At 51.0% G+C, this 72089-nt stretch overlaps 1 protein-coding gene across 1 annotated transcript; it reads right to left on the bottom strand.

Annotated features, from left to right (window-relative positions):
* Nucleotides 1-32886: 32886 nt before the first annotated feature.
* Nucleotides 32887-44882, bottom strand: LOC132384083 (actin, alpha cardiac muscle 1). Its single transcript, XM_059955412.1, has 7 exons — nt 44747-44882; nt 42753-42893; nt 39862-40186; nt 35900-36061; nt 35240-35431; nt 34637-34818; nt 32887-33369 (listed from the first exon to the last, which is right to left on the bottom strand). The coding sequence occupies exons 2-7, from the start codon at nt 42879-42881 to the stop codon at nt 33226-33228; spliced, it is 1134 nt and encodes a 377-aa protein (XP_059811395.1). The 5' UTR covers nt 42882-42893; nt 44747-44882; the 3' UTR covers nt 32887-33225.
* Nucleotides 44883-72089: the final 27207 nt, after the last annotated feature.

Below are 72089 nucleotides of genomic sequence, written 5' to 3'. Positions count from 1 at the left end.
TGTTGCCCTCCTCACCCCTCGCATTCATCCAAACTCCACTTAAACCCACTTGCACAGGCAGCTCGATTCACACTCAGAGTAAGGAGATCCCCCTCACGTTCCCCTTGACCTTTCACCTTTAACCCATGACAGGACTGGACAAGAGTCTGAAGCGGGTATATATATATATATATATAGATACACACACACACATCGCTAGGGTGCTACAGTGCTGCACAGCTCCATGGTAATTTTACCTATTGCCCTGTTCTGCTGCCCCCCCAATTTCCCGTTTGGAATCAAGTGACCTTGCCTGGCGTCTCAGGGCTGGGTGGGTCTGCACCCACGGCACCCCCCCCCCCCCACCCCTGGCACTCCTCCTCTGCCACCTGTCCTACACCCCTCCCAACGGCACTCCACCCTCGCCATCCCCAACATCCTTTGTCCCCGCCAGATTTACAAACTTGCTCTGCACTCACGTTGACGAATACAGCACTGTGCAAAAGTCACCGGCACCCTATCTTCATAAACCTGCACAGTACGGTAGCCTCACGCAAACTCAGTGGGAAAAACTCTACCCATCATCATTTTATATTCCTCTGTCTTCTCTGTCCCTCAATCTTCTATGTTCCAGGGAATAAATACCATTCAACCCTTCCCAATAACTCAAGTCCCGGCAACATCCTAGTAAAATTTCTCTGGACTCTCTCGATCTTATTTACACCTTTCCTGTCGGTAGGTGAACAGAACTGCACACAATTCTCCAAGTTAGCCCTCACTGTTACAACTTCAACATAACATGCCATCTCCTGTACTTTGACTTTGATGTATGAAGGCCAAAGGGCCAAACCTTTCTCCACCGCCCAGTTTACCTGTGACCAGGACGAGACTAGGATTCAGGGCCGGGGCCAGGACAAGGAACTTGGAACTCGGAGCCTGAGCTGGGACCGGACAGGGACCTAGACCCCGGGTCTTGACTCCGGCTTGGACCTCAGATCTAGGCAAGGACGAGACGTGGCTACAGGACTGCACGTGAACCTCTTGCACCGGTTGAGGCTCTTGGATTAGTTTTGGCTCGGCTCCTGGGTACGGGGCGGGGACTCCTCCTCGGGGCGCAGGGCCGGGATGACCGCTGAGGATGTTTGCCAAGTTTCAGCTGCTGAGGATTCAGATGGGAGTGAGCCAGCACAGGACGAGGAATCCCCAGCACCAGGCTGGGCGAGGCACACGGACCGGAGCAGGCCCCGGAACTGGATGAGGGCATGAAGCTCGGGCTTGGGGGCAGGGAACACAGTACTCCAGAACGGAGCCTGGACAAGGACCCAGAACCTAGGTCTCAGTTGGAACGAGGAAGCTGGGTCTTGACTCAGAACCGGAACACGGGTCTAGGCTAGGACAAGACGTGGCTACGGGACAGGACAAAGACGAGAAGCCTTGACTAGGTCTTGGGAGACTGGAAATACAGAGCCTTGGCCTGGGCAGGCAAGGCTCCAGGCACAGGTTGCAGGCAGGAAGGGAAGGGAACAGTCCAGCAGGGAATCCTCTCTCTCTCTCTCGTTCTTGTTTTACGGCAGTTGGCACCCAGCTTAATGGTGCATTACCACCTCCTTCTGTTCCGGAGTATGCGATGGACTCACATTCTAAATCCCTTCACCCAATCGTACACATACACGTACCCTAACCTACACTTTATCCTCCCCATCCTAGTACCCTATTGCTGTTTATCCATCATATCCTATAAAAAACCCCTATACCCCTTAAGAAAGCTAAAAATACCCTGACCTGTGCCCTCTCACCCATGCCCAGCAACCCTTTTAATGTGAATTCCTGCACCCCCAATTCCCTTAGATTAATTCTCATCATCTCTCTGTATCCCATACTTCCTGCAACTCAGAACTACATGTTCTGTTGACTCCTCTTTCTGACATTCCTCACACAATCCTGTCTGGTGTTTCCCTATCAATTTCAGTGTTTGGTTTAGTGCACAGTGCCCCAGCCTTAACCTAGTCCACACAATTTCCTCTCTTCTGTATCTACTTCCTACCCTAGTACCTGCAACACGTTTTTGTATTTGATATAAATGCCTCCCTTTCCCCTCCCTGTCCCATCTTTCTTGCCACATTTGGTTGATTTTTTCCCAGATTACACACTTAACCTCTGCTTTACTGATACTAATGTGCATTTCGATATTTTCTTTCTTTATTGCCCTCTTTGCCAACGCATCCACCCTTGCATTGCCCTTCACCCCTACATGAGCTGGAACCCATAGAAATTTAACCTGACCTCCCTGATTTGCAACTCTTGTGACTGACTGAAGGACTTCATGAAGTACATCTTGCTGGCTGTTTGAGTGAGAAGACCTTAAACTTGCTAGAACTGAAGATGAATCTGAGCATACCAACGCTTTGACTGGTTTAGTTTTCTCCACCCAACGCAACACAACCAACACTGCCATCATCTCCACTGTATACACCGCTAACTTATCAGATGTTCTTCTGCTGATTGCAATTGCTTTTGCTGGTATAGCCACCCCAAACCCTGTCACTCCTGTCTCAGGTTCCTTAGCACCATCTGTATAGACCTGAGTATAATCACTATACTCTTCCATCACATGACAGTTAAATGCACTTACCAAATCAGTTTTATACTTTCCTTTTTACCTCTAACAATTGCCAGCCTACGTCAGGCCATACCAGCTTCCATGGAGCTACAACCGGATAAACTACTGAAGGACTTATCCTTAGATCAAACACTCCACATGATCTAGCAATATCATTCCCTACCCGACTAAAGTTTTCCCTCTGAAACCTCCCATTTTCCCAGGACTCCTGCAACACTCCTTCAGCAGGGTGAGAATCATTGTGTCCCTGCAAATTAGCCCAGTAGTTTGCCATCAATTGCATCCTTCTCAATTCCAAAGGCATTATTCCCATTTCTACCTGCAGGGCTGATACTGGTGATGTTTTAAAAGCCCCACGGCACACTCTCAAAACCTGAGCCTGAATCACATCCAGTTTCCTTATCAGAGACCTGGCCGCTGATCCATATGCTACACTTCCATAATCCAACACAGATCTTACTAAAGCCACATACGTTCTCTTCAATGCTGAACAACTTGCTCCCCATTCCCTACCAGTCAAACATCTCATCACGTTTATTACTTTTTTACATTTCTCCTCAACTTGCCTGATACGGTCTGCCCATGTTAACCGTAAATCAAATATAACTCCCAGAAATTTAAATGATCCAACCCTTTCTAATTCAATCCCATACATCCTTAACTTCTTCCCTACTTCAATTCTTTTCCTGGTGAAAAATACAGTTTGAGTTTTTTCCACTGAAAATCTACATCCCCAATCATAACCCCACTCTACCACTTCATCAATTGCTCCTTGTAGTTTCCTGATTATATGCTCCATGTTCCTGCCTCTTTTCCACAAGGCCCCATCATCCGCAAGCAGTGACCTACCTATATCCACTGGTACCTTTGTGAAGACATCATTGATCATGATGATAAAAAGTAACGGGCTAATCACACTACCCTGAGGTGTGCCATTTCCCACTGTGGACTGTATTGACAATTCTGATCCAATCCGAACTTGAATTTTTCTACCAAACAAAAAATCTTTCTTTCTTTCTTTCTAAATCTTTTTATTAATATTAATAATATGGACAGAATACAGATGATATATTGATAAAGAAATTACCAACATACACATTCCATTACATATGAAAAAAAACATACAGTTACAATATAAATGAGTTTACCAAGACATAAGCCATAAGATATATGTATGGACATAGTAAATCTAAATATTTCATAATGTATAATATAAAAAAAACAGAAAAAAGAAAGAAAAAAAAAACAGAAAAAAATTTATATAATGCAAAACTAACTAATCTAATCTAATAACTATAGCTAATAAGTAATATAAAAGAAAAAAAAAACAAACAAAAGAGAAGGAAAAAAAAAAGTGGGCTGTTTATAATATCTCACAAAAATAAGTATTCATCAATGCCGTCACTTCCGGTCCTCTCAAAATCCATAAGCTAAAAACTGGGAAATCAAATGTACTTGGCACAGGGTCATATTACATCATATGAAAATGTTGAATAAATGGTCTCCATAACTTTTCAAATTTAATAGAAGTCTCAAAAGTACCACTTCTAATTTTTTCCTAAATTTAAAATTAAAAAAAATCTTTAATCCAATTAAAAACTCTTCTCCCCCCCCAACCCCCATCTTGTGCAGTTTAATTAATAATCCTTCCTTCCACATCATATCATAGGCTTTTCCAATGTCCAAAAACACTGCAACTACTGATTCTTTACTTGCCTGGGCCTTTCTTATTTCAGTCTCTAACCTTATCACTGAGTCCATGGAATTCCTTCCCTTCCGAAAACCACTCTGATAACTTTCCAGCATTCCTCTCTTCTCAAGATCATACGATAACCTTTCAGTTATCATCCTTTCCATTACCTTACATATATTTGATGTTAGTGCTATTGGCCTGTAGCCGGTGGGTTTTGACGGATCCTTGCGAGGTTTCCCAATTGGAATTACTACTGCTTCTTTCCATGCACTTGCTAATCTTCCCTCCTCCCGCACTCTGTTATAAAGATGCAGCAACTTCAAGAGCGCTCCTTCTCTTAGATTTTTTTCTTTTTTAGCATCTCTTTATTGCTCTCACCATTAGCAGGGAATCCTTGGTTTGAGAGGTATCCGTGTAGCCAGCCCAAAACGAGAATCAGGTGCCTCAATTAAAGCACCCAGTGGAACGAGGGAGAACAGGAAAACCCGGAATAAAGTGTCGATGGACCGGAATGCAGACTTCATGGACCGGACCATTACACACCTTGATTGCCAGGGCAACCTCTTGCCTTCTTTCGCCCCCTTGATTTCTTTCTTTGTGTTCTCCTGCATTTCCTGTCGTCCTCAATTGCCTCATTTGTTCCTACCTGCCTGGACCTGCTGTTCTGGCAGTCACGCACAGGATCTGTGCTCCCAGAATGTCACCCTTCTCGCTTGTCCCCGCGCTCCTTTGCCAGGAAACAGCCAGTCCCTCACTTGGCAGATCCTTCCCGATAACATCAAAACTGGCCTTTATCCAATTCAGAATCTCAACTCTCTGCATGTTTACTGTGAGATTAGTGGCGCTGTGATCACGCGATGCCAAGTGTCCCCTCTGCACAGCCTTCTGTCACCTGCCCTGTCCCGTTCCCGGTATCGCCCACTCTCTCACTGGAAGCGCCAGGCACTGGTGGAGGAAACTTCCCCGTCCCGTCCCTTTCCAGGATGGGAGTCCCAGTCAGTACGTGGATGGACACGCAGGGTCCCAGGCCAGAATGTCGACTGTTTATTCATCTCCACAGAACCTGCCCGACCTGCTGAGCTCCTCCAGCGTTGCTCCGGAACTCCAGCAGCCGCGGGATTTCTCGGGTTCCCTGGCTCCGGAGAGGGCAGGTGGGGGCGGGTTTCCTGGTGATGCGATGTTTATGTAAACAGAACCCATTTCAAGTTCCGACGCACGGAGCTCAGAAGATCAGGGGCTCTCAGATCCCGTCGTCCGATCTAACACTGGCCCCTTTGTGAATAAATGGTTAATACTCTTTGAAAACGGATTCTAAAAGTGGAATATAAACCCTGTTCAATTAACCCTCTGCTCCCTGTGAAGTGGTTGATAGTGTAGGTGGCCACAACCAGGCGGGTCCACTGGTCTCTCAGGCAGGAGAGAGGGGCTGTTCGCACCCCGCCCCGGGGCAGGTAATCGGAGGTGTGGAGGGGTTGTCAGTCACAGGAGGGGAGGGACGGTGAGCGGATAGTGAACACTGCGCCTGGGATCTCGTGAAAACCAAGCTTCCTTACATCTCACAACAACACGCACACAAAATGCTGGTGGAACACAACAGGCCAGGCAGCATCTACAGGGAGAAGCACTGTCGACGTTTCGGGCCGAGACCCTTCGTCAGGACTGTCCGAAAGGAAAGATAGTAAGAGATTTGAAAGTAGTGGGGGGAGGGGGAAATGTGAAATGATAGGAGAAGACCGGAGGGGGTGGGATGAAGCTAAGGACTGGAAAGGTGATTGACAAAGGGATACAGAGCTGGAGAAGACCGGAGGGGGTGGGATGAAGCTAAGGACTGGAAAGGTGATTGACAAAGGGATACAGAGCTGGAGAAGACCGGAGGGGGTGGGATGAAGCTGAGAGCTGGAAAGGTGATTGACAAAGGGATACAGAGCTGGAGAAGACCGGAGGGGGTGGGATGAAGCTAAGGACTGGAAAGGTGATTGACAAAGGGATACAGAACTGGAGAAGACCGGAGGGGGTGGGATGAAGCTAAGGACTGGAAAGGTGATTGACAAAGGGATACAGAGCTGGAGAAGACCGGAGGGGGTGGGATGAAGCTAAGGACTGGAAAGGTGATTGACAAAGGGATACAGAGCTGGAGAAGACCGGAGGGGGTGGGATGAAGCTAAGGACTGGAAAGGTGATTGACAAAGGGATACAGAGCTGGAGAAGACCGGAGGGGGTGGGATGAAGCTAAGGACTGGAAAGGTGATTGACAAAGGGATACAGAGCTGGAGAAGACCGGAGGGGGTGGGATGAAGCTAAGAACTGGAAAGGTGATTGACAAAGGGATACAGAGCTGGAGAAGACCGGAGGGGGTGGGATGAAGCTGAGAGCTGGAAAGGTGATTGGCGAAAGTGTTACCTCTGTTATCTTTACCTTTTATCCTGACGGGCACACACAAGCTAACAATAAGAAGCCCATCGAAAAACTCCGACGCCATGCTGCTTGCATTGTGCTAAACGATTACAGCAGTGTCACCAACACGCTCTCTGACCCTCAATGGGAATCACTTGAAAACCGGCGTACTAAACGACGGTTAATCTCCATTCTCAAACGAGTTCACAACATCGCTCCATCAAACATCCAAGTTCGTCACAGGGTCGGTTCGGCTCGACAGCAAACTGGGCCTCACATACTAGAAACTCCTTCACTCAACAAGATTCGCTACCAGTACTCCCTCTACCCAAGATCAACAAGAGAGAGGAATCTTCTGCCAGCAGACCCGCGCAGTATTTCTGACATTAGTATTTTTAAAGATAGACTCAATCAAATCAACTTAGGGGGCAGTCTAGTCAAGAAAAAGCTCACCTTACAATTTAGCTCTCAGGCCATTCACACCGACTGCGCGCTATAACAGCCGCCCAGCAGTGCTTGCTCAGTACCAGGCAGCAGCTTTGTACTCTCAGAATTTCACTCTGGAGGGCCTCCCACCTACCAGGGACATCCGCCCAGAAATCAACCTCTCCCTATTCACACTCACCAAGTCCTTTCAGATACCATCAAAACTGGCCTTTCCCCAACTTAGAATCTCAGCCCGCGGACCAGACCCATCTTTTTGCACATTTACCTTGAGACTAGAACCATAGAACACTACGGCACAGTACAGGCCCTTCGGCCCTCCATGTTGTGCCGTCCCATATATTCCTTAAAAAAAGTACTAAACCCATAACCCCCCATTTTTCTTTCATCCATGTGCCTGTCCAAGAAGCTCTTAAATACCCCTGATGTTTTACCCTCCACCTCCATCACTGGCAAATCATTCCAGGCACTCACAACCCTCTGTGTAAAAAACTTACCCCTGATGTCTCCCCTAAACTTCCCTCCCTTAATTTTGTACATATGCCCTCTGGTATTTGCTATTGATGCCCTGGGAAACAGGCACTGACTATCCACCCTATCTATGCCTCTCATACTCTTGTAGACCTCTATCAAGTCCCCTCTCATTCTTCTACGCTCCAAAGAGAAAAGTCCCAGCTCTGCTAACCTTGCTTCACATGACTTGTTCTCCAGACCAGGCAACATCCTGGTCAATCTCCTCTGCACCCTCTCCATAGCTTCCACATCCTTCCACAATGAGGTGTGAACTAATGGCACTCTGATCACTAGATGCAAACTGTTCCCTTCACACAAATTCTGTCACCTCACCTATCTCATACCCTGATAGGAGATAGAGTATCACATCCTCTCCAGTTTCTATGTGTTTTGTTTCATAACTCCAAAACATAAAACTAATTGAAAGGAAAGCAGGGAGCCAGGAAAAGGGTACCTTGGTTTTGTTTTTCACCTTAAGTGTGCTGCGCCCATATGACGTGGTGTTGAGATGACGTATACCATTCACATACTTTTACATATAACCCATAATGAATTATGTAATCAAAGAACACTTAATCATACAAAATATTTACAATATTACTCAAATACTAAATACACTACACTCCCCCCTGCTCCAGCTCAGTAAAGAATCCATCTCAACTATACACACAGTGTTCTATAAAGTACAACTACTATATAAACATTGAAAACTTGGTAAATTTTAAATCGGCCCTGAAGATTAGACCTAAAGATTTAATCACTGTGGAGGATTTCTTACTCTCGTGGGATAACGTCTTTCCTCACAAGGGGGTTGGGGGTCACTCTGCTTGGCAGGTGAAACTTGGGGCTGTGAAACAACCTCAGGGACTGGAGCCTCCTTGGTGGAGGTTGTAGGAGTTGGCTCTGGGACTGCAGGAAGTGGTTTTCATAGACCAGGACAGCTTTCTTCTAGACGTGTTGGCCTCCTGAACAGCTGTTCGATCTGCCGATCTATCCCAGACCACCGGGCAAGGCTTCGAGCCAATGCTTTCATCTTGACCGCACCTAGATGACCGCCATGTCGCTCCCCCAACACGCGAGCTCTCAGCTTGGACGGAACAACAACTCTCAGTCAACCTCGGTCAAGGGCAAGTTCGTCCGGGTGCTGGTAAAACTGGGGGAGCTGCACATTCCAACTGTTGTGGGTGGCCGTGTAGACCGGAGACAGTGGGGGGGGGGGTCTTTCCTGCCTCTCCTGTGGATCATCCCTGCCGTAATTCACACGAGGGAGAATACGTCATGAGGAGTGTCCTCTTTTGTAAATGTTTCGGGTATTTCCTTTTCCGAGGGTAAACGGGACAACCCGTCAGCATTTCCATGGTTAGCTGTCCTCGTGAATTTGATCTTGTAATCGAGTCCTCCGAGAAACAGAGTGCACTGGTGTGGCAGTTGTGAGTGGAATACCCTTCTGTGGGTTGAAAATGGACACCGGTGGTTGATGATCAGTAACGAGGGCAAACTCTCCCCCACACAAGTCCGGGTTGAAATGTTTTGCTCCTCGACGCCTCTCAGTCAATCTGTGCATGCTTTTTCTCTGCAGCGGTAACGAGCCTCCGATGCAAAGGCCGTGGGGCATTCACTCAAAACACTCATAACCTGTGACATGACAACGTTAGGCAAAGTGTCACGGGGAAGCTTCACTGGGCGACGTGGGTCATAATGTGCGAGTACAGAGTAAGACATAGGAGCAGAACCAGGCCATTCAGCCCATCATGGCTGATCCTGGATCCCACTCCACCCCAAGCACCTGCTTTCTCATGTGATGCCCCGACCAATCAGGGGACAGTCAACCTCCGCCTTAAATATGCCACGGACTTGGCCTCGACAGCAGTGGAAGAGCGTTCCACAGGTTCACAGCTCTCTGGCTAGAAAAATTCCTCCTCACCTTTCTAAAAGGTCGGCCCTCAATTTTGAGGGTGTGCCCTCTAGTTCTGGATAACCCCACCATAGAAAACATCCTCTCCACATCCACCCTGTCTAGTCCTTTCAACAGTCGGTAGGCTTCAATGAGATCCCCACACATTCTTCTAAATTCCAGTGAGTACAGGCCCAAACACTCCTCATATGTTAACCCCTTCATTCCTCCAATTACAACACATCTTTTCTGAGATATGAGCCCATAACTGCTGACAATACTAGACAAGCCTGACGAGTGTCTTATAAAGGTTGAGCGTTATCTCCTTGCTTTTAAATTCTATTCCCCTTGAAACAAATAAATACCCCATTGCATTTGCCTTCCTTAACACAAACGCAACCTGTAAATTAACCTTCTGGGGGTCTTGCACGAGGACTCCCAAGCCTGCACCTCTGATTGAACCACAGAAACATAAAAAAACCTACAGCACATTATAAACCCTTCGGCCCACAAAGCTGTGCTGAACGTGTCTTTACTTGAAAAATTACCTCGGGTTACCCACAGCCCTCCATTTTTCTGAGTTCCATATACCTGTCCAGGAGTCTCTTAAAAGGCCCCATCATATCCACCTCCACCACCATCACCGGCAGCCCATTCCACGCACTCCCCACTCTCTGCGTAAAAAACTTATCCCTGACATCTTCCTGTAGAAGTAGTAGAAGCCAGTTCAGTTGTGTCATTTAAGGTAAAATTGGATAGGTATATGGACAGGAAAGGAGTGGAGGGTTATGGGCTGAGTGCAGGTAGGTGGGACTAGGTGAGATTAAGAGTTCAGTACAGACTAGGAGGGCCGAGATGGCCTGTTTCCGTGCTGTGATTGTTATATGGTTATCTCCTCTGTACCTACTCCAAGAACCTTAAAACTGTGCCCTCTCGTGCTAGCCATTTCAGGCCTGGGGAAAAGCCATCTTGTTCGTCCACCTTATTCCGAATGCTACGCGCATTTAAATACAGCACCTTCATTGTCCACTGCCATTTCTTCCTGAACTGTTCAAGGGTTGGAGCACAGTAGCCGGGCTTGGCAGGAAGCAGTTATAGTAAATGACAAATCCTATCAAGTACTGCGGCCGGGACGTGTCCCAGTTTGGCCACGTGGCATCCACCACTGCTCGAATTCTCTCAGAACACTTGTGTAATCCTTGCGCGTCAATGGCGTGACCACAGTCAGCTGAAGAACTCACACTCGCTGTGCAGTACTCTTGAGCCCAGAATCTTCTAATCTTTTCAACACTGTCTTGAGATTTTGGAGATGTTCCTTGTCATCCTTACCGGTAACAGTGATGTCATCCAGGTAATGACGAGTGCCTGGACAGCTGTACGGCACCCGGTCCTGAGCTTTCTGCCAGCGTGCAAGTGCTGGCAACACTCCAGAAACAAGCCTACTGTCACGATAAAGCCCTTTGTGAATGTTTTGTGGTGAGAAACACTTCAGATTCTTTTTCCACCTCTGTCTGTAGGTAAGCCTTGGCTAAGTCCACTTTCCTGAACCGTGTCCCTCCAGATATCCTCTCTCCTAGGTTAAGGGTATTGATCTACTTTCAGTGTTGGGTTGATGGCGACCTTAAAATCACCACAGATGCTGACAGACCCATTCTTCCTGGCAACTGGGACCAGTGACATTGCCGAAGAGCCCCACTATACCGGAAAAGAATTCCTCCAGCTTCCATGCGATCTAGCTGGGAGGTAATGTCCAAATTGTACAAGGCGTTGGTGAGGCCAAATTCGGAGTATTGTGTACGGTTCTGGTCACCGAATTATAGGAAAGATGTCAACAAAGTAGAGAGAGTAGAGAGGAGATTTACTAGAATGTTACCTGGGTTTCAGCACCTAAGTTACAGAGAAAGGTTGGACAAGTTAGGTCTCTATTCTTTGGAGTGTAGAAGGTTGAGGGAGGACTTGAATATTTGAGGTATTTAAAATTATCAGGGGGATAGATGGAGTTGACGTGGACAGGCTTGTTCCATTGAGGGTAGGGGAGATTCAAACAAGAGGACATGAGTTGAGAGTTAAGGGGCAGAAGTTTAGGGGTAACACCAGGGGGAACTTCTTTACTCGGAGAGTGTAGCTGTGTGGAACGAGCTTCCAGTAGAAGTGGTAGAGGCAGGTTCGGTATTGTCATTTAAAGTAAAATTGGATAGGTATATGGACAGGTAAGAAATGGAGGGTTATGGGCTGAGTGCAGGTCAGTGGGACTAGGTGAGAGTAAGCATTCAGCATGGACTAGAATAGCCGAGATGGTCTGTTTCGTGCTGTAATTGTTATATGGTTATATAGCTTACTGGCTACTTTATCACGGATGGTATAAGGAACCGAATCTGCTTTGTAAAACTTGGGTGTGGCATTTTCACTTAACTCCATTTTATCCTTGATCCGAGTTCTCCAATGCCACCCTTGGACTGGTGTGGCATCATCCGGTAACTCTCTTCCTCAATTCTCTTTCATTCGACTTTATTCCCGTGGCTGTTATCTCAGCCATTCACAGCCCCACAATGCCTGTTTTTACCACATACAAGCCAACATGGTCACTGCTGCAAAAGTCATTCCCACTGGAGTTGTCTTTTCTCCAGTCTAAGTTCTTAGTTGGACATCTGCAGGCTCCAGTTCAGTATCCTTGAAATGCCGTTCAAACTCATTTTGTGGAATGGCTGTAACAGCCAAATCAGTGTCCAATCCCACTTTAATTAATTTGCCGTTCACTTCCGGTGTGAGTCCCGTTGCTCGTCTGTTGTTAGTTTTCACACTGTAAATCTCAAGGCTACTCAGACCTGTGTCATTCTCATCACCTTCAGGACTTTCAGCTACAGAATGCAGATTAGGGCTCTTATCGTAATGGCAGCTTGACTTTTCATCTTTTTCTCTTTCCTGTTCAGACCGTTTATTTTTGTCTGCCCAACACGCTCTTTGTAGGTGTCCTGCATTGTTGCGGTCTCTGCATGGTTCACCTTTAAACCTACGTCAGTGTGGTGTATGTGAGCCCCTGACTTAACGCTAACACAATTTGTTCCGCCTGGTCGGTTTCTGTTCAGACGCTGCAATTTTGCTCCGATTCACTTTCACTCCTGACTGCAACTCAATTGCTTCTCTGTCTGCCGTTTCCATTGATACAGCAGTTTCTACTGCTCTTTTAAATGTAAGTTGTGCTTCAGTTAGGAGCCATTTTTGAATGATTTCTTGTAAGATTCCGCAACCCAAGTGATCTCTTGATGCCTCATTAAGCCCATTACCAAACTGACAATGTCTTCAGTTCAGCCACATACACTGAAATGGACTCCCCTAACTTTTGATTTGTTATGAAACCTAAAGCGTTCTGTATTCAACAATGGTTTTGGCGCTAAATGATCCTGCATTATTTTCACAATATCAGCAAAGCTCATTTCAGCTGGTTTGTTTGGAACATTTAAACTTCTAAGCAAACTGTTTGGTCTTCTACCTATTGAGCTCAGCAAAACTAGTACAATAACGGAATAACCACAATAAAACCATAAGTCACTGGAGCAGAATTAGGCCATTTGGCCCATCGAGTCTTCTCCACCATTCAATCATGGCTGATCCTTTTCTCTCCTTCCTCAGCTTTCACTCCCTGGCTTTCTCTCTATAACTTTGATGCCATGGCCAATCAAGAACCAATCAATCTGCGCCTTAAATACATCTAAAGACCTGGCCTCCACAGCTGCCTGTGGTAATAAATTTCACAAATTCACCACCCTCTGGCTAAAGAAATTTCTCCACATCTCTGTTTTAAATGGATGCCCCTCTATCCAGAGGCGGTACACTCTTGGCCTAGAAACCCCCACCATGGGAAACATCCTTTCCACATCAACTCTGTCTAGGCCTTTCAACATTCGAAAGGTTTCAATGATATCCCCCTTCATCCTTCTGAAATCCAGCGAGTACGGACCATTCCTCATGTGATACCTTATAAACCTCCTCTGAACCCTCTCCAATGTCAGCACATCTTTTCTTAAATGCAGAGCCCAACACTGTTCACAATACTCAAGATGAGGTCTCACCAGTGCCTTATAAAGCCTCAGCATCACATTCCTGCTCTTGTATTCTAGACCTCTTGAAATTAATGCTAACACGGCATTTGCCTTCCTCACTACCAACTCTATCTGTAAGCTAACCTTCTGGGTGTTCAACACAAGGACTCCCAGAATCCTTGTTTCCTTACATCTCAGATTTCTGGATTTTCTCCCCATTTAGAAAGTAGTCTGCACACTTATTTCTCCTGCCGAAGTGCATGACCGTGCGTTTTCCAACATTGTATTTCATTTGCCACTTTCTTGCCCATTCTCCTAACTTTCTTGTCCTTCTGCAGCCTCCCTGCTTCCTAAACACTACCTGCCCCTCCACCAATCTTCGTATCATCTGCAAACTTGGCAACAAAGCTGTCTATTCCATCATCCAAGTCATTGATATACAGCATAAAAAGAAGCGGTCCCAACACCGACCCCTGAGGAACACCACTGACAGCCAACCAGAAAAGGATCCATTTATCCCCACTCACTGTCTCCTACCAATCAGCCGATGCTCTATCCATGTTAGTAACTTTCCTGTAATACCATGGGCTCTTAACTTGGTAAGCAGCTTCATGTGTGGCACCTTGTCAAAGGCCTTCTGAAAATCCAAATATACAACATCTACTGCATCCTCTTTATCTGTCCTACTTGTAATCTCCTCAAAGAATTCCAACTGGTTCGTCAGGCAAGATTTCCCCTTGAGGAAACCATGCTGACTTTGTACTATCTTGTCCTGTGTCACCAAGTGCTCCATCAACACATCCTTAACAATCGACTCCAACATCTTCTCAACCACTGAGGTCAGGCTAAATGGTCTATAATTTCCTTTCTGCTTCTTTCCTCCTTTCTTAAAGAGTGGAGCGACATTTGTCATTTTCCAGTCCTCTGGCACCATGCCAGAGTCCAATGATTCTTGTACAATCATTTCTAATGCCTCCACAAACTCTACTGCTATCTCTATCAGAACCCTAGGGTGCAATTCATCTGGTCTGGGTGACTTATATATCTATCGGTCTTTCAGCTTTTTGAGCACCCTCTCCCTTTAATAGTAAATGCACTCAATTCTCTTCCCTCACACCCTTCAATATCTGGTACACTGCTAGTGTCTTCCTCAGTGAAGACTGATGCTAAATATTCATTTAGTTCATCTTCCATCTCCTTGTCACCCGTTATTATTTCTCTGGCCTCATTTTTTAGCAGTCCTATATCCACACTAATCTCTCTTTTATTTTTACATAATTAAAAAAAGCTTTTTCTATCCACCTTGATATTGTTTGCTAGCTTTCTTTCATATTTCATCTTTTCCCTCCTAATGATTCTTTTAGTTGCTCTCTGTAAGGTTTTAAAAGCTTCCCAAACCTCTGTCTTCCCACTAATTTTTGCTTTGTTGTAATCCTCTCTTTTGTTTTTACAATAGCTTTGAATTCCCCTGTCAGCCACGGTTGTACTATTTTGCCATTTGGGTATTTCTTCATTTTTGGAATATTCTATCCTGAACCTTCCTCATCTTTTCCCAGAAATGCACACCATTGTTGCTCTGCTGTCATCCCTGCCAGCAGCTTCTGCCAATTTACTTTGGCCAGCTCCTCTCTTGTACCACTGGAATTTCCTTTACTCCACTGAAGTACTGCTACTTCAGACTTTACTTTCTCCCTGTCAAATCTCAAGTTGAATTCTGTGATCACTCAAGGTTCTTTTACCTTAAACTTCCTAATCATCTCTGGTTCCTTACATAACACCCAATCCAGTACAGCTGATCCCCAAGTAAGCTCAACAATAAACTGCTCTAAGAACCCATCTCTTAGGCATTCAACAAAGTCATTGTCTTGAGATCCATTACCAATCTGATTTTCCCAATTGACCTGCATGTTGAAGTCACTCGTGACTATCATAACATTGTGCTTTAGACACACCTTTTCTATTTCCTGGTGTAATCTCTGGCCCACATCCCAGCTACCGTTGGGAGGCCTGTATATAACCGCCATCAGGGTCCTTTTACCTTTGCAGTTTCTTAACTCAGCACACAAAGATTCAACAGCTTCCGATCCCATGTCACATCTTTCTACTGATTTGATGCCTTTCTTTACCAGTAGAGCCACACCACCCCCTCTGCCTACCTTCCCATCCCTCCGATATAATGAGTAACCTTGGACATTCAGCTCCCAATACAAGCATCCTTCAGCCACGATTCAGTGACGGCCACAACATCATACCTGGCAATCTGTACTATTGCAACAAGATCATCCACTTTATTTCGCGTACTCCATGCATTGAGATATCACACTTCGAGTACTGTTTTCGCTACCCTTTTGATTCTGCATCCCTAATGCACAGATACTCACGCTGCTGGCTGCAATTGTGTCCTATCATCTCCCTGCCCTTCCTGACAGTCTGACTGCATGGTATCTTTGCTTTTTACCATCTGTCCTGAGTCTCTTCACTCTGGTTCCCACCCCCCTGCCAAATTAATTTAAACCCTCCCCAACAGCTCTATCAAACCTGCCCACGAGAATATTGGTCCACCTGGGGTTCAGGTGCAGCCCGTCACCTTTGAACAGGTCACACCCCCCCCCCCCCCCCAGAAGAGATCCCAGTGATACAAGAGCCCGAAGCCCCGCCCCCTGCACCAGCTTCTCAGCCACACGTTTATCTGCCAAATCATCCCGTTTCTACCCTCACTGGCGCGTGGCACAGGCAGCAATCCAGGAATTACTACCCGGGGAGGCCCTGCTTCTCAGCTTTCTAGCCAGCTCTCTAAATTCTCTCTTCAGGACCCCTTTGCTTTTCCTTCCTATGTCGTTGGTACCAATACGTACCAAGACATCTGTCTGCTCCCTCCCTCTCCAAAACAGGACATTCCACCCACGTCCACGGAATCCCCTCACCACCGAGCCCCCTATCACTTCCGTTCCCCTCCTCTCCCTCTTTCCCTGCTGCACCGTGGACCCATCCTCGGTGCCAGGAACCTGGTCTCCGTGGCATTCCCCTGGTGGTCACCCCCACACCAGCGTCCAAAGCAGAATGTTTATTATCGAGGGGAGGGCCACAGGGGTGCTCTGCGCTGACTGCCCGTTCACGTTCCCATTCCCCCTGCAACTCCGACTGACCGACCGTCTCCTCACTCTCCCGGACAAGCTGAAGGTCACCCGGCTGCTGCTCCAGATTCCCAGCCCGGTCTTCAAGGGGCTGCAGCCGGGGGCACTTCTCGCAGATACAGTTCCCCGGGAGATCCTGGGTTTCCCAGGACCCCAACGCAAGGAAGAGCACGCAACGGCCATTTAATCTACGCCGCGCCGTGCTCCCGCAGCCGGAACAACATGGACTAAATTGGCTGAAGCGTCTCGTTTGCTCTACTGCAGTGCTCCCTGACTCTATGGAATTTGAAGAGGTTGATTACTGTCACGGGACGCAGTGAAAAGCTTGTCTCGCACTCAGTTCATACAGATCAGATCATTTACACAGTGCGTCGAGGTAGAACAGTAACAGAATGCAGAATGAAGAGTGACAGTTACAGAAAAAGTGCCGTGCAGGGAAACAATAACCTGAAACGGAGAGATCGAGGGTGGAATTTACTGCACTATGGAACTGTTTAATACTATTTATTAAACTGTTTAAACAGTGAGATAACGGTCTGCTGTTCTGCAGTTTATGACCTGCAATCTCTTTCTCCAACCCTGCCCCCTACCACCATTCTTTCAGTCCAGATGAAGGACAAGGTAGTTAACTTGCCAGCGCTTCCCAGCCTCCGCTAATGGTAGGGGTCCATGGTGTTAATGATGCAAAGGTCATGGCCAGACGTTCGGCGATCTCCTCCCGAACTTCCCACAGTAGCCGGGAGTCCATCTCGCCCGATCCCAGTGACTTATCTAACTTAATGTTTTCCAAAAGCTCCAGTACATCCTCTTTCTTAACGTTCACATGTTCAAGTGTTCCAGTCCGCTGTAAGTCATCCCTACAATCGTCAAGGTCCTTTTCCCTGGTGAATACTGAACAACGTGCATCTCCGCTACGTGTTTCCACTATCGGACCTGATTGGTCCTGTTCTCTCATTCCTCATCCTCTGCTTCTTGACGTATTTGTAGAATGCCTTGTAAATATTAAAGAGTTAGATTAAATAAGTAGTACAAAATAGAAATAAAGAAGTACTGAGGTAGTGTTCATGGGTTCAATTTTCGTTCAGAAATCGGATGGCAGAGGGGAAGAAGCTGTTCCTGAATCACTGAGTGTGTGTCTTCAGGCTCCTGTACCTCCTCCCTGATGGCGGAGGGGAAGAAGCTGTTCCTTGAATCGCTGAGTCTGTGTCTTCAGGCTCCTGTACCTCCTCCCTGATGGCGGAAGGGAACAAGCAGTTCCTGAATCACTGAGTGTGTGTCTTCAGGCTCCTGTACCTCCTCCCTGATGGCGGAGGGGAAGAAGCAGTTCCTGAATCGCTGAGTGTGTGTCTTCAGGCTCCTGTACCTCCTCCCTGATGGCAGAGGGGAAGAAGCTGTTCCTGAATCACTCAGTGTGTGTCTTCAGGCTCCTGTACCTCCTCCCTGATGGCAGAGGGGAAGAAGCTGTTCCTGAATCACTCAGTGTGTGTCTTCAGGCTCCTGTACCTCCTCCCTGATGGCAGAGGGGAAGAAGCTGTTCCTGAATCACTCAGTGTGTGTCTTCAGGCTCCTGTACCTCCTCCCTGATGGCAGAGGGGAAGAAGCTGTTCCTGAATCGCTGAGTGTGTGTCTTCAGGCTCCTGTACCTCCTCCCTGATGGCAGAGGGGAAGAAGCTGTTCCTGAATCACTCAGTGTGTGTCTTCAGGCTCCTGTACCTCCTCCCTGATGGCAGAGGGGAAGAAGCTGTTCCTGAATTGCTGAGTGTGTCTTCAGGCTCCTGTACCTCCTCCCTGATGGCAGAGGGGAAGAAGCTGTTCCTGAATCACAGAGTGTGTGTCTTCAGGCTCCTGTACCTCCTCCCTGATGGCAGAGGGGAAGAAGCTGTTCCTGAATCACTGAGTGTGTGTCTTCAGGCTCCTGTACCTCCTCCCTGATGGTAGCAATGAGAAGAGGGCATGTCCTGGGTGACGGGGGTCCTTAATGATGGACGCTACCTTTCTGAGACATCGCTCCTTGAAGATGTCCCGGACACTACGGAGTCTGGTGCCCGTGATGGAGCTGACTGAGTTTACAACTCTCTGCAGGTTATTTCAATCCTGTGCTGCAGCCGTCCCCTCGTACCGGACAGTGATGCAGCCAGTCAGAATGCTCCCCATGGTACATCTGTGGAAAGTTGCGAGAGACTTTGGTGAGAAACCAAATCTCCTCAAACTCCCAATGAAATATATCCACTGTCTTGCCTTCTATATAACTGCATCAATATGTTGGGACCAGGTTAGATCCTCAGAGATCTTGACACCCAGGAACTTGAAGCTGCTCACTCTCTCCACTTCTGATCCCTCTGTGAGGATTGGTGTGTGTTCCCTCGTCTCACCCTTCCTGAAGCCCACAATCCTCTTCACCTCTCTGCTCTTCTGAGCCCCAGTGCCAGAGACTCGGCCACTGCATTTCCCATAGGTTATCCCGCCCCAACAGTATCAAAAGTGGTGTACTTATTATTGAGAGGGGTACTCTGCACTGACTGCCCAGTCCCCTCCTCCTCCTGACAGCCACCCAGGATGTCTGCCTCCTGCACCTTAGGGGTGACTATTACCCTGTAGCTCCTGTCTATCACCTCCTTGTTCTCCTGTACAAGTTTAAGGTCATCGAGCTGCAGCCCCAGTTCCTTATGCACGTTCTCTCTGTGTGCCTGGTGCAGATGTGTTTATCCGGGAGCTGGAGGTCTCCCAGAATTCCCACATCCCACACACAGAACAAAACACCGTCCCTGGAGCTATTCTGGACCCTAACAGAAGAGGAATGAGGGATAAAGCAGAAAGAGGAACTCGCCAGGTACTTAAATAAGGCCAAGCCTGACGAGCCAAATCCTCTCCAAGCACTGGCCCACTCCACTTGTGAATGCATTACAGCATTTCTATTCACCAGTTCCCATGAACTCCACTCAGTAATTGGTCATAGTCCGACTCTGAAAAACGGACAGCGTCGCGATAGCATGGTGGTTAGCACAACGATTTACCTTACCAGCGTCCTGGGTTCAATTCCCGTCACTGTCTGTAAGGAGTGGGCAGAGATTAGCGTAGTGGTTAGCACAACGTCTTACCGTACGTTCTCCCCGTGACCGCGTGGGTTTCCTTCCAGTGCCCGGGTTTCCTCCCATAATCCAAAGATGTACTGGCTGGTGTACCATTGTAAATTATCCCATTAAATCAAGGAATTTGCTGGGCGACGCAGCTCAAAGGGCTGGAAGGGGTTATTCTGCGCTGTATCTCAGTTTTAAAAAAAGTTCTGCCTTTGTAATCTGATTGTAAAGGTACCCCTCTTCTTGTACTCGAACCAAGCCCGATCCAGAACATCTGACCCCCTGCTGGGCTCAACCACGACCCTCTCTCAAAAGCCATTCTGGAAATTGGGATCCGCCGCCAACCAGTCAATAATGCTCCCATGCCAGGGGACCATTCGGTATGTTCATAACACCCAGATAGAAGCTGGCGTCTCAACCCGAAATGTCCGCCCATTTCGCCTTTCCAGACGCTACCCGACCCGTTGAGTTCCTCCAGAGATGGAAAGCGGCCAGTGAGTGAGTGGGCCGGTGAAGGAGTGGAGATTTGAGGCTTTGACTCGAGAGGCTTCGACGAGAAGAGGCAGAGGACGAGCTTGTTCCCAGTTAGTCTTTACAATGCCTCCTGAGACGGTGATGTGCCTCTCATGTGTCCCTCTCCCGCAGAGTCACATCGGCTGGGCGATCTGGAAGACCGTGTGAGGAATCTGGAGCAGCATCTGGATGACCTTCGACTCATAAGGGAAAATGAGGCGGTCACAGGGAGGTAGTCACACCTAGGCTGCCGGAAGCAGGTCGTTGGGTGACAGTCCGAGGGGGGAAAGCGAAGGAGAGTAGACAGGTAGTGCAGAGCACCCCTGTAGCCATTCCCCTGAATAATAAGTTTACTGTCCTGGATACTGTTGGTGAGGATGACTGACCAGGTGTGAGCCACAGTGGCAGGGCCTCCGGCACTGAGTCTGACCCGGTGGTGCAGAAGGATGGGACGGAGGAGAGGAGAGCTGTCGTCATTGGAGACTCTGTAGTCAGGGGAGCAGACAGGAGATTTTGTGGACGTGAGAAGGACACCCACATGGTTTGTTGCCTCCCGGGTGCCAGGGTCCGGGATGTCTCTGACTGGGCGCATGACATCCTGGTACAAGAGGGAGAGCAACCAGCAGTCATGATACATGTTGGGACCAACAACATAGGCAGGAAGAGGGATGAGGTCCTGAAGTGTGAGTTTTGGGAACTAGGCTGAAGAACAGGACCTCAAGGGTGGCGTTCTCAGGATTACTGCCAGTGCTACGTGATAGTGATGGTAAGAACTGGAGGAGATGGCAGTTGAATGCATGGCTGAGGAGTTGGTGCAGGGGGCAGGGATTTAGATTTTTGGATCATTGGGGTCTCTTCTGGGAAAGGTGGGACCTGTACAGATTGGATGGGTTGCACCTGAACTCGAGGGGGAGCAATATCCTTGCTGGTAGGTTTGCTAGCATGGTTCGGGAGCATTTAAACTAATTTGCAAGGAGGATGGTACCCAGACTGATAGAACAGTGAAAGGAGTGCATGGAGTAAAGCCAGATCTAACATATAGAGAGGCTTTAAGGAGAGAGAAGCAGAATAAAGGGTATAAAGGTAGTAAGGTAGAAGGGCTAAAGTGCGTGTACTTCAATGCAAGAAGCATCAGGAACAAAGGTGATGAACTGAGAGCTTGGATACATACATGGAATTATGATGTAGTGGCCATTACGGAGACTTGGCTGGCATCAGGGCAGGAATGGATTCTCAATATTCCTGGATTTCAGTGCTTTAAAAGGGATAGAGAGGGGGGAAAAGGGGAGGAGGGGTGGCATTACTGGTCAGGGATACTATTACAGCTGCAGAAAGGGTGGGTAATGTAGCAGGATCCTCTTTTGATTCATTATGGGTGGAAGTCAGGAACAGGAAGGGAGCAGTTACTCTACTGGGGGTATTCTATAGGCCCTCTGGTAGCAGTAGAGATACCGAGGAGCAGATTGGGAGGCAGATTTTGGAAAGGTGCTAAAATAGCAGGGTTGTTATCATGGGTGACTTTTAACTTCCCTAATAATTGATTGGAACCTGATTAGTTCCAAGGGTTTAGATTGGGCAGAGTTTGTTACGTGTGTCCAGGATGGATTCCTGTCACAGTATGTTGACAGGCTGACTAGGGGGAATGCCATACTAGATCTAGTATTAGGTAATGAACCGGGTCAGGTCACAGATCTGTCAGTGGGTGAGCATCTGGGGGACAGTGATCACCGCTCCCTGACCTTTAGCATTATCATGGAAAAGGATAGAATCAGAGAGGACAGGAACATTTTTAATTGGGTAAGGGCTAGTTATGAGGCTATAAGGCTAGAACTTGCGGGTGTGAATTGGGATGAAGTATTTGCAGGGAAATGTACTATGGACATGTGGTCGATGTTTAAGGATCTCTTGCAGGATGTTAGGGATAAATTTGTCCCGGTGAGGAAGATAAAGAATGGTAGGGTGAAGGAACCATGGGTGACAAGTGAAGTGGAAAATCTGGTCAGGTGGAAGAAGGCAGCATTCATGAGGTTTAGGAAGCAAGGATCAGATGGGTCTATTGAGGAATAGGGTAACAAGAAAAGAGCTTAAGAAGGGGCTGAGAAGAGCAAGAAGGGGGCATAAGAAGGCCCTGGCGAGTAGGGAAAAGGAAAACCCCAAGGCATTCTTCAATTATGTGAAGAACAAAAGGATGACAGGAATGAAGGTAGGATAAAAGTGGGAAGATGTGCCTGGAGGCTGTGGAAGTGAGCGAGGTCCTCAATGAATACTTCTCTTCAGTATTCACCACTGAGAGGGAACTTGATGATGATGAGAACAATATGAGTGAGGTTGATGTTCTGGAGCATGTTGATATTAAGGGAGAGGAGGTGTTGGAGTTAAGTCCAGATAAGTCCCCGGGGCCTGACGGAATGTTCCCCAGGCTGCTCCACGAGGCAAGGGAAGAGATTGCTGAACGTCTGGCTAGGATCTTTATGTCTTCATTGTCCACGGGAATGGTACCGGAGGATTGGAGGGAGGCGAATGTTGTCCCCTGGATGAAAAAAGGTAGAAGGGATAGTCCAGGTAATTATAGACCAGTGAGCCTTACGTCTGTGGTGGGAAAGCTGTTGGAAAAGATTCTTAGAGATAGGATCTATGGGCATTTAGAGAATCATGGTCTGATCAGGGACAGTCAGCATGGCTTTGTGAAGGGCAGATTGTGCCTAACAAGCCTGATAGAGTTCTTTGAGGAGGTGACCAGGCATATAGATGAGGGTACTGCAGTGGATAAGATCTACGTGGATTTTAGTAAGGCATTTGACAAAGTTCCACACGGTAGGCTTATTCAGAAAATCAGAAGGCATGGGATCCAGGGAAGTTTGGCCAGGTGGATTCAGAATTGGCTTGCCTGCAGAAGGCAGAGGGTTGTGGTGGAGGGAGTACATTCAGATTGGAGGGTTGTGACCAGTGGTGTCCCACAAGGATCTGTTCTGGGACCTCTACTTTCTGTGATTTTTATTAACGACCTAGATGTGGGGGTAGAAGGGTGGATTGGCAAGTTTGCAGACGACACAAAGGTTGGTGGTGTTGTAGATAGTGTAGATGATTGTCGAAGATTGCAGAGAGACATCGATAGGATGCAGAAGTGGGCTGAGAAATGGCAGATGGAGTTCAACCCGGAGAAGTGTGGGTTGGTACAGTTTGGAAGGACAAACTCAAAGGCAGAGTACAAAGTAAATGGCAGGATACTTGGTAGTGTGGAGGAGCAGAGGGATCTGGGGGTACATGTCCACAGATCCCTGAAAGTTGCCTCACAGGTAGATAGGGTAGTTAAGAAAGCTTATGGGGTGTTAGCTTTTATAAGTCAAGGGATAGAGTTTAAGAGACGTGATGTAATGATGCAGCTCTATAAAACTCTGGTTAGGCCACACTTGGAGTACTGTGTCCAGTTCTGGTCGCCTCACTATAGGAAGGATGTGGAAGCATTGGAAAGGGTACAGAGGAGATTTATCAGGATGCTGCCTGATTTAGAGAGTATGGATTATGATCAGAGATTAAGGGAGCTAGGGCTTTACTCTTTGGAGAGAAGGAGGATGAGAGGAGACATGACAGAGGTGTACAAGATACTAAGAGGAATAGACAGAGTGGACAGCCAGTGCCTCTTCCCCAGGGCACCACAGCTCAGTACAAGAGGACGTCGCTTTAAGGTAAGGGGAGGGAAGTTCAAGGGGGATATTAGAGGAAGGTTTTTCACTCAGAGTGGTTTGTGCGTGGAATGCACTGCCTGAGTCAGCGGTGGAGGCAGATACACTAGTGAAGTTTAGGAGACTACCAGACAGGTATATGGAGGAATTTAAGGTGGGGGGTTATATGGGAGGCAAGGTTTGAGGGTCGGCACAGCACTGTGGGCTGAAGGGCCTGTAATGAGCTGTACTGTTCGATGTCCTTGTCCGTCTGAGTCTCTGCAGGTTCCAGTGCCTGCGATCCCTGGTCTCTCCAGTGTATGGCGCCCAACACCAGCTAAAACATCAGGTTAGAGAAACCGGGCCGGACAGTGCGGACTTTAAGATATTTTCACGAAGATTATTTATCGCCCGCACTTCAAAACGTACAGTGAAAATGCATTGCTTGCCTCAATGACCAACAGAGAACTGAGTACTGTGTTCAGTTTTGGTCGCCTCACTACAGGAAGGATGTGGAAACCATAGAAAGGGTGCAGAGGAGATTTACAAGGATGTTGCCTGGATTGGGGAGCATGCCTGATGAGAATAGGTTGAGCGAACTCAATCATTTCTCTTTGGAGCGACAGAGGATGGGAGGTGACCTGATAGAGGTGTACAAGCTGCTGAGTCGGAGGCTTTTTCCCAGGGCTGAAATTGTTGCCACAAGAGGACATAGGTTTAAGGTGCTGGGGAGTAGGTACAGAGGAGATGTCAGGGGTAAGTTTTTCACTCAGAGTGTGATGAATGTGTGGATGGGCTGCCAGCAACAGTGGTGGAGGCAGATATGATGGGGTCTTTCAAGAGACTTGGATAGATCCATGGAGTTATCCATGACTCTGCCATAGTTGGATGCATCAGCAAGGGAGGTGAGGCTGAGTACAGGGCGACGGTGGGAAACTTTGTCACATGACTAAGTTTGTCAAAGACTAAGGAGCTGGTGGTGGATCTGAGGAGGGCGGTGACCCCTGTTTCCATCCAAGGGGTCAGTGTGGACATGGTGGAGGATTACAAATACCTGGGGATAAGAATTGACAATAAACTGGACTGGTCAAAGAACACTGAGGCTGTCTACAAGAAGGGTCAGAGCCGTCTCTATTTCCTGAGGAGACTGAGGTCCTTTAACATCTGCCGGAAGATGCTGAGGATGTTCTACGAGTCTGTGGTGGCCAGTGCTATCATGTTTGCTGTTGTGTGCTGGGGCAGCAGGCTGAGGGTAGCAGACACCAACAGAATCAACAAACTCATTCGTAAGGCCAGTGATGTTGTGGGGGTGGAACTGGACTCTCTGACGGTGGTGTCTGAAAAGAGGATGCTGTCCAAGTTGCATGCCATCTTGGACAATGTCTCCCATCCACTCCATAATGTACTGGTTAGGCACAGGAGTACATTCAGCCAGAGACTCATTCCACCGAGATGTAACACTGAGCGTCATAGGAAGTCATTCCTGCCTGTGGCCATCAAACTTTACAACTCCTCCCTTGGAGTGTCAGACACCCCGTACCAATAGGCTGGTCCTGGACTTAATTCCACTTGACATGATTAACCTATTATCATTTAATTATTTATGGTTTTATATTGCTATATTTCTACACTATTCTTGGTTGGTGTGACTGTAACGAAACCCAATTTCCCTCGGGATCAATAAAGTATGTCTGTCTGTCTGAGCTTTGAATAAGAGAGGGCTATGGGCAAGCCTAGTAATTTCTAAGGTACGGACGTGTTCAGCACAGCTTTGTGGGCTGAAGGGCCTGTATTGTGCTATCGGTTTTCTGTGTATCGATGTAGTATGCCCATAAGTTACTAACCCTGACACCTACATCTTTGGGATGTGGGAACAGACCAGAGCACCCAGAGGAAATCCATGGGTTGCGGTGGGATTTGAACCCGGATCACTGGCCCTGACTGCTGCACTTCCATAGCGCCCGGTAATGGTCTGCAGCGAGACTGCCTGGTGTTATGAGGATGTAGCCCCGATTAATAATGATCAGGAAGGCAGAGAGAGTATCTGTATTTACTGCCAAGTGCCTTTCTTGTCTCAACCGAAAAGCACATGAATTTTTGCAACCGAATACCAACATGCAGGATTACATAGTTTCCCCGACCAACACAAACAGTCATAGAATAGAAAGGGTAATACCCAGGAAAGGAGTCTAGGCTGGCCAGCGTTCCCGAGTCCACAGAATCCTCCACATCCGCCATGGTTGATCTCCGGTGAGTTGGCGCTTCCTTGCATTCAACGTTCCTTACTTTTAAAAACTCTTTGTTCCAGTGTTGCATCTGTTCCATCTCATTGGCTTGAAGTCACCTGACCTACCTGGGTCACTTTTCTATTGGCTCTGGTCCAGGGTTTCGCGCCAGTATTGTTCTAGGGCCTTTACCCTCAGCCTGGCGCCTTTTTGTTCTTTCCTACCCCAGCAGGTTCAAACCAGGTGACCGAGACACCGAGCCTCCTCCTGCTCGTTCTGCAAGCCAGCCGCTTTATATAATAAACATCTATTTGTCTGAGAATGGTCTCAGTTGTAGCAGGTCATTAGCACAAAACTCCTTGCATCACTCTTGCATGCTCTGACTAAATGAACTCAGAGTCAGAAATCAGGTCAAACAGTTCACAAAATGGAGGCTGCATCTGCAGCCTCACAAAATGGCCGCCTTCATCGTGGTTCACTGATTGTCAGTCTTTCTGGCCAACGATGTGGAGGAGACTGACACTGAACAGGGGGTGTAGATACCCTTTAAACCTTTGGCATCGTGCGTCTAAACTCTGTCACTTTACAAGGCTGTTCTGATTTCACTACTTTCTTAGAAGTTAGTGTAGATTGAATACGTAACCTAAATCTTTGACTTACTATTCACCCTAACCCACATGTCTTTGGAATGTGGGAGGAAACCAGAGCACTTAGAAGAAACCCTCGTGGCTACAGTGAGGACATGCAAACTCCGTACAAGCAGGAGTTGGCTACAGTGCTGGCAACCCCAGTTCAATTCCCGCCACTGCCTGGAATGAGTTTGTACGTTCTCCCCGTAACCGCATGGGTTTCCTCTGTTTGCTCCAGTTTCCCCTACAGTCCAAGGACACATGGGTGAGGGGTTGCTCAGTTATGGGCATGCCACAAGACCATAAGACATAGGAGCAGAATTAGGCCATTCCACCATTTCGTCATGGCTGATCCATTTTCTCTCTCAGCCCCAATCTCCTGACCTCGCCGTATCCCCTCATGCCCTGATTAATCAAGAGTCTATTAACTTCTGCTTTAAATATACCAATGACTCGGCCTCCACAGATACACGTGGCAAAGAATTCCACAGATTCACTCTCTGGTTAAAGAGCCATCTCAAGCCAATGAGATGGATATTCATCTACATTCTAAATGAACGTCACTCTATTCTGAGGCTGTGTCCGCTTGTCCGAGACTCCCCCACTATAGGAAACATCCTCTCCACATCCACCCTATCTGTGTCCTCTGGTCCTAGACTCCCCACTATAGGAAACATCCTCTCCACATCCACTCTATCTGTGTCCTCTGGTCCTAGACTCCCCCACTATAGGAAACATCCTCTCCACATCCACTCTATCTGTGTCCCCTGGTCCTAGACTCCCCCACTATAGGAAACATCCTCTCCACATCCACTCTATCTGTGTCCTCTGGTCCTAGACTCCCCCACTATAGGAAACATCCTCTCCACATCCACTCTATCTGTGTCCTCTGGTCCTAGACTCCCCCACTATAGGAAACATCCTCTTCACATCCACTCTATCTGTGTCCTCTGGTCCTAGACTCCCCCACTATAGGAAACATCCTCTCCACATCCACTCTATCTGTGTCCTCTGGTCCTAGACTCCCCCACTATAGGAACCATCCTCTCCACATCCACTCTATCTGTGTCCTCTGGTCCTAGACTCCCCCACTATAGGAAACATTCTCTCGATATCCACTCTATCTGTGTCCTCTGGTCCTAGACTCCTCCCACTATTGGAAACATCCTCTCCTCATCCACTCTATCTGTGTCCTCTGGTCCTAGACTCCCCCCACTATAGGAAACATCCTTTCCTCATCCACTCTATCTGTGTCCTCTGGTCCTAGACTCCCCCACTATAGGAAACATCCTTTCCACATCCACTCTATCTGTGTCCTCTGGTCCTAGACTCCCCCACTATAGGAAACATCCTCTCCACATCCACTCTATCTGTGTCCTCTGGTCCTAGACTCCCCCACTATAGAAAATATCCTCTCCACATCCACTCTATCTGTGTCCTCTGGTCCTAGACTCCCCCACTATAGGAAACATCCTCTCCACATCCATTCTATCTGTGCCCTCTGGTCCTGGACTCCCCCACTATAGGAAACATCCTCTCCACATCCACTCTATCTGTGTCCTCTGGTCCTAGACTCCCCACTATAGGAAACATCCTCTCCACATCCACTCTATCTGTGTCCTCTGGTCCTAGACTCCCCCACTATAGGAAACATCCTCTCCACATCCACTCTATCTGTGTCCCCTGGTCCTAGACTCCCCCACTATAGGAAACATCCTCTCCACATCCTCTCTATCTGTGTCCTCTGGTCCTAGACTCCCCCACTATAGGAAACATCCTCTCCACATCCACTCTATCTGTGTCCTCTGGTCCTAGACTCCCCCACTATAGGAAACATCCTCTTCACATCCACTCTATCTGTGTCCTCTGGTCCTAGACTCCCCCACTATAGGAAACATCCTCTCCACATCCACTCTATCTGTGTCCTCTGGTCCTAGACTCCCCCACTATAGGAACCATCCTCTCCACATCCACTCTATCTGTGTCCTCTGGTCCTAGACTCCCTCACTATAGGAAACATTCTCTCGATATCCACTCTATCTGTGTCCTCTGGTCCTAGACTCCCCCCACTATAGGAAACATCCTCTCCTCATCCACTCTATCTGTGTCCTCTGGTCCTAGACTCCCCCACTATAGGAAACATCCTCTCCACATCCACTCTATCTGTGTCCTCTGGTCCTTGACTCCCCCACTATAGAAAATATCCTCTCCACATCCACTCTATCTGTGTCCTCTGGTCCTAGACTCCCCCACTATAGAAAATATCCTCTCCACATCCACTCTATCTGTGTCCTCTGGTCCTAGACTCCCCCACTATAGGAAACATTCTCTCGATATCCACTCTATCTGTGTCCTCTGGTCCTAGACTCCTCCCACTATTGGAAACATCCTCTCCTCATCCACTCTATCTGTGTCCTCTGGTCCTAGACTCCCCCCACTATAGGAAACATCCTCTCCTCATCCACTCTATCTGTGTCCTCTGGTCCTAGACTCCCCCCACTATAGGAAACATCCTCTCCTCATCCACTCTATCTGTGTCCTCTGGTCCTAGACTCCCCCACTATAGGAAACATCCACTCCACATCCACTCTATCTGTGTCCTGGTCCTACACTCTCCCACTACAGGAAACATCCTCTCTACATCCACTCTATCTGTGTCCTCTGGTCCTGGACTCCCCCACTATAGGAAACATCCTCTCCACATCCACTCTATCTGTGTCCTCTGGTCCTAGACTCCCCGACTATAGAAAATATCCTCTCCACATCTACTCTATCTGTGTCCTCTGGTCCTAGACTCCCCCACTATAGAAAATATCCTCTCCACATCCACTCTATCTGTGTCCTCTGGTCCTAGACTCCCCCACTGTAGGAAACATTCTCTCCACATCCACTCTATCAAGGCCTTCCAACATTCAATAGGTTTCAATGAGGTTTTTCTGAATGCCAGTGAGGACAGGCCCAGACCCATCAAACGCTCCTTATATGATAAGGTTTTCATTGTCATGAACCTCCTTCGAACCCTCTCCAGTGTCAACAGGTCCTTTCTTAGATAAGGAGCCCAAAACTGCTCACAATACTCCAAGAGAGGCAACTCACTTCTACAAGTGACAAATTAGCCCAAAGAACTGCCTGTTAGGCCACTGACGTTTAGGGCAACAATGAAGATCCTCCATCTCTGGCGGTGTTCGGGGCTCCCTCCATCGGGTCCGTAGCTTCCTCTCGGTTTTCACCACTGTCAGTCAGGCAAGTCCCGGGCGGAGACCCGGGAATACCGTCACACTCTGATCCAAACTTCATTGCTGTTTCCATAACAGTTTTGCTTGACCAGTCAGGGTTGTTAGCCCTGAACCTGTCGGACCGGTGGACCACTCTCAGTCTGACCTCTACCCTTTGACCCTGTTTGGCACGGGTGACCCCACCAAGAGCCAAAGTGTAAAGCCCCGACTCCAGCCAACGTCGCTCCCCGGGTCACTGAGGCACGCAAGCCTCCGAACCCTACGACAGGGTGGTGGTCCTCTCGGGGGGAATCTCTCGAATCTCTCCCACACAGGGGCAGCCTCATATCTGAGCACCAGTCCAGGGGAGCCACCAAATCAAGGGGGTGGGGAGCCTCCAGCACACTGCACAGTCTGATCCACACTAAATTTGGCCAGAGGAGGAAGGGGGAGGATAAAGAAAAATCCCTTCCTCCCCCCCCCCCCCCCGGGGCAGAAAAAGCAAAAGCCAGAAGGCATGAAACTGCAGCTCGGACAGTCCGAATCCCGGCTGAGAAAGGAAGAGGGATGGACACGAGGCGGGCATCCCCATCCCGTACAATCAGATCCCGGTTTATTACCACCAGCATGTGACGTGAAATTTCTTAACTTAGCAGCAGCAGTTCAATACAATACATAATCTAGCAGGGAGAGAGAAAAAATAAATAAAATAAAATAATAAACAAACAGGTAAATCAATTACATATTTTGAATAGATTTTGAAAACATGCAAAAACAGAAATACTGTATATTAAAAAAAAAGGTGAGGTAGTGTCCAAAGATTCAAAGCCCATTTAGGATGGCGGAGGGGAAGAAGCTGTTCCTGAATCGTTGAGTGTGTGTCTTCAGTCTCCTGTACCTCCTCCCTGATGGCAGAGGGGAAGAAGCTGTTCCTGAATCACTGAGTGTGTGTCTTCAGGCTCCTGTACCCCCTCCCTGATGGCAGAGGGGAAGAAGCTGTTCCTGAATCACTGAGTGTGTGTCTTCAGGCTCCTGTACCTCCTCCCTGATGGCAGAGGGGAAGAAGCTGTTCCTGAATCACTGAGTATGTGTCTTCAGGCTCCTGTACCTCCTCCCTGATGGCAGAGGGGAAGAAGCTGTTCCTGAATCGTTGAGTGTGTGTCTTCAGTCTCCTGTACCTCCTCCCTGATGGCAGAGGGGAAGAAGCTGTTCCTGAATCGCTGAGTGTGTGTCTTCAGGCTCCTGTACCTCCTCCCTGATGGCAGAGGGGAAGAAGCTGTTCCTGAATCGCTGAGTGTGTGTCTTCAGGCTCCTGTACCTCCTCCCTGATGGCAGAGGGGAAGAAGCTGTTCCTGAATCACTGAGTATGTGTCTTCAGGCTCCTGTACCTCCTCCCTGATGGCAGAGGGGAAGAAGCTGTTCCTGAATCGTTGAGTGTGTGTCTTCAGGCTCCTGTACCTCCTCCCTGATGGCAGAGGGGAAGAAGCTGTTCCTGAATCGCTGAGTGTGGGTCTTCAGGCTCCTGTACCCCCTCCCTGATGGTAGCAATGAGAAGAGGGCACGTCCTGGGTGATGGGGGTCCCTAATGATGGAGGCTGCCTTTCTGACGCATCGGTCCCTGGAGATATCCTGGACACTACGGAGGCCCAGGACAGAGGGCTCAGGAGAGTTGGGACTTAAGCGACCTCCGGATTCAAGGGCAGTTTGTACCCCGCTGTTACCCGCTCTGAAACAGACCCTTCACACGCTTCATCAGTAAACTCTTGCCCTCCCAGTCTAGCTCACCCTATCACCGTGTGGCCCGGCACTCCACCTCCCTGTAACTGCAGCAACCTACACCGCGTCCCGCTCCCCCCGAAGCACTGGTGCGCGGAATAACCAGTCTGGGTCGCCCGCAGACAGAAGCTCCTCACCGCAACCTTAACTGCGCACACTCGGGACTTCATTGTTGGAGAACGCGGGGAGATTTGAGGGAGGTATACACGACCGCGAGGGGCATCGATAGGGTAAGTGCCAGCAGGCTTGTTCCACTGGGGTTGGCCGAGAGGTCATGGGTTTCAGGGTGAAAGGTGAGACGTTTAAGGGGGAACTTCTTCGCTCACAGGGTGTGGAACGAGCTGCCAGCGGAGACGGTGGGCGCAGGTGCCATCTCAACATTTAAGGGAAGTTTGGATCGGTATATGAAAGGGAGGGGTATGGAGGGCTGTGGTCCCGGTGCGGGTCGATGGCAATAGGAGTTCAGCGCTGAACGGCTGGGCCGAAGGGCCTCTACGACTCTAAAAGGCCTTTAATGGGCGGAGGGAACTTGGAGTCCGGGTTCAGTGCTCCCTGAAAGTGGCTATTAAACTCCAGTTTATTAAAATCCAGTTAGACAGCATCTGGAGTATTGTCTCCAGCTCTGCTCCGGACTGTTACGCTGGCCACTAGGGCATAAGACATAGTGGCAGAATTAGGCCATTTGGCCCATCGAGTCTGCTCCGCCATTCAGTCGTGGCTGACCCTTTCTTTCCCCTCCCCCTCCCCCCCCCCCCCACCACCCAGCCCCACTCCCCGGCCTGCTCCGCCTGACAGTACCAAACCGCCGAGCGTCGGAGAGCCCCGGGAGCCGCCAGCGCAACGCCGTTCCAGCTCGGGGTCCAACTCCAACGCCATCTGTGGAATGTGCGGGTTTCCTCCCGCAGTCCGAAGGTCAGTAGGTGAATCGGTCATTGTACGTCGTCCCGTGATGAGGCTAGGGTTAAATCGGTGGGTTTTGCTGGGCCAGTACGGCTGGAAGGGCCCGAATGGCCTGTCCCCCTCCCCGCTGTCTCTCCAAATACGCAAGAAATAAACTGAACGATCTGGGCTTCTTTGGGTTTTTTTTTTATTGACGAGAACACAGATAAAATGTCCATAAATAACAAAACAGAGACGTGAACCGGACACCGAGAGGGACGGACGTTCACAGAGAAGCGTTACGATTTCGGTTTAGGGGGCAGTGGTTCGTAAACAAATACATGTCGACAGAGCAAGGCAGGTGGGCGCGGGGCAGACCGGACGAGGAGCAGTCTGCCTCTCTCCAGTTGGGTGCCAGGGTCTCGGGAAGCTCGCCCAGCCCGGGCGCGGTCGATCCGAGCGGTGGCGGGGGCTGGGCGGCGCCGGTAAACTCGCCCCCTCCGGCTGGCGGGCGGCGGGGCGGCGGGACGCCTCGTGCTCAGAAGCACTTCCTGTGGACGATGGAGGGGCCGGCCTCGTCGTATTCCTGCTTGCTGATCCACATCTGCTGGAAGGTGGAGAGGGAGGCCAGGATGGAGCCTCCGATCCAGACGGAGTACTTACGCTCGGGCGGGGCGATGATCTGAGGAGGGCGGAGGAGGTGAGGGGAGAATGTGTGGGGTGGGGGGGGTGGACGACAGGGAGAGGGAGGACGGGAAAGGCGATGAGGGGGGTTGGGGAGGGATGGGAGGAGAGGGTGAGGAATCGGGAGAAGGGGAAAGAATTAGGAGAGGGAGGGAGAGACGGTGATGAATCGGGGAGGAGGGGAAGGGATTAGGAGAGGGAGGCAGAGACGGTGATGAATCGGGGAGGAGGGGAAGGTATTAGGAGAGGGAGGGAGAGAGGGCGATGAATCGGGGAGGAGGGGAAGGGATTAGGAGAGGGAGGGAGAGAGGGTGAGGAATTGGGGAGGAGGGGAAGATATTAGGAGAGGGAGGGAGAGGGGGTGAGGAATTGGGGAGGAGGGGAAGGGATTAGGAGGGGGGAGAGAGGGTGAGGAATTGGGGAGAAGGGATTAGGAGAGGGAGGGAGAGGGGGTGAGGAATTGGGGAGGAGGGGAAGGGATTAGGAGAGGGAGGGAGAGGGGGTGAGGAATTGGGGAGGAGGGGAAGGGATTAGGAGGGGGGAGAGAGGGGGTGATGAATCGGGGAGGAGGGGAAGGGATTAGGAGAGGGAGGGAGAGGGTGAGGAATCGGGAGAAGGGGAAAGAATTAGGAGAGGGAGGCAGAGAGGGTGAGGAATTGGGGAGGAGGGGAAGGGATTAGGAGGGGGGAGAGAGGGTGAGGAATTGGGGAGGAGGAGAAGGGATTAGGAGAGGGAGGGAGAGAGGGCGATGAATCGGGGAGGAGGGGAAGGGATTAGGAGAGGGAGGCAGAGAGGGTGAGGAATTGGGGAGGAGGAGAAGGGATTAGGAGAGGGAGGGAGAGAGGGCGATGAATCGGGGAGGAGGGGAAGGCATTAGGAGAGGGAGGCAGAGAGGGTGAGGAATTGGGGAGGATGGGAAGGGATTAGGAGAGGGAGGCAGAGAGGGTGAGGAATTGGGGAGGAGGAGAAGGGATTAGGAGGGAGGGAGAGAGGGCGAGGAATTGGGGAGGAGGGGAAGGGATTAGGAGAGGGGGAGAGAGGGTGAGGAATTGGGGAGGAGGGGAAGGGATTAGGAGAGGGAGGCAGAGAGGAAAGAAAAGGGAGAGAGAATTTAAGGATGAGAAGCAAGAATCGTAATCTGTTCTCTCGCCTTTACTGACCGCGAGTCCTGTCCCAAACCCGGGCGGGCATTTTGACGGAAGGTCATCGGCCGCCTGCGATCACCCTCCAGCCCCGTCGCCCCGCCGGACCCTGCCCGCTCTCACCTTGATCTTCATGGTGCTGGGAGCCAGAGCGGTGATCTCCTTCTGCATGCGGTCAGCGATACCGGGGTACATGGTGGTGCCGCCGGACAGCACGTTGTTGGCGTACAGGTCCTTGCGGATGTCGATGTCACACTTCATGATGCTGTTGTAGGTCGTCTCATGGATGCCGGCCGACTCCATGCCTGGGGAGGGGCAGGGCAGGAGGTGAGACAGACTCCCGAGCGGCCCTCCCGACCACCGCTCCAGAGACCCCCCCCTCCCTCCTCCTCCCCACTCACAGGACAACTCTCCCCGGGATCGGACGTGCAGGACTTTTGCCCTCAAATACCCTCCAGTGAGGGACAGGTGTCGGAGAGTTAACCCCCCGCGAAGAAGCCGGGAGGTGATTGGTGGACGGGAAGAGGGCGGCACCTGACGGGAGGGGAGAGTGGACCCCGGGAGGAGGGGCACCAGGGGGAGATGATCGGCCGCTGAGGTGCAGAGGTAAGAGGCCGGAGTGAGGAATTGAAGAGCGGGGGGGTGGAAGTTGGAGTCATTGCTGTTCATGCCAGCAGGTTGGAGACGGCCCGGGCTGGCTCTGGACCTGCTGGTGAGCGGACTTACCGATGAAGGAAGGCTGGAAGAGGGTCTCCGGGCAGCGGAAGCGCTCGTTACCGATGGTGATGACCTGGCCGTCGGGCAGCTCGTAACTCTTCTCCAGGGAGGAGGAGGAGGCAGCAGTGGCCATCTCGTTCTCGAAGTCCAGGGCCACGTAGCACAGCTTCTCCTTAATGTCGCGCACGATCTCGCGTTCGGCTGCGGGGAGAGAAAGCCCGGGGTTTTGGTGGCGCTGGGAACTGAAGGGGGTCTCGGTACGGATATACCAGCGAGGGGCCTGGCTTCAGACGGGTCGGATCGAGGTGGGGCAGGGGGAACCAGGCGCAGAGTGGAGAGTCACAGTGGAAGGGCGGCGCAGGCAGACGGGGAGGTGCGGGGTGGGGTCGAGAGTTTCTGGGTTTGTTCACAGTTTGACACGGTCGGGGTAGAATCTGTCCCTCGAGCCCGGTGGGACGAGCTTTCGTATCTTCTGCCCGATGGGAGAACGCCCGGGGTGGTTGGGCGACCACTGGCTGCTTCACTGAGACAGTGAGGAGGGCGGAGAGAGCCCGCGGACGGGGAGGCTGGTTTCTGTGCCCACGGCGCTCCGCGGTCACGGGCCGAGAGAGGACGCCCCCCTGAGCCGGGGCGTGGGGGCCGGAGAGGGGAGGGCGCCGCCTCACTCACCGGTGGTGACGAAGGAATATCCGCGCTCAGTGAGGATCTTCATCAGGTAGTCGGTCAAGTCGCGGCCAGCCAGGTCCAGCCTCTGAATGGCGTGGGGCAGGGCGTAGCCCTCATAGATGGGGACGTTGTGGGTGACACCATCTCCGGAATCCAGCACGATACCTGCAGCGGCAGAGACACGCGGTCAGAACTCGGCAAAGCACAGGACATGATGGGTGGAGGGGGTTCCGCAGGAGTAGAGGGCGCCGCCTAGACTCAACCGATGTAAGGAGATGAGGGGAGCTTTGGAGAGGGGGCAGAGGAGGTTCACTGCCTGGACTAGAGGCCGTTTGCTATCAGGAGAGGCTGGACAAACCTGGGCTGTTTTCTCCGGAGTGTCGGAGGCCGAGGGCGGATCTGATCGGGGTTTATAAGATTATGAGAGGCAGAGACAGAGTGGACAGGGAGTGTCTGATTCCCCGGGGTTGAAATGTCCAACACCAGAGGGCTCGCATCGAAGGTGAGAGGGGGTCGGTTCAAGGGGGTTGTGAGGGGTTTTTCTTTAGCGGGAGCCTGTAACACCATGCCAGGTGTGATGGGGGAGACAAATACAAGCAGGTGGGGGCTTTACTTCCACGGGCAGGTGGGAGAGGGTGAGGGTGGAGTCACATATAGACCCAGACCGGGTGAGGATGGACTGGAGTCACATAGAGACCCAGACCGGGTGAGGACGGACTGGAGTCACATATAGACCCAGACCGGGTGAGGACGGACTGGAGTCACATATAGACCCAGACCGGGTGAGGATGGACTGGAGTCACATAGAGACCCAGACGGGGTGAGGACGGACTGGAGTCACATTGGACCCGGACCGGGTGAGGACGGACTGGAGTCACATAGAGACCCAGACCGGGTGAGGACTGACTGGAGTCACATAGAGACCCAGACCGGGTGAGGACGGACTGGAGTCACATAGAGACCCAGACCGGGTGAGGACGGACTGGAGTCACATATAGACCCAGACCGGGTGAGGACGGACTGGAGTCACATATAGACCCAGACCGGGTGAGGACGGACTGGAGTCACATAGAGACCCAGACCGGGTGAGGATGGACTGGAGTCACATAGAGACCCAGACGGGGTGAGGACGGACTGGAGTCACATAGAGACCCAGACCGGGTGAGGACTGACTGGAGTCACATAGAGACCCAGACCGGGTGAGGATGGAGTCACATAGAGACCCAGACCGGGTGAGGATGGACTGGAGTCACATAGAGACCCAGACGGGGTGAGGACGGACTGGAGTCACATTGGACCCGGACCGGGTGAGGACGGACTGGAGTCACATTGGACCCGGACCGGGTGAGGACGGACTGGAGTCACATAGAGACCCAGACCGGGTGAGGACTGACTGGAGTCACATAGAGACCCAGACCGGGTGAGGACGGACTGGAGTCACATAGAGACCCAGACCGGGTGAGGACGGACTGGAGTCACATATAGACCCAGACCGGGTGAGGACGGACTGGAGTCACATATAGACCCAGACCGGGTGAGGACGGACTGGAGTCACATAGAGACCCAGACCGGGTGAGGACGGACTGGAGTCACATAGAGACCCAGACCGGGTGAGGACGGACTGGAGTCTCATATAGACCCAGACCGGGTGAGGACGGACTGGAGTCACATATAGACCCAGACCGGGTGAGGACGGACTGGAGTCTCATATAGACCCAGACCGGGTGAGGACGGACTGGAGTCACATATAGACCCAGACCGGGTGAGGACGGACTGGAGTCACATAGAGACCCAGACCGGGTGAGGACGGACTGGAGTCACATAGAGACCCAGACCGGGTGAGGACGGACTGGAGTCACATAGAGACCCAGACCGGGTGAGGACGGACTGGAGTCACATAGAGACCCAGACCGGGTGAGGACGGACTGGAGTCTCATATAGACCCAGACCGGGTGAGGACGGACTGGAGTCACATATAGACCCAGACCGGGTGAGGACGGACTGGAGTCTCATATAGACCCAGACCGGGTGAGGACGGACTGGAGTCACATATAGACCCAGACCGGGTGAGGACGGACTGGAGTCACATAGAGACCCAGACCGGGTGAGGACGGACTGGAGTCACATAGAGACCCAGACCGGGTGAGGACGGACTGGAGTCACATAGAGACCCAGACCGGGTGAGGACGGACTGGAGTCACATAGAGACCCAGACCGGGTGAGGACGGACTGGAGTCACATACAGACCCAGACCAGGTGAGGACGGACTGGAGTCACATATAGACCCAGACCAGGTGAGGACGGACTGGAGTCACATATAGACCCAGACCGGGTGAGGGCGGACTGGAGTCACATAGAGACCCAGACCGGGTGAGGACGGACTGGAGTCACATATAGACCCGGACCGGGTGAGAACGGACTGGAGTCACATAGAGACCCAGACCGGGTGAGGACGGACTGGAGTCACATATAGACCCGGACCGGGTGAGAACGGACTGGAGTCACATAGAGACCCAGACCGGGTGAGGACGGACTGGAGTCACATAGAGACCCGGACCGGGTGAGGACGGACTGGAGTCACATAGAGACCCGGACCGGGTGAGAACGGACTGGAGTCACATAGAGACCCAGACCGGGTGAGGACGGACTGGAGTCACATAGAGACCCGGACCGGGTGAGGACGGACTGGAGTCTCATATAGACCCAGACCGGGTGAGGACGGACTGGAGTCACATAGAGACCCGGACCGGGTGAGGACGGACTGGAGTCTCATATAGACCCAGACAGGGTGAGGACGGACTGGAGTCACATATAGACCCAGACCGGGTGAGGACGGACTGGAGTCACATACAGACCCAGACCGGGTGAGGACGGACTGGAGTCACATAGAGACCCGGACCGGGTGAGGACGGACTGGAGTCACATAGAGACCCAGACCGGGTGAGGACGGACTGGAGTCACATATAGACCCGGACCGGGAGAGAACGGACTGGAGTCACGTATAGACCCGGACCGGGTGAGGACGGACTGGAGTCACATAGAGACCCAGACCGGGTGAGGACGGACTGGAGTCACATATAGACCCGGACCGGGTGAGGACGGAGTGGAGTCACATAGAGACCCAGACCGGGTGAGGACGGACTGGAGTCACATATAGACCCAGACCGGGTGAGGACGGAGTGGAGTCACATATAGACCCAGACCGGGTGAGGACGGACTGGAGTCACATATCGACCCAGACCGGGTGAGGACGGAGTGGAGTCACATATAGACCCAGACCGGGTGAGGACGGACTGGAGTCACATATAGACCCAGACCGGATGAGGACGGACTGGAGTCACATATAGACCCAGACCGGGTGAGGACGGACTGGAGTCACATATAGACCCAGACCGGGTGAGGACAGACTGGAGTCACGTATAGACCCAGACCGGGTGAGGACGGACTGGAGTCACATATAGACCCAGACCGGGTGAGGACGGACTGGAGTCACATAGAGACCCAGACTGGGTGAGGACGGACTGGAGTCACATATAGACCCAGACCGGGTGAGGACGGACTGGAGTCACATAGAGACCCAGACTGGGTGAGGACGGACTGGAGTCACATACCGACCCAAACTGTGAGTTTGGAAGAATGGGGGTGAGGGGCATCTCTTTGAAATCTATTGTATATTGAAAGGCCTTGATAGAGTGACCAGGAAAAAGTATCTAGCAGCAGAGGGCTCTGTCTCAGCATAAAAGGGCAGACCTTCAGATCAGAGGTGAGGAGGAATTCCTATAGCCAGAGGATGGCGAATCTGTGGAAGTTGTTGGGTCTGTTGAAAACGTGAGTTGACAGGTTCATCAGGGTGTCAAAGGTTACGGGCGGATGGAGTGGGGAGGGGTAATAAAGCACCTATGATAGAACGGAGAAACAGCCTGAATGGGCCGATTGGTCGAACTCTTCTCCTGTGACTAACTTACCAGTGGTACGGCCAGAGGCGTAGAGGGACAAAACAGCTTGGATGGCCACGTACATGGCGGGGACATTGAAGGTCTCGAACATAATCTGTGTCATCTTCTCGCGGTTGGCCTTGGGGTTGAGCGGGGCTTCGGTGAGCAAGGTGGGGTGTTCCTCTGGGGCTACGCGCAGCTCGTTGTAGAAGGTGTGATGCCAGATCTTCTCCATGTCATCCCAGTTGGTGATGATGCCATGCTCAATGGGGTACTTCAGGGTCAGGATGCCCCTCTTGCTCTGGGCCTCGTCACCGACGTAGGCATCTTTCTGACCCATACCCACCATGACACCCTAGGACAGGGCAAAGGGAGTTAGTCTGGCAACCACGGCCCCCAGAAGCAGGCACACAATGCGCCGGTGGCAGAAACCGGGAGATCCCATGTCCAGGGGCTTTAATTACCACCTCCCCCCACCCCTCATTTCCCCTTTCTGTCACCTGAACAGGAGGACACTCCTCAAGTTTGACCAGGTTGGTAGGTCTGCAATCCCATATAGACCCAGACCGGGTGAGGACGGACTGGAGACACATATAGACCCAGACTGGGTGAGGACGGACTGGAGTCACGTATAGACCAGACTGTGTAAGGATGGACTGGAGTCACATATAGACCCAGACCGGGTGAGGACGGACTGGAGTGACATATAGACCCGGACCGGGTGAGGACGGACTGGAGTGACATATAGACCCAGACCGGGTGAGGACGGACTGGAGTCACATATAGACCCGGACCGGGTGAGGACGGACTGGAGTCACCTATAGACCCAGACCGGGTGAGGACGGACTGGAGTCACGTATAGACCCAGACCGGGTGAGGACGGACTGGAGTCACGTATAGACCCAGACCGGGTGAGGACGGACTGGAGTCACATACAGACCCAGACCGGGTGAGGACGGACTGGAGTCACGTACAGTCCCGGACCGGGTGAGGACGGACTGGAGTCACATATAGACCCGGACCGGGTGAGGACGGACTGGAGTCACATATAGACCCAGACCGGGTGAGGACGGACTGGAGTCACATACAGACCCAGACCGGGTGAGGACGGACTGGAGTCACATACAGACCCAGACCGGGTGAGGACGGACTGGAGTCACATACAGACCCAGACCGGGTGAGGACGGACTGGAGTCACGTACAGACCCAGACCGGGTGAGGACGGACTGGAGTCACATAGAGACCCAGACCGGGTGAGGACGGACTGGAGTCACGTATAGACCCAGACCGGGTGAGGACGGACTGGAGTCACATACAGACCCAGACCGGGTGAGGACGGACTGGAGTCACATACAGACCCAGACCGGGTGAGGACGGACTGGAGTCACATAGAGACCCAGACCGGGTGAGGACGGACTGGAGTCACGTATAGACCCAGACCGGGTGAGGACGGACTGGAGTCACATAGAGACCCTGACCGGGTGAGGACGGACTGGAGTCACATACAGACCCAGACCGGGTGAGGACGGACTGGAGTCACGTATAGACCCAGACCGGGTGAGGACGGACTGGAGTCACATAGAGACCCAGACCGGGTGAGGACGGACTGGAGTCACGTATAGACCCAGACCGGGTGAGGACGGACTGGAGTCACATACAGACCCAGACCGGGTGAGGACGGACTGGAGTCACATACAGACCCAGACCGGGTGAGGACGGACTGGAGTCACATAGAGACCCAGACCGGGTGAGGACGGACTGGAGTCACGTATAGACCCAGACCGGGTGAGGACGGACTGGAGTCACATATCGACCCAGACCGGGTGAGGACGGACTGGAGTCACGTATAGACCCAGACCGGGTGAGGACGGACTGGAGTCACATATAGACCCAGACCGGGTGAGGACAGACTGGAGTCACATACAGACCCAGACCGGGTGAGGACGGACTGGAGTCACGTACAGTCCCGGACCGGGTGAGGACGGACTGGAGTCACATATAGACCCAGACCGGGTGAGGACAGACTGGAGTCACATAGAGACCCAGACCGGGTGAGGACGGACTGGAGTCACATATAGACCCAGACCGGGTGAGGACGGACTGGAGTCACATACAGACCCAGACCGGGTGAGGACGGACTGGAGTCACATACAGACCCAGACCGGGTGAGGACGGACTGGAGTCACATACAGACCCAGACCGGGTGAGGACGGACTGGAGTCACATAGAGACCCAGACCGGGTGAGGACGGACTGGAGTCACGTAGAGACCCAGACCGGGTGAGGACGGACTGGAGTCACATATAGACCCAGACCGGGTGAGGACGGACTGGAGTCACGTAGAGACCCAGACCGGGTGAGGACGGACTGGAGTCACATATAGACCCAGACCGGGTGAGGACGGACTGGAGTCACGTATAGACCCAGACCGGGTGAGGACGGACTGGAGTCACATATAGACCCAGACCGGGTGAGGACAGACTGGAGTCACATACAGACCCAGACCGGGTGAGGACGGACTGGAGTCACGTACAGTCCCGGACCGGGTGAGGACGGACTGGAGTCACATATAGACCCAGACCGGGTGAGGACAGACTGGAGTCACATAGAGACCCAGACCGGGTGAGGACGGACTGGAGTCACATATAGACCCAGACCGGGTGAAGACGGACTGGAGTCACATATAGACCCAGACCGGGTGAGGACGGACTGGAGTCACATAGAGACCCAGACCGGGTGAGGACGGACTGGAGTCACATACAGACCCAGACCAGATCCCTAGAGATGTTGTTTCTGGAGATATGTACATAGGATAGGGGGTGAACCCATGGGACAGGCGACGAGTGGGTACAGAGATGAGTGGATGGTCCGGTCACTAGTTGTTTTGGGGTCGGTGAGGGGTCGCAGGGGGTGTAGAGTTACCTGGTGTCTGGGACGGCCCACAATTGAGGGGAAGACGGCCCTAGGAGCGTCATCACCGGCAAAGCCTGCCTTGACCAGGCCTGAGCCGTTGTCACACACCAGCGCTGTGGTTTCCTCGTCGTCGCACATGGTGTTGGTTTTCTGTGAGGTGGGGGTGAGGAAGGGGATATTAACACCGAGAGTTACACATCTGCCTTCCCCACTGGCCTCTCCCCGCCACAAGTCCCAGGATAGCCCACTCTCCCTGCCCCAAACCTGTCGCGCCTGCTCCCCCGGACCCCTCCCAGTCCTGACCCAGCTAATAGGAGTCGCCTACCACTCAATGCGGACTCATCTCCTGCAGCCTATTTAAACCCGAGGTCTGCAGCCTATTTAAACCCGAGGTCTGCAGCCTATTTAAAACCCCATTCTCATTCATCGAAGCTGCCCCCTCAACCAGTTACTGCTACCTTTCAGTCTCCTGCAGTCTGTTGTGTTTCGCTCCCGTTCTCTCGTGTTTTGTTACTTGCTCTTTGGCGGTTTCGTATCAAAGTTAACGCTCACCGCTGACCCGTCCACACCGCTCTGCTTTTGGGTCAAGCATCCTCCACATTTTCCGACAAGACCCCCGACCTCAACCCTTCATTCACCACCCCACTCGCCGAGGTGTGGTGGGCAAAGGGTTCAGTGGTTTCTGCCCTGGCTCCACTTTCCCCGGTCAGTCCCTTCTGTCTGGGCTGGGGGAGGGGGGTGGTGTGGAGATCATTCACCCTCACCCACAGGGTAGACCCAACCCCTATTGATGGGGTGAGGAGAGGTGGGTTGTGGGGTTGAGGGCAGGTCTAAGGGGGATGCGTGGGGAAGCCCCAGCCTTCCCGATCAGGGTATTCCGCCCGTGACCTTGAGATGGAGGGGGGAGTAGGAACCCAGTGTGTCTGCCCTCAGAGAGCCCTGCCCCCAGTCAACCCGTGCCCAATGTCCGTCCCAGCTCCCAGCCCCTGCCTGGCGGGCTTTGGGTCCTGAGTGGGGAGGTTCTCCACTCCCCCTCCTTTCCCTGCCTCACTCCCCACAACCCCTTCCTCCAAATCACAACCCCCCTCCCCAGACCCCCCTCAGAGGAAGAGTTTCCCGATCTGACTCCAGCAGCCATTAGCCCTGACCCCCTCTCTCCTACGCACTCTTGTGACCCTCCCCTCTCCCTCCTCCAAAATCCCTTCCTCCTGCCAAACTCCACCCGCCCACTTCCACCATCCCTCCCCACGCTCCTGTGGCAACTCCGAAATTCCCTGCTCTTCTCCTTTCACACCTCTAGCCTTGGGACACTCCCCCTCAACGGACCTTCAGCCCCTCGTCCCCCTCTCCCGCCCACCCTCCTTCCCTCCCTCCCTACTTTTCCAGGGTAACCCAAAACCCCCTGCTTCCCACCCAAATTTCGTCTCACCCGTGTGACCTCCCTCCCAACTCTTCCTCTACAACCCCATCCTCCTCCACTGTCCTCTCCCTTCCCACCCTAACCCCCCTCTCCCTTTCCATCACCCTCCCCATGTTTCCTGGAAAATTCCCTGCTTCTCGCCAGAACCTCAGCTCACAACTCTCCCATCTCTCTCTGTCCCTGTCATTATCTGTTCATCTCCTCCCTCTCCAGCCTCCCAACTTTCCCGCAGAAACCCCGAAAGCACCTGCTTTCCACCGTCCCCCCTTCATCTCCAACACTATTCCGTTTGGCTGTGTTCATGGATATTTAAGTGTAATTGAATCATGATTAAAGTTGTACCAACTTTTCCGGAGGAACTCCGAAGTCCTCCACTCCCCTCCCCTCCCCTAACGACCCCGCTCCCCTCTCCGCTCGCCAACACTGTTGAATTTCTCTGTGTATCGTTGAATGACAATTTCCCGGAGAAATTCCGAAATCCCTTCCCTCCTCTCCCTAAACTCGATACAAATCCGGGTCCACACCCCCCGCCCTGTCCGCGGAGGGGCGGTGGGGGTGGTGGGTGCCCGAATCCGCCTCTTACCTGCTCCTAGGAGAGAGCGAGAGGTCCGGTTGGTGAGTGGGAGAGGATGCTCTCTCCGTCTCTCCCTGCCTTATATACCGAGCCGGAGAGGCACGGCCCCCCCCACCGCTTGCCCTCCTCCCCGCGGGCCGCCAGGAATCTCCGCGGCTCCCACCTCTCCTTATTTGGGGCCGGACTGCCTCGGGTCCCAGCAGATCCATTCAAGGTGAGGCGATGGGTCCGGCCCAATGGGGAGGTGCGGCCGGGCGCGCACACAGAGGGCATGGGCTCTGTGTCTCCCGCTCGCCCTCTCTCTCTCGGTGCCATGTTAGGGAAAGTGGACGCCGATCATCAGAGAACCGGCCTCGGGAATTCCTGCCCTTATAGGGGCCGGCGTTCTGGGAAAAGCCAAGCGGGGGCAGGGAGCCGGCCCTGCGGATAGGATTGCAGAGTAACCCGAGCCCCGGGCTGCCGAGAGCTGCGAGGCAGAAAATAATCACCCCTCCCACAGCTACCACCTCTTCACTGGGCTGCCCCGACACGGGGTGGAGGGGGTGCGGGGAGGCCTCCAGTGAGCGCCGGGGAGGGGAGGAGGGGAAAAGAGGGGCTGAGGAGAAGGAGGCGGAGGTAGGGGAGGAGAAGGGCTGAGGTGGGGGACGGTTGGAGAGGGGGTAGATGTGGGAGAGGGGAGGAGGGACTGGGGGTAGAGGTGGGGGAGGGGAGGGACTGAGGGGGGTAAGGAGAGGGGCTGAGAGGATAGAGGCCGAGGGGGTAGAGGTGGGATGGGAGGAGAGGGACTGGGGGCTAGAGATAGGAGGGGGCTGAGGGGGTAAAGATGGGGGAGGGAAGTAGAGGTGGGGGAGGGCAGAATATTGGGGGATAAGGAGAGGAGGGGTGGGTGGTCAGGAGGTAGAGGGGCAACGAGTCAAATGATTGGGGGGTGGGAATGGAACGGGCTTGAGAAAAGCAGGGGGTGGGGGTAAGGGGAGGGGACCAGATCGAGTTGAGCCCTTCCACTGCAGAGGCAGCACAGTGCAATCCCAGCGTGGCATGGGGGAGGGTGAGGTGGGTGGGATGAGGGAGGGGAGTGAGTGAGGGAGTAAGGGGGTTCAAATCAGTTCCATGATCCAGTAGACATCGTCCTTTTTCCCGTTCCACACACACACACACACACAGCAGGAGAGGGCAGGGTCACCGGTCAGGGGCAGCAACTGGCCGGGGGGGGGGGGGGTCAGTGCGAGAGAGAGAGGGGGGGTTGGGGAGAGAAAGAGAGAGGGACAGAGAGGATGGGAGAGAGTCAGAAGGGGAAGAGTGAGGGAGGGGAAGGGGTGGGAGGGAAAGAGAGGGGGAGGGGAGAGTGAGGCAGAGAGAGGGAACGGGGAGGGGAAAGAGAGAGAGAGGGGTAGGGAAGAGATGGAGGGGGAGTGGAAGGTGGGGAGGGGAGGGGGAGAGTGAAAGAGGGAGGGGGAGAGTGAAAGAGGGAAGGGGAGTAGAGAAGGGGCAGGGGATGGGGAGAGGTAAGGGGAGTAGAGAGATGAGGAGGGGGGAGAGGGAAGGAGGGAGAATTATAGGGCGAGCCTCAATGGCTTTGTGGGGCCATTGATCACCGATGGGTATGCCGTTGCCTGTAAGGGTTCGTGCATTCCTCCCGTGACCGTGTGGGTTTGTGCCGGGGGCTCCGGTTTACTCCCACATTACTGAGGTGCACGGGTAAGAGTTAGTGAGTTGTGGGAGTACTGCGTTGATGCCGGAAACGAGGTGACATCCTCGAACCATGCCAGTCGCTGGGGCAGAACAACGCATACCATTGCATGTTTCGTTGTAAAAATCACAAATAAAGCTCATCTTTAATCTTTTTGAAGAGGGAGAGAGATACAAAGAGAGGAAAGCAGAGGGGGGTGAGAGGAGAGCATTCACAGCAGAACTCAAGTCCAAGGTTATCGCCATCTGACTGTACTCATATATAACCAAACAAAACAAGGTTCCTGGGGACCACGGAGCATCCACAATACAGACATCAGACACAACACATAAACCGACATATTACCACAGACACGTTAATAAAACCGAACACAAGGTGTATGTTCAAAGTCAATTTTATTATCAGAGTACAGACTCTTCACCATAAACAGCCCCGAGATTCATTTTCCCGCAGCCGTAACCAGCAAATCTATAGAATAGTAACTGTAAACAGGATCAATGAATGGTCAACCAGAGGGCAGAAGACAACAAACTGTGCAAATGAAAATATAAATAAATAGCAAGAACAAGCGATAATGAGATAAAGAGTCCTTAAAATAAAGATCACTGGTTGTGGGAACATCTCAATGGATGGGCAAGTGAGTGTAGTTATCCCCTTTCATTCGGGAGCCTGATGGTCGAGGGGTAGTAACTGTTCCTGAACCTGGTGGTGTGAGTCCTGAGGCTCCTGTACCTTCTGCCTGATGGCAGCAGAGAGAAGTGAGCATGGTCTAGCTGCTACCATCAGGAAGAAGGTCCAGGAGCTTTAGGACTCACAAAGTCATTTAGATCACATTTCTTCCTCATTCTGATGTTTGGTCTGAACAGCAGCTGAACCTCTTGACCGTGTCTGCATGCTTTAATACATCGAGTTTCTGCCACGTGCTTGGCTGATTAGATATTTGCATTATCGAGCTGGCGTGCAGATGTACCTAATAAAGAGGCCACCGTGTGTATATGTATATACTTACTGTATATGTGATAATTAAATAACTTTAATTGGTGGTAGGTCCTCAATGATAGGAACCCGGTGGATGGACCTCAGTGTTGGGATCTCGGTGATGGGACCACTGTGTTGGGAACTCAGTCACGGAAATTTGGTGGTTGGACCTTGGTGGTGAGATGTCAGTGGTGGGACCTCGGTGGTTGGACATCTGTAATTGGATTCCGTGGTTGGACATCTGTAGTTGAATCTCGGTGATTGGATATCTGTAGTAGATCTCGTTGGTTGTATATCTGTATTTGGATCTCAGTAGATGGGCATCTGTTGTTGGATCCCGGTAGATGGACATCTGTAGTTGGAACTGGGATGAACATCTGTAGTAGATCTCGGTGGTTGGACATCTGTAGTTGGATCTCGGTGATTGGACATCTGTAGTTGGATCTCGGCGGTTGGACATCTGTAGTTGGATCTCAGTGGTTGGACATCTGTATTTGCATCTCAGATGAACATCTGTAATAGATTTCGGCGGTTGGACATCTGTATTTGGATCTCAGTAGATGGACATCTGTTGTTGGATCCCGGTAGATGGACATCTGTAGTTGGATCTGGGATGAACATCTGTAGTTGGATCTCGGTGGTTGGAGATCTGTAGTTGGATCTCGGTGGTTGGAGATCTGTAGTTGGATCTCAGTGATTGGACATCTGTAGTTGGATCTCAGTGATTGGAAATCTGTAGTTGGATCTCGGATGAACATCTGAAGTTGGATCTCAGTGGTTGGACATCGTAATTGGATTCCGTGGTTGGACATCTGTAGTTGGATCTCAGTGATTGAACATCTGTAGTTGAATCTCGGATGAACATCTGTATTTGGATCTCGGTGGTTGGACATCTATAGTAGATCTCGGCGGTTGGACATCTGTAGTTGGATCTCGGTGGTTGGACATCTATATTTGGATCTCGGTGGTTGGATATCTGTAGTAGATCTCGGTGATTGGACATCTGTAGTTGGATCCCGGTAGATGGACATCCGTAGTTGGATCTCAGTGATTGGACATCTGTTGTTGGATCTCGGTGGTTGGACATCTGTATTTGGATCTTGGTAGATATCTGTAGTTGGACCTCAGTGATTGGACATCGGTAGTAGATCTCAGTGATTGGATATCTGTAGTTGGATCTCGGTGGTTGGACATCTGTAGTTGGATCTCGGTGGTTGGACATCTGTAGTTGAACCTCAGTGGTTGGACATCTGTAATTGGATCTCAGTGGTTGGACATCTGTAGTAGATCTCGGTGGTTGGAGATCTGTAGTTGGATCTCGGTGGTTGGACATCTGTAGTTGGATCTCGGTGATTGGACATCTGTAGTTGGATCTCGATGATTGGATATCTGTAGTTGGATCTCGGTGGTTGGACATCTGTAGTAGATCTCGGTGGTTGGACATCTGTAGTTGGATCTCAGTGATTGGACATCTGTAGTTGGATCTCGGTGATTGGACATCTGTAGTTGGATCTCGGTGATTGGACATCTGTAGTTGGATCTCGGTGGTTGGACATCTGTAGTAGATCTCGGTGTTTGGACATCTGTAGTTGGATCTCGGTAAGATGGACTTTTCATACTCTCATGTGGGACGTGTTAATTGAGCATGAGTATCAGTAGGTGGACCTACTTCATGTAGACAGGATTTTCCCGTGTACATTCCCATCTTGTGGGGTCGATGCTGCTATTGTAACAGGGCTGGAACAGCTTGGCCAAAGGCACGGTCCATACTGGAGTGCAGGTCTCCAGCACCATTTGTAAATGAAAGAGCTCTTGGTGATATTCCATATCTACACAATCTTTCAAGCATTGTCATGCCTTCTTTGTGCTGGATCGTACATACTGGTCCCACGACAGGTCGTCTGATATGATTATGCCCCTTACGGGGAATGGCTCATAAACCAGTGGCTTCTTCCTTCTGTAGTCAATGACCCGTTCTTTGGGTTTGCTTGCGTTGAGTGAGAGGTTGCTGTTGTGGCTCCACTCAACTGGATTTCCAGATCCCTCCAGAGTCTTTACAACTCATCCAATTTCTCAAGCCTCACAACAGAGTGAAAGATGTCCTTGCCTCTCATCAAAGACTGTGCGGTGGTCACTCCTGCTGCTGTTCTCAAGGACGGGTGCACCTGTCACAGGAAGACATTCAAATGAGCCATAAAGTCATACACCACGGAGACAGGCCATTTGGCCCAACATTTCCATGGTGTCATACCAAGCCGGCCCCCTTTCCCTGAGTGACACGGATCCCTTTAACCCTCTCCTATCCAGATATCTTTTAAATGTTCTTAACGTACCTGCCCCAGCCAGCTCATCCCGTGTACAAACCCCTCTCTGTGTGAAGAAGTTGCCCCTCAGTACTGTGTGGAGTTCTGGCCGCAGACCCGCAGGAGGAGTGTCAATCAGATTGACAGACGCCTGAAGCCCCACACCATCCCTCGGGTCAAAGATCCCCACCACCTGGGCCATGCCGTCTTCTCACAGCTCCCAGCGGGCTGGAGATACAGGAGACCGTTGAGTTCAGGACCAGCTGCTCCCCTTTGACACTGGGTTCTTGAACGAACCAGCGCAAACCTAATCACTGCCTCAGTATAGCAACACTGTGACCACTCTGCGCTGAAATGGACTTTAATTCTGTTCTAATTCTGTTTAGTATACGCTTTCCTTGTGGATGCTGTTTCTCTGATGTTCTGTACCTGTGATGCTGCTGTAAGTTTTGCACCGCACCTGTGCACATGTGGACTTGTGCGGACAACAAACCCAACTTTGACATTGACTTGTTGGGTTGAAGGTGCCACATTGTAGCTGTTGGCACACCTGCATCAACCTATTGTTGACCAGTCGATAAGACCATAAGACATAGGAGCAGAATTAGGCCATTCAGCCCATTGAGTCTGCTCCGCCACTCCATCGTGGCAGATCCATTATCTCTCTCAACCCTATTCTCCTGTTTTCTCCCCCCAACCTTTGATGACATGATTAATCAGAAATCTATCAGCCTCGGAGGTAATAGGACAGGAGGGGGGGAGGTAAGGTGCTCCTTCCCTCCGCTGGCCTGCAGATCACCCTTGGGACAGGGGTAGCACCTGCTTAGCCTCTCAATCAGGGTCACGTGAGGCCATGGGGCAGGTAGTGGGTGGTCGTACGAGCAGCCGGTGTAGATCGCAAGTTGTGGTTTTGTGACCACTGATGCCAGGCAGACAATCTCTGAAGAGTATTGATAATGGCTGGGTTCAGCCGCCTTGTAAAGACACAGCCCAGAAGGCCACAATGGCAAACCCTTTCTGCAGAAAAATTTGGAAAGACCATGCTTGCCCATGTCATACAACACGGCGCATAATGATGATGATCATCATCCCCCATTTTAAATATACCCAAAGGCTTGACCTCCACAGCCGTCTGTGGCCATGAATTCCACAGACTCACCACCCTCTGGCTAAAGAAATCCCTCCTCATCTCTGTTCTGGTCCGAAAGTTTCTCGTGGATATGTGCGTCATGACCAAGTGGGGGGAAATGGCTGGAATCACTAAGCACTTCAGTGCAAGGGTGTCAAAACTCACCAAAATTGGTGCAAATACAAAAAACTGTGAATATTTACAGAAAGATATCTACCAGAAAACACAGCAGCATCTTCGTACTTAGTCCAGTGTGAACTCTCTGTCCACTACTGAGAGCGATGAGCCCCGTTTATTTGGCACCGGACACACCCCCTTTAATACCCACAAAGTTAACTTCAGACTAGAGAGAGTGTGTGTGTGAGCGTGTCTGTGTGTGTTTGTGAGAGAGTGTGTGTGTCTGTGTGTGTGTGAGTGTTGTGAGAGAGTGTGTGTGAGAGAATATGTGTGTGTGTTTGTGAGAAACTGAGTGTGTGTGTGTGAGAGAGAGAGAGAGTGTATGTGTGTGTGTGAGAGAGAGAGAGAGAGAGAGTGTGTATGTGTGTGTGTGTTTGTGAGAAACCATGTGAGTGTGTGTGAGAGAGTGTGTGTGTGTGTGTGTGTGTGAGAGAGAATGTGTGTGAGTGTGTGTGTGTGTTTGTGAGAAACTGAGTGTGTGTGTGTGAGAGAGAGAGTGTGTATGTGTGTGTGTGTTTGTGAGAAACCATGTGAGTGTGTGTGAGAGAGAGAGAGTGTGTGTGTGTGTGTCTGTGTGTGTTTGTGAGAAACTGAGTGTGTGTGTGTGCATGTGAGAAACTGAGTGTGTGTGTGTATGTGTGTGTGTTTGTGAGAAACCGTGTGAGTGTGTGTGAGAGAGAGTGTGTGTGAGTGTGTGTGTGTGTGTGTTTGTGAGAAACTGAGTGTGTGTGAGAGAGAGAGAGAGAGAGAGTGTGTGTGTATGTGTGTGTGTGTTTGTGAGAAACCGTGTGTGTGTGTGTGTGTGTGTGTGTGTGTGTGTGTGCGTGCGTGTGTGTGTGTGTGTGTGTGTGTGTGTGTGTGTGAGTGTGTGTGTGTGTGTGCATGCATGCACGCGCGCTCAGCACCGGGTGGTTTGTGCAGGGTCGTGCACAGCAAGAGGCCCTTCTGTCAAACCTCGAAGCTGGTCCCATTTCCCTGCATCTGGCCCATATCGCTGTCAACCTCTCCGGCCCATGCACCTCAAAGTTCAGAGTAAAGTTTATTATCAGAGTACGTACACGTCACCACATACAACCCAGAGATTCTTTTTCCTGCGGACATTCTTAGCAAGTCTGTAAAACTGTAACTGTAAACAGGATCAGTGGCTACCAAACTCTGCAAATGATAAACAAGTAGCAATAAATAACCAGCATAAAATAACAAGAGAGTCCGTAAATGAGTGTAGTTAACCCCTTTTGTTCAAGAGCCTAGTGGTTGAGGGGTGATAACTGTTCCTGAACCTGGTGGTGCGAGTCCTGAGGCTCCTGTACCTTCTACCTGATGGTTGAGGGGTAATAACTGTTCCTGTACCTGGTGGTGTGAGTCCTGAGGCTCCTGTACCTTCTACCTGATGGTTGAGGGGTAATAACTGTCCCTGAACCTGGTGGTGCGAGTCCTGAGGCTCCTGTACCTTCTACCTGATGGCAGCAGTGAGAAGAGAGCAGAGCCTGGGTGGTGGGGTCCCTGACGATGGATGCTGTTTTCCTGTGACAACACTCCGTGTAGATGTGCTCACTGGCTGGGAAGGTTTTACCCTTGATGTACTGGGCTGAATCCACTGCCTTCTGTAGGACTTTCCACCGGCCGATCAGCACACTCTCCGCCTTACACCGATGGAGGTCTGCCGAGGTTTTTTGATGACATGCCGAATCTCTGCAGATTGCTGAGGAAGTCGGAGTGTCTTTCGAGTGTACGTGCCTCAACCACTTTCTCATTCCCCTGCGTGAAATGCTTCAGGAAGGAACAGGCAAACCATCCCGCTCTCTGAATCAATGGCTCCTCCGTGGGGTTAAGTGCAGCAAGCTCCTGGGAGGTGGCATCCCGGATGACCTCACCTGCTCCCTTATCATCACCTCCCTGAGCAAGAAGGCACTGTTCTGCCACCAGATTGAGGCAAGCCAGGCTCCCACCCCCACTAAGAGCATCCTGACAAGTTGCATCTCCATTTGGTTATGGGAGCATCCAAGCAACCGACCGGAAGTCCCTACAAAGGACTGAGGGTCATGGGGGTCTCTCTACGATCCATGGGGAGCGCTGCGCTCGCCGGGTCCAGGATCCCACCCGTCCATCCAGCATCCGCTCTGACTTCCTACCATCGGGCAGGAGACTCCGACGCTCCAAGTTACTGTGTGTAGTTTTGGGCCCCGTATTTTAGAAAGGATGTGCTGATGTTGGAGAGAGTTCAGAGAAGATTCACCGGGATGATTCCTGGAACGCAGGGACTAACATATGAGGAGCGTTTATCGGCTCTTGGATTGTGTTCATTATAGAAGAATAAGAGGGGATCTCATAGAAGCATTTCAAATGTTGAAAGGGTTGGACAGAGTAGATGTGGAAAGGCTGTTTCCCTTGGTGAGTGAGTCCAGGACTAGAGGTCACAGTCTAAGAATTAGAGTCTACCCATTTAAAACAGAGATGAGGAGAGATTTTTTTAGCCAGAGGGTCATGGATTTATGGAATTCGTTGCCACATACAGCTGTGGAGGCCCGATCATTGAGGGTGTTTAAGGAAGAGATTGATAGGTATCTAATTAGTCAGGGTATCAAGGGCTCTGGGGGAAAACCCGGAAATTGAAACTAGATGGGAGAATAGTTTAACTCATGGTGGAGTGGTGGAACAGACTCGATGGGCTGAATGGCCTACTTCTGGTCCTTTGCCTTGTGATCTTGTGTTATGTGCTTTACACCCTGGTCCGGAGAAACGTTGTACATGTATATAGTTAAATGACAATAGACTTTTATTGACTTAAAGAAATCACCCCACACATCTTAAAGGAGTCAAACCCAACATAAAAGCCAAAGTGAGGGCATATAACAGAGCAAAACTTAGTGGGAAGTTAGAAGATTGGGAAGCTTTGAAACACCAACAGAAGGTAACTAAAAAGAGAGGTGAAAGTGGATGTTGGACGGCTAGAAATCAATGCTGGAGAGGTCGTAGTGGGGGACAAGGAAATGGCAGATGAACTGAGTAAGTATTTGGATCAGTCTTCACTTTGGCTGACGCCAGCAGTATAGTGCAAGTCCCAGGTGTCAGGGGTCAGGAAGTGCAGAAAGTTACCATTACAAGATAAAAGGTTTTTGGGAAACTGAAAGGTCTGAGGGTAGATCAGTCACCTGGACCAGGTGGTGTACACCCCAGGGCTCTGAAGGAGGTGGCTGAAGAGATTGCGGAGGCATTAGTGATGATCTTTCAAGAATCACTAGATGACTGGAACATTGCGAATGTCAGTCCACTCTTCAAGTCGGGAGAGAGGCGGAAGGAAGGAAACTATAGGTCAGTTAGTCCAAATTTAGTCTGGTTGGGAAGCTGGTGGAGTCAGTTATTAAGGATGACTTAGTAACTGTTATTAAGTTATTAAGGTCTCAGGGTACTTGGAGGCTCATGATAAAATAGGCCATAATCAGCACGGTTTCCTCAGGGGAAAATCTTGCCTGACAAATCTGTTGGGATCCTTTGAAGAAATAACAAGCAGGAGAGACAAAGGAGAATCAGCTGATGTTGTGTAATTGGATTTTCAGAAGGCCCTTGACAAGCTACAAGGGAAGATAAAGCAGTGGCTGATTGGCAGGAGGCAAAGAGTGGGAATGAAGGGAACCTTTTCTGGTTGGCAGTCGGTGACTAGTGGTGTCTCACAGAGGTCTGTGGTGGGACCGACTCTTTCTATGTTATATGTCAGTAATTTAGATGATGGATGTCTTTGTTGAAAAGTTCACAGACAATATGAAGATAGGCAGAGGGCAGGTAGTTTTGAGGAAGTAGAGAGGCTACAGAAGGTTTTAGATAGATTAGTAGAACAGGAAAACAAGTGGCAGGTGGAATACAGTCTCGGGAAGTGTACGGCCACACACTACAGAAGAGAAATTAAGGGGTTGTCTATTTTCTAAATGGAGGGAAAATATGAAAAATCTGAGGTGCAAAGGGGCTTGGGGAGTCCTTGTGCAGGATTCCCCGAAGGTTAATTTGCAGGTTGAGTCGGTGGTGAGGAAGGCACATGCAATGTTAGCATTCATTGCGAGAGGACTAGAAAATAAAAACAAGGATGTAACATTAAGACTTTCTAAAGCACTGGTGAGGCCTCACTTCAATTGACTTTATTTCTTACTATTTATTAGTAATAAATATTATGTACAACAGGACAGTCAGTATAACATAGAAATACAGTTGTATCAGCATGACGGCCTGGTGGAAGAAGCTGTCCCGGAGCCTGTTGGTCCTGACTTTTATGCTGCGGTACCGATTCCCGGATGGTAGCAGCTGGAACAGTTTGTGGTCGGGGTGACTCGGGTCCCCAGTGATCCCTCAGGCTCTTTTTACACACTGGTCCTTGTAAATGTCCTGAATGGTGGGAAGTTCACACCTACAGATGCGCCGGGCTGTCCGCACCACTCTCTGCAGAGTCCTGTGATTGAGGGAGGTACAGTTCCCACACCAGGCAGTGATGCAGCCAGTCAGGATGCTCTCAATTGTGCCCCTGTAGAAAGTTCTTAGGATTTGAGGGCCCATACCAAACTTCCTCAACTGAGGTGAAAGAGCTACTGTTGTGCCTTTTTCTCCACTCGGCTGGTATGCACAGGCTACATGAGCTCCTCAGTGATGTGTATGGTGAGGAATTTAGAGCTGTTCACTCTCTCAACCCCAGATCCATTGATATCAATAGGGATTAGCCCGTTTCCATCCCTCCTGTAATCCACAACCAGCTCTCTTTGTTTTTGCAACAATACCGGAAAACTGTGAGCAGGTCTGGGCTCCTTACAGCACAATACAGGCCCTTCAGCCCACAATGCTGTGCCGAACATGTACCTACTTTAGAAATTACCTCGGGTTACCCATAGCCCTCGATTTTTCTGAGCTCCATGTACCTATCCAGGAGTCTCTTAAAAGACCCTATTGTATCCGTCTCCACCACCGTCGCCGGCCGCCCATTCCACGCACTCACCACTCTCTCTGTAAAAAATATCTCCTCTCCACCTAAGCACCTTAAAACTGTGCCCTCTCGTAGCCATTTTGGCCCCAGGAAAAAAACTCTGACTATCCACACGATCAATGCCATATCTTGGAAAGGATGTGCTGAAACCGGAGAAGGTTCAAATGAGATTCACGAAAATGGTTCCAGCGTTGACTGGCTTGTCACATGAAGAGTGCATGATGTCTCTGGGCCGGTACTCAATCAATTTCAGGAGAATGAGGGGGAACCTCATTGAAATCTCTTCAATGCTGAAAGGCCTTGACAGAGTAGATGTGGAGAGGATGTTTCCTATAGTGGGGGAGTCTAGGACCAGAGGACACAGATAGAGTGGATGTGGAGAGGATGTTTCCTATAGTGGGGGAGTCTAGGACCAGAGGACACAGATAGAGTGGATGTGGAGAGGATGTTTCCTATAGTGGGGGAGTCTAGGACCAGAGGACACAGATAGAGTGGATGTGGACAGGATGTTTCCTATAGTGGGGGAGTCTAGGACCAGAGGAAACAGATAGAGTGGATGTGGAGAGGATGTTTCCTATAGTGGGGGAGTCTAGGACGAGAGGACACAGATAGAGTGGATGTGGAGAGGATGTTTCCTATAGTGGGGGAGTCTAGGACCAGAGGACAGAGACAGAGTGGATGTGGACAGGATGTTTCCTATAGTGGGGGAGTCTAGGACCAGAGGACACAGATAGAGTGGATGTGGAGAGGATGTTTCCTATAGTGGGGGAGTCTAGGACCAGAGGACACAGATAGAGTGGATGTGGACAGGATGTTTCCTATAGTGGGGGAGTCTAGGACCAGAGGACACAGATAGAGTGGATGTGGAGAGGATGTTTCCTATAGTGGGGGAGTCTAGGACCAGAGGACACAGATAGAGTGGATGTGGAGAGGATGTTTCCTATAGTGGGGGAGTCTAGGACCAGAGGACACAGATAGAGTGGATGTGGAGAGGATGTTTCTTATAGTGGGGAGTCTAGAATCACAGGTCGCAGATAGAGTGGATGTGGAGAGGATGTTTCCTATAGTGGGGGAGACTAGGACCAGAGGTCACTGATAGAGTGGATGTGGAGAGGATGTTTCCTATAGTGGGGGAGTCCAGGACCAGAGGACACAGATAGAGTGGATGTGGAGAGGATGTTTCCTGTAGTGGGGAGTCTAGGACCAGAGAGATAGAGTGGATGTGGAGAGGATGTTTCCTATAGTGGGGGAGACTAGGACCAGAGGTCACAGATAGAGTGGATGTGGAGAGGATGTTTCCTGTAGTGGGGAAGTCTAGGACCAGAGGACACAGATAGAGTGGATGTGGAGAGGATGTTCCCTGTAGTGGGGGAGTCTAGGACCAGAAAGATAGAGTGGATGTGGAGAGGATGTTTCCTACAGTGGGGGAGTCTAGGACCAGAGGACACAGATAGACTGGATGTGGAGAGGATGTTTCCTGTATAGGGGGAGTCCAGGACCAGAGGACACAGATAGAGTGGATGTGGAGAGGATGTTTCCTATAGTGGGGGAGTTTAGGACCAGAGGACACAGATAGAGTGGATGTGGAGAGGATGTTTCCTGTATAGGGGGAGTCTAGGACCAGAGGACACAGATAGAGTGGATGTTGAGAGGATGTTTCCTATAGTGGGGAGTCCAGGACCAGAGGACACAGATAGAGTGGATGTGGAGAGGATGTTTCCTATAGAGGGGGAGTCCAGGACCAGAGGACACATATAGAGTGGATGTGCAGAGGATATTTCCTATAGTGGGGGAGTCTAGGACCAGAGGACACATATAGAGTGGATGTGGAGAGGATGTTTCCTATAGTGGGGGAGTCTAGGACCAGAGGACAGACAGAGTGGATGTGGAGAGGATATTTCCTACAGTGGGGGAGTCAAGGATCAGAGGACACAGATAGAGTGGATGTGGACAGGATGTTCCCTGTAGTGGGGGAGTCTAGGACCAGAGAGATAGAGTGGATGTGGAGAGGATGTTTCCTACAGTGGGGGAGTCTAGGACCAGAGGACACAGATAGACTGGATGTGGAGAGGATGTTTCCTGTATAGGGGGAGTCCAGGACCAGAGGACACAGATAGAGTGGATGTGGAGAGGATGTTTCCTATAGTGGGGGAGTTTAGGACCAGAGGACACAGATAGAGTGGATGTGGAGAGGATGTTTCCTGTATAGGGGGAGTCTAGGACCAGAGGACACAGATAGAGTGGATGTGGAGAGGATGTTTCCTATAGTGGGGGAGTCCAGGACCAGAGGACACAGATAGAGTGGATGTGGAGAGGATGTTTCCTATAGTGGGGGAGTCCAGGACCAGAGGACACAGATAGAGTGGATGTGGAGAGGATGTTTCCTATAGTGGGGGAGTCCAGGACCAGAGGACACATATAGAGTGGATGTGGAGAGGATGTTTCCTATAGTGGGGGAGTCTAGGACCAGAGGACAGACAGAGTGGATGTGGAGAGGATATTTCCTACAGTGGGGGAGTCAAGGACCAGAGGACACAGATAGAGTGGATGTGGACAGGATGTTTCCTATAGTGGGGGAGTCTAGGACCAGAGGACACAGACAGAGTGGATGCTGAGAGGATATCTCCTACAGTGGGGACGTCTAGGACCAGAGGACACAGATAGAGTGGATGTGGACAGGATGTTTCCTATAGTGGGGGAGTCTAGGACCAGAGGACGCAGATAGAGTGGATGTGGAGAGGATGTTTCCTACAGTGGGGGAGTCTAGGGCCAGAGGACACAGATAGAGCGGATGTGGAAAGGATGTTTCCTATAGTGGGGGAGTCGATGACCAGAGGACACAGATGGAGTGGATATGGAGAGGACATTTCCAATAGTGGGAGAGTCTAGGAACACAGATGGAGTGGATGTGGAGAGGATGTTTCCTACAGTGGGGGAGTCTAGGACCAGAGGACACAGATAGAGTGGATGTGGAGAGGATGTTTCCTGTATAGGGGGAGTCTAGGACCAGAGGACACAGATAGAGTGGATGTGGAGAAGATGTTTCCTATATTGGGGGAGTCTAGGACCAGAGGACACAGATGGAATAGATGTGGAGGGGATGTTTCCTATAGTAGGGGAGTCTAGGACCAGAGGACACAGATAGAGTGGATGTGGAGAGGATGTTTCCTATAGTGGGGAGTCCAGGACCAGAGGACACAGATAGAGTGGATGTGGAGAGGATGTTGCCTATAGTGGGGGAGTCTAGGACCAGAGGACAGACAGAGTGGATGTGGAAAGGATATTTCCTACAGTGGGGGAGTCTAGGGCCAGAGGACACAGATAGAGTGGATGTGGACAGGATGTTTCCTATAGTGGGGGAGTCTAGGACCAGAGGACACAGACAGAGTGGATGCGGAGAGGATATTTCCTACAGTGGGGACGTCTAGGACCAGAGGACACAGATAGAGTGGATGTGGACAGGATGTTTCCTATAGTGGGGGAGTCTAGGACCAGACGACGCAGATAGAGTGGATGTGGAGAGGATGTTTCCTATAGTGGGGGAGTCTAGGGCCAGAGGACACAGATAGAGCGGATGTGGAAAGGATGTTTCCTATAGTGGGGGAGTCTATGACCAGAGGACACAGATGGAGTGGATATGGAGAGGACATTTCCAATAGTGGGGGAGTCTAGGAACAGAGGACACAGATGGAGTGGATGTGGAGAGGATGTTTCCTACAGTGGGGGAGTCTAGGACCAGAGGACACAGATAGAGTGGATGTGGACAGGATGTTTCCTGTATAGGGGGAGTCTAGGACCAGAGGACACAGATAGAGTGGATGTGGAGAAGATGTTTCCTATAGTGGGGGAGTCTAGGACCAGAGGACACAGATGGAATGGATGTGGAGAGGATGTTTCCTATAGTAGGGGAGTCTAGGACCAGAGGACACAGATAGAGTGGATGTGGAGAGGATGTTTCCTATAGTGGGGGAGTCCAGGACCAGAGGACACAGATAGAGTGGATGTGGAGAGGATGTTGCCTATAGTGGGGGAGTCTAGGACCAGACGACACATATAGAGTGGATGTGGAGAGGATGTTTCCTATAGTGGGGGAGTCTAGGACCAGAGGACAGTCAGAGTGGATGTGGAGAGGATATTTCCTACAGTGGGGGAGTCTAGGACCAGAGGACACAGATAGAGTGGATGTGGACAGGATGTTTCCTATAGTGGGGGAGTCTTGGACCAGAGGACACAGACAGAGTGGATGCGGAGAGGATATTTCCTACAGTGGGGACGTCTAGGACCAGAGGACACAGATAGAGTGGATGTGGACAGGATGTTTCCTATAGTGGGGGAGTCTAGGACCAGAGGACGCAGATAGAGTGGATGTGGAGAGGATGTATCCTATAGTGGGGGGAGTCTGGGACCAGAGGACACAGATAAAGTGGATGTAGAGAGGATGTTTCCTGTATAGGGGGAGTCCAGGACCAGAGGACACAGATAGAGTGGATGTGGAGAGGATGTTTCCTATAGTGGGGGAGTCCAGGACCAGAGGACACAGATAGAGTGGATGTGGAGAGGATGTTTCCTACAGTGGGGCAGTCTAGGACCAGAGGACACAGATAGAGTGGATGTGGAGAGGATGTTTCCTGTATAGGGGGAGTCTAGGACCAGAGGACACAGATAGAGTGGATGTGGAGAAGATGTTTCCTATAGTGGGGGAGTCTAGGACCAGAGGACACAGATGGAATGGATGTGGAGAGGATGTTTCCTATAGTAGGGGAGTCTAGGACCAGAGGACACACATAGAGTGGATGTGGAGAGGATGTTTCCTATAGTGGGGGAGTCCAGGACCAGAGGACACAGATAGAGTGGATGTGGAGAGGATGTTGCCTATAGTGGGGGAGTCTAGGACCAGACGACACATATAGAGTGGATGTGGAGAGGATGTTTCCTATAGTGGGGGAGTCTAGGACCAGAGGACAGTCAGAGTGGATGTGGAGAGGATATTTCCTACAGTGGGGGAGTCTAGGACCAGAGGACACAGATAGAGTGGATGTGGACAGGATGTTTCCTATAGTGGGGGGAGTCTTGGACCAGAGGACACAGACAGAGTGGATGCGGAGAGGATATTTCCTACAGTGGGGACGTCTAGGACCAGAGGACACAGATAGAGTGGATGTGGACACGATGTTTCCTATAGTGGGGGAGTCTAGGACCAGAGGACGCAGATAGAGTGGATGTGGAGAGGATGTATCCTATAGTGGGGGGAGTCTGGGACCAGAGGACACAGATAAAGTGGATGTAGAGAGGATGTTTCCTGTATAGGGGGAGTCCAGGACCAGAAGACACAGATAGAGTGGATGTGGAGAGGATGTTTCCTATAGTGGGGGAGTCTAGGACCAGAGGATACAGATAGAGTGGATGTGGAGAGGATGTTTCCTGTATAGGGGGAGTCTAGGACCAGAGGACACAGATAGAGTGGATGTGGAGAGGATGTTTCCTATATTGGGGGAGTCTAGGACCAGAAGACACAGATAGAGTGGATGTGGAGAGGATGTTTCCTGTATAGGGGGAGTCTAGGACCAGAGGACACAGCTGGAGTGGATGTGGAGAGGATGTTTCCTATAGTGGGGGAGTCTAGGACCAGAGGACACAGATAGAGTGGATGTGGAGAGGATGTTTCCTGTAGTGGGGGAGTCTAGGACCTGAGAGATAGAGTGGATGTGGAGAGGATGTTTCCTATAGTGGGGGAGTCTAGGACAACAGATGGAGTGGATGTGGAGAGGATGTTTCCTATAGTGGGGGAGTCTAGGACCAGAGGACACAGATAGAGTGGATGTGGAGAGGATGTTTCCTACAGTGGGGGAGTCTAGGACCAGAGGACAGAGATAGAGTGGATGTGGAGAGGATGTTTCCTATAGTGGGGGAGTCTAGGACGAGAGGACACAGACAGCGTGGATGTGGAGAGCATGTTTCCTATAGTGGGGGAGTCTAGGACCAGAGGACACAGATAGAGTGGATGTGGAGAGGATGTTTCCTATAGTGGGGGAGTCTAGGACCAGGGAACACCGAGAGAGAGGATGTGGAGAGGATGTTTCCTGTAGTGGTGGAGTCTAGGACCAGAGAAAACAGATAGTGGATGTGGAGAGGATGTTTCTTATAGTGGGGGAGTCTAGAATCAGAGGTCGCAGATAGAGCGGATGTGGAGAGGATGTTTCCTATAGTGGGGGAGACTAGGACCAGAGGTCACAGATAGATGGGATGTGGAGAGGATGTTTCCTGTAGTGGGGGAGTCTAGGACCAGAGGACAGAGATAGAGTGGATGTGGAGAGGATGTTTCCTATAGTGGGGGAGTCCAGGACCAGAGGACACAGATAGAGTGCATGTGGAGAGGATGTTTCCTATAGTGGGGGAGTCTAGGACCACAGATAGAGTGGATGTGGAGAGGATGTTTCCTATAGTGGGGGAGTCCAGGACCAGAGGACACAGATAGAGTGGATGTGGAGACGATGTTTCCTATAGTGGGGGAGACTAGGACCAGAGGACACAGATAGAGTGGATGTGGAGAGGATGTTTCCTGTATAGGGGGAGTCTAGGACCAGAGGATACAGATAGAGTGGATATGGAGAGGATGTTTCCTATAGTGGGGGAGTCTAGGACCAGAGGACACAGATAGAGTGGATGTGGAGAGGATGTTTCCTATAGTGGGGGAGTCCAGGACCAGAAGACACAGATAGAGTGGATGTGGAAAGGATGTTTCCTATAGTGGGGGAGTCTAGGACCACAGATAGAGTGGATGTGGAGAGGATGTTTCCTATAGTGGGGGAGTCTAGGACCAGGGGACACAGATAGGGTGGATGTGGAGAGGATGTTCCCTGTAGTGGGGGAGTCTAGCACCAGAGAGATAGAGTGGATGTGGAGAGGATGTTTCCTATAGTGGGGGAGTCTAGGACCAGAGGACACAGATAGAGTGGATGTGGAGAGGATGTTTGCTGTATAGGGGGAGTCCAGGACCAGAGGACACAGATAGAGTGGATGTGGAGAGGATGTTTCCTATAGTGGGGGAGTCTAGGACCAGAGGACACAGATAGAGTGGATGTGGAGAGGATGTTTCCTGTATAGGGGGAGTCTAGGACCAGAGGACACAGATAGAGTGGATGTGGAGAGGAGGTTTCCTATAGTGGGGGAGTCCAGGACCAGAGGACACAGATAGAGTGGATGTGGAGAGGATGTTTCCTATAGAGGGGGAGTCCAGGACCAGAGGACACATATAGAGTGGATGTGGAGAGGATGTTTCCTATAGTGGGGGAGTCTAGGACCAGAGGACAGACAGAGTGGATGTGGAGAGGATATTTCCTACAGTGGGGGAGTCAAGGACCAGAGGACACAGATAAAGTGGATGTGGACAGGATGTTTCCTATAGTGGGGGAGTCTAGGACCAGAGGACACAGACAGAGTGGATGCGGAGAGGATATTTCCTACAGTGGGGGAGTCATGGACCAGAGGACACAGATAGAGTGGATGTGGACAGGATGTTTCCTATAGTGGGGGAGTCTAGGACCAGAGGACACAGACAGAGTGGATGCGGAGAGGATATCTCCTACAGTGGGGAGGTCTAGGACCAGAGGACACAGATAGAGTGGATGTGGACAGGATGTTTCCTATAGTGGGGGAGTCTAGGACCAGAGGACGCAGATAGAGTGGATGTGGAGAGGATGTTTCCTATAGTGTGGGAGTCTAGGGCCAGAGAACACAGATAGAGCGGATGTGGAAAGGATGTTTCCTATAGTGGGGGAGTCTAGGACCAGAGGACACAGATGGAGTGGATATGGAGAGGACATTTCTAATATTGGGGGAGTCTAGGAAGAGAGGACACAGATGGAGTGGATGTGGAGAGGATGTTTCCTACAGTGGAGGTGTCTAGGACCAGAGGACACAGATAGAGTGGATGTGGAGAGGATGTTTCCTGTATAGGGGGAGTCTAGGACCAGAGGACACAGATAGAGTGGATGTGGAGAAGATGTTTCCTATAGTGGGGGAGTCCAGGACCAGAGGACACAGATAGAGTGGATGTGGAGAGGATGTTTCCTATAGTGGGGGAGTCTAGGACCAGAGGACACAGATAGAGTGGATGTGGAGAGTATGTTTCCTGTATAGGGGGAGTCTAGGACCAGAGGACACAGATAGAGTGGATGTGGAGAGGATGTTTCCTATAGTGGGGGAGTCCAGGACCAGAGGACACAGATAGAGTGGATGTGGACAGGATGTTCCCTATATTGGGGGAGTCTAGGACCAGAGGACACAGACAGAGTGGATGCGGAGAGGATATTTCCTACAGTGGGGGAGTCAAGGACCAGAGGACACTGATAGAGTGGATGTGGACAGGATGTTTCCTATAGTGGGGGAGTCTAGGACCAGAGGACACAGACAGAGTGGATGCGTAGAGGATATCTCCTACAGTGGGGACGTCTAGGACCAGAGGACACAGATAGAGTGGATGTGGTGAGGATGTTTCCTATAGTCTGGGAGTCTAGGGCCAGAGGACACAGATAAAGCGGATGTGGAAAGGATGTTTCCTATAGTGGGGGAGTCTAGGACCAGAGGACACAGATGGAGTGGATATGGAGAGGACATTTCCAATATTGGGGGAGTCTAGGAACAGAGGACACAGATGGAGTGGATGTGGAGAGGATGTTTCCTACAGTGGGGGAGTCTAGGACCAGAGGACACAGATAGAGTGGATGTGGAGAGGATGTTTCCTGTATAGGGGGAGTCTAGGACCAGAGGACACAGATAGAGTGGATGTGGAGAAGATGTTTCCTATAGTGGGGGAGTCTAGGACCAGAGGACACAGATGGAATGGATGTGGAGTGGATGTTTCCTATAGTGGGGGAGTCTAGGAGCAGAGGACACAGATAGAGTGGATGTGGAGAGGATGTTTCCTATAGTGGGGGAGTCTAGGACCAGAACACAGATAGAGTGGATGTAAAGAGGATGTTTCCTGTACAGGGGGAGTCCAGGACAAGAGGACACAGATAGAGTGGATGTGGAGAGGATACTTCCTATAGTGGGGGAGTCTAGGACCAGAACACAGATAGAGTGGATGTAGAGAGGATGTTTCCTGTACAGGGGGAGTCCAGGACAAGAGGACACAGATAGAGTGGATGTGGAGAGGATGTTTCCTATAGTGGGGGAGGCTAGAACCAGAGGACACAGATGGAGTGGATGTAGAGAGGATGTTTCCTGTACAGGGGGAGTCCAGGACAAGAGGACACAGATAGAGTGGATGTGGAGAGGATGTTTCCTATAGTGGGGGAGTCTAGGACCAGAGGACACAGATAGAGTGGATGTGGAGAGGATGTTTCCTATATTGGGGGAGTCCAGAACCAGAGGACACAGATGGAGTGGATGTGGAGAGGATGTTTCCTATAGTGGGGGAGTCTTGGACCAGAGGACACAGATAGAGTGGATGTGGAGAGGATATTTCCTACAGTGGGGACGTCTAGGACCAGAGGACACAGATAGAGTGGATGTGGACAGGATGTTTCCTACAGTGGAGGAGTCTAGGACCAGAGGACACAGATAGAGTGGATGTGGAGAGGATGTTTCCTGTATAGGGGGAGTCTAGGACCAGAGGACACAGATAGAGTGGATGTGGAGAGGAGGTTTCCTATAGTGGGGGAGTCTAGGACCAGAACACAGATAGAGTGGATGTAGAGAGGATGTTTCCTGTACAAGGGGAGTCCAGGACAAGAGGACACAGATAGAGTGGATGTGGAGAGAATGTTTCCTATACTGGGGGAGTCTAGGACCAGAGGACACAGATAGAGTGGATGTGGAGAGGATGTTTCCTGTATAAGGTGAGTCTAGGACCAGAGGACAGTCAGAGTGGATGTGGAGAGGATATTTCCTACAGTGGGGGAGTCAAGGACCAGAGGACGCAGATAGAGTGGATGTGGACAGGATGTTTCCTATAGTGGGGGAGTCTTGGACCAGAGGACACAGACAGAGTGGATGCGGAGAGGATATTTCCTACAGTGGGGACGTCTAGGACCAGAGGACACAGATAGAGTGGATGTGGACAGGATGTTTCCTATAGTGGGGGAGTCTAGGACCAGAGGACGCAGATAGAGTGGATGTGGAGAGGATGTTTCCTATAGTGGGGGGAGTCTGGGACCAGAGGACACAGATAGAGTGGATGTAGAGAGGATGTTTCCTGTATAGGGGGAGTCCAGGACCAGAAGACACAGATAGACTGGATGTGGAGAGGATGTTTCCTATAGTGGGGGAGTCTTGGACCAGAGGACACAGACAGAGTGGATGCGGAGAGGATATTTCCTACAGTGGGGACGTCTAGGACCAGAGGACACAGATAGAGTGGATGTGGACAGGATGTTTCCTATAGTGGGGGAGTCTAGGACCAGAGGACGCAGATAGAGTGGATGTGGAGAGGATGTTTCCTATAGTGGGGGGAGTCTGGGACCAGAGGACACAGATAGAGTGGATGTAGAGAGGATGTTTCCTGTATAGGGGGAGTCCAGGACCAGAAGACACAGATTGAGTGGATGTGGAGAGGATACTTCCTATAGTGGGGGAGTCTAGGACCAGAACACAGATAGAGTGGATGTAGAGAGGATGTTTCCTGTACAGGGGGAGTCCAGGACAAGAGGACACAGATAGAGTGGATGTGGAGAGGACGTTTCCTATAGTGGGGGAGTCTAGAACCAGAGGACACAGATGGAGTGGATGTAGAGAGGATGTTTCCTGTACAGGGGGAGTCCAGGACAAGAGGACACAGATAGAGGGGATGTGGAGAGGATGTTTCCTATAGTGGGGGAGTCTAGGACCAGAGGACACAGATAGAGTGGATGTGGAGAGGATGTTTCCTATAGTGGGGGAGTCCAGAACCAGAGGACACAGATGGAGTGGATGTGGAGAGGATGTTTCCTATAGTGGGGGAGTCTAGGACCAGAGGACACAGATGGAATGGATGTGGAGTGGATGTTTCCTATAGTGGGGGAGTCTAGGAGCAGAGGACACAGATAGAGTGGATGTGGAGAGGATGTTTCCTATAGTGGGGGAGTCTAGGACCAGAACACAGATAGAGTGGATGTAAAGAGGATGTTTCCTGTACAGGGGGAGTCCAGGACAAGAGGACACAGATAGAGTGGATGTGGAGAGGATACTTCCTATAGTGGGGGAGTCTAGGACCAGAACACAGATAGAGTGGATGTAGAGAGGATGTTTCCTGTACAGGGGGAGTCCAGGACAAGAGGACACAGATAGAGTGGATGTGGAGAGGATGTTTCCTATAGTGGGGGAGGCTAGAACCAGAGGACACAGATGGAGTGGATGTAGAGAGGATGTTTCCTGTACAGGGGGAGTCCAGGACAAGAGGACACAGATAGAGTGGATGTGGAGAGGATGTTTCCTATAGTGGGGGAGTCTAGGACCAGAGGACACAGATAGAGTGGATGTGGAGAGGATGTTTCCTATATTGGGGGAGTCCAGAACCAGAGGACACAGATGGAGTGGATGTGGAGAGGATGTTTCCTATAGTGGGGGAGTCTAGGACCAGAGGACACAGATAGAGTGGATGTGGAGAGGATATTTCCTACAGTGGGGACGTCTAGGACCAGAGGACACAGATAGGGTGGATGTGGACAGGATGTTTCCTACAGTGGAGGAGTCTAGGACCAGAGGACACAGATAGAGTGGATGTGGAGAGGATGTTTCCTGTATAGGGGGAGTCTAGGACCAGAGGACACAGATAGAGTGGATGTGGAGAGGAGGTTTCCTATAGTGGGGGAGTCTAGGACCAGAACACAGATAGAGTGGATGTAGAGAGGATGTTTCCTGTACAAGGGGAGTCCAGGACAAGAGGACACAGATAGAGTGGATGTGGAGAGAATGTTTCCTATACTGGGGGAGTCTAGGACCAGAGGACACAGATAGAGTGGATGTGGAGAGGATGTTTCCTGTATAAGGTGAGTCTAGGACCAGAGGACAGTCAGAGTGGATGTGGAGAGGATATTTCCTACAGTGGGGGAGTCAAGGACCAGAGGACGCAGATAGAGTGGATGTGGACAGGATGTTTCCTATAGTGGGGGAGTCTTGGACCAGAGGACACAGACAGAGTGGATGCGGAGAGGATATTTCCTACAGTGGGGACGTCTAGGACCAGAGGACACAGATAGAGTGGATGTGGACAGGATGTTTCCTATAGTGGGGGAGTCTAGGACCAGAGGACGCAGATAGAGTGGATGTGGAGAGGATGTTTCCTATAGTGGGGGGAGTCTGGGACCAGAGGACACAGATAGAGTGGATGTAGAGAGGATGTTTCCTGTATAGGGGGAGTCCAGGACCAGAAGACACAGATAGAGTGGATGTGGAGAGGATGTTTCCTATAGTGGGGGAGTCTTGGACCAGAGGACACAGACAGAGTGGATGCGGAGAGGATATTTCCTACAGTGGGGACGTCTAGGACCAGAGGACACAGATAGAGTGGATGTGGACAGGATGTTTCCTATAGTGGGGGAGTCTAGGACCAGAGGACGCAGATAGAGTGGATGTGGAGAGGATGTTTCCTATAGTGGGGGGAGTCTGGGACCAGAGGACACAGGTAGAGTGGATGTAGAGAGGATGTTTCCTGTATAGGGGGAGTCCAGGACCAGAAGACACAGATTGAGTGGATGTGGAGAGGATACTTCCTATAGTGGGGGAGTCTAGGACCAGAACACAGATAGAGTGGATGTAGAGAGGATGTTTCCTGTACAGGGGGAGTCCAGGACAAGAGGACACAGATAGAGTGGATGTGGAGAGGACGTTTCCTATAGTGGGGGAGTCTAGAACCAGAGGACAGAGATAGAGTGGATGTGGAGAGGATGTTTCCTGTAGTGGGGGAGTCTAGGACCAGAGGACAGAGATAGAGTGGATGTGGAGAGGATGTTTCCTATAGTGGGGGAGTCCAGGACCAGAGGACACAGATAGAGTGCATGTGGAGAGGATGTTTCCTATAGTGGGGGAGTCTAGGACCACAGATAGAGTGGATGTGGAGAGGATGTTTCCTATAGTGGGGGAGTCCAGGACCAGAGGACACAGATAGAGTGGATGTGGAGACGATGTTTCCTATAGTGGGGGAGACTAGGACCAGAGGACACAGATAGAGTGGATGTGGAGAGGATGTTTCCTGTATAGGGGGAGTCTAGGACCAGAGGATACAGATAGAGTGGATATGGAGAGGATGTTTCCTATAGTGGGGGAGTCTAGGACCAGAGGACACAGATAGAGTGGATGTGGAGAGGATGTTTCCTATAGTGGGGGAGTCCAGGACCAGAAGACACAGATAGAGTGGATGTGGAAAGGATGTTTCCTATAGTGGGGGAGTCTAGGACCACAGATAGAGTGGATGTGGAGAGGATGTTTCCTATAGTGGGGGAGTCTAGGACCAGGGGACACAGATAGGGTGGATGTGGAGAGGATGTTCCCTGTAGTGGGGGAGTCTAGCACCAGAGAGATAGAGTGGATGTGGAGAGGATGTTTCCTATAGTGGGGGAGTCTAGGACCAGAGGACACAGATAGAGTGGATGTGGAGAGGATGTTTGCTGTATAGGGGGAGTCCAGGACCAGAGGACACAGATAGAGTGGATGTGGAGAGGATGTTTCCTATAGTGGGGGAGTCTAGGACCAGAGGACACAGATAGAGTGGATGTGGAGAGGATGTTTCCTGTATAGGGGGAGTCTAGGACCAGAGGACACAGATAGAGTGGATGTGGAGAGGAGGTTTCCTATAGTGGGGGAGTCCAGGACCAGAGGACACAGATAGAGTGGATGTGGAGAGGATGTTTCCTATAGAGGGGGAGTCCAGGACCAGAGGACACATATAGAGTGGATGTGGAGAGGATGTTTCCTATAGTGGGGGAGTCTAGGACCAGAGGACAGACAGAGTGGATGTGGAGAGGATATTTCCTACAGTGGGGGAGTCAAGGACCAGAGGACACAGATAAAGTGGATGTGGACAGGATGTTTCCTATAGTGGGGGAGTCTAGGACCAGAGGACACAGACAGAGTGGATGCGGAGAGGATATTTCCTACAGTGGGGGAGTCATGGACCAGAGGACACAGATAGAGTGGATGTGGACAGGATGTTTCCTATAGTGGGGGAGTCTAGGACCAGAGGACACAGACAGAGTGGATGCGGAGAGGATATCTCCTACAGTGGGGAGGTCTAGGACCAGAGGACACAGATAGAGTGGATGTGGACAGGATGTTTCCTATAGTGGGGGAGTCTAGGACCAGAGGACGCAGATAGAGTGGATGTGGAGAGGATGTTTCCTATAGTGTGGGAGTCTAGGGCCAGAGAACACAGATAGAGCGGATGTGGAAAGGATGTTTCCTATAGTGGGGGAGTCTAGGACCAGAGGACACAGATGGAGTGGATATGGAGAGGACATTTCTAATATTGGGGGAGTCTAGGAAGAGAGGACACAGATGGAGTGGATGTGGAGAGGATGTTTCCTACAGTGGAGGTGTCTAGGACCAGAGGACACAGATAGAGTGGATGTGGAGAGGATGTTTCCTGTATAGGGGGAGTCTAGGACCAGAGGACACAGATAGAGTGGATGTGGAGAAGATGTTTCCTATAGTGGGGGAGTCCAGGACCAGAGGACACAGATAGAGTGGATGTGGAGAGGATGTTTCCTATAGTGGGGGAGTCTAGGACCAGAGGACACAGATAGAGTGGATGTGGAGAGTATGTTTCCTGTATAGGGGGAGTCTAGGACCAGAGGACACAGATAGAGTGGATGTGGAGAGGATGTTTCCTATAGTGGGGGAGTCCAGGACCAGAGGACACAGATAGAGTGGATGTGGACAGGATGTTCCCTATATTGGGGGAGTCTAGGACCAGAGGACACAGACAGAGTGGATGCGGAGAGGATATTTCCTACAGTGGGGGAGTCAAGGACCAGAGGACACTGATAGAGTGGATGTGGACAGGATGTTTCCTATAGTGGGGGAGTCTAGGACCAGAGGACACAGACAGAGTGGATGCGTAGAGGATATCTCCTACAGTGGGGACGTCTAGGACCAGAGGACACAGATAGAGTGGATGTGGTGAGGATGTTTCCTATAGTCTGGGAGTCTAGGGCCAGAGGACACAGATAAAGCGGATGTGGAAAGGATGTTTCCTATAGTGGGGGAGTCTAGGACCAGAGGACACAGATGGAGTGGATATGGAGAGGACATTTCCAATATTGGGGGAGTCTAGGAACAGAGGACACAGATGGAGTGGATGTGGAGAGGATGTTTCCTACAGTGGGGGAGTCTAGGACCAGAGGACACAGATAGAGTGGATGTGGAGAGGATGTTTCCTGTATAGGGGGAGTCTAGGACCAGAGGACACAGATAGAGTGGATGTGGAGAAGATGTTTCCTATAGTGGGGGAGTCTAGGACCAGAGGACACAGATGGAATGGATGTGGAGTGGATGTTTCCTATAGTGGGGGAGTCTAGGAGCAGAGGACACAGATAGAGTGGATGTGGAGAGGATGTTTCCTATAGTGGGGGAGTCTAGGACCAGAACACAGATAGAGTGGATGTAAAGAGGATGTTTCCTGTACAGGGGGAGTCCAGGACAAGAGGACACAGATAGAGTGGATGTGGAGAGGATACTTCCTATAGTGGGGGAGTCTAGGACCAGAACACAGATAGAGTGGATGTAGAGAGGATGTTTCCTGTACAGGGGGAGTCCAGGACAAGAGGACACAGATAGAGTGGATGTGGAGAGGATGTTTCCTATAGTGGGGGAGGCTAGAACCAGAGGACACAGATGGAGTGGATGTAGAGAGGATGTTTCCTGTACAGGGGGAGTCCAGGACAAGAGGACACAGATAGAGTGGATGTGGAGAGGATGTTTCCTATAGTGGGGGAGTCTAGGACCAGAGGACACAGATAGAGTGGATGTGGAGAGGATGTTTCCTATATTGGGGGAGTCCAGAACCAGAGGACACAGATGGAGTGGATGTGGAGAGGATGTTTCCTATAGTGGGGGAGTCTTGGACCAGAGGACACAGATAGAGTGGATGTGGAGAGGATATTTCCTACAGTGGGGACGTCTAGGACCAGAGGACA

Source organism: Hypanus sabinus, chromosome 31 (assembly GCF_030144855.1).
Source record: "Hypanus sabinus isolate sHypSab1 chromosome 31, sHypSab1.hap1, whole genome shotgun sequence".
NCBI lineage: Eukaryota > Metazoa > Chordata > Chondrichthyes > Myliobatiformes > Dasyatidae > Hypanus > Hypanus sabinus.
The sequence above is the reverse complement of the archived record's forward strand: the minus strand, read 5'-3'. Positions and strand labels throughout refer to the sequence as shown.

Coding starts and splice junctions, on each gene's coding strand:
- LOC132384083 (XM_059955412.1), bottom strand. CDS start 42,881: ATGTGCGACGACGAGGAAACCACAGCGCTGGTGTGTGACAACGGCTCA. Junction 34,819..35,239: donor CTTCCAGCCTTCCTTCATCG/GTAAGTCCGCTC, acceptor GCCCCTCCCCAG/GCATGGAGTCGGCCGGCATC. Junction 33,370..34,636: donor CCAGCACCATGAAGATCAAG/GTGAGAGCGGGC, acceptor CGCCCTCCTCAG/ATCATCGCCCCGCCCGAGCG.